The sequence below is a fragment of the Phascolarctos cinereus genome, unplaced genomic scaffold, assembly GCF_003287225.1.
Source record: "Phascolarctos cinereus isolate Bilbo 61053 unplaced genomic scaffold, phaCin_HiC Scaffold_5;HRSCAF=322, whole genome shotgun sequence".
Lineage (NCBI taxonomy): Eukaryota > Metazoa > Chordata > Mammalia > Diprotodontia > Phascolarctidae > Phascolarctos > Phascolarctos cinereus.
In genome coordinates, this window is record NW_027555958.1 from 371430164 (window position 1) to 371502252 (window position 72089).

At 41.4% G+C, this 72089-nt stretch overlaps 1 protein-coding gene across 2 annotated transcripts; it reads right to left on the bottom strand.

Annotated features, from left to right (window-relative positions):
- Positions 1-8262: 8262 nt before the first annotated feature.
- On the bottom strand, positions 8263-50175 carry UTP25 (UTP25 small subunit processome component). 2 transcript variants are annotated; one of them, XM_021007850.2, is made up of 12 exons: positions 49957-50174; positions 48375-48414; positions 46544-46790; positions 45055-45255; positions 43466-43554; positions 42330-42743; positions 36204-36423; positions 32821-33023; positions 30944-31126; positions 30319-30431; positions 22972-23217; positions 8263-10610 (listed from the first exon to the last, which is right to left on the bottom strand). In XM_021007850.2, the coding sequence occupies exons 1-12, from the start codon at positions 50067-50069 to the stop codon at positions 10367-10369; spliced, it is 2313 nt and encodes a 770-aa protein (XP_020863509.1). In that variant the 5' UTR covers positions 50070-50174; the 3' UTR covers positions 8263-10366. The 2 variants fall into 2 exon arrangements, with proteins under 2 accessions (XP_020863509.1, XP_078012459.1); XM_078156333.1 differs by lacking the exon at positions 22972-23217 and having other exon boundaries at positions 49957-50175.
- Between the last annotated feature and the right edge of the window lie 21914 nt (positions 50176-72089).

Sequence of the window (72089 nt, forward strand, 5' to 3'; positions counted from 1 at the left end):
CACAAGGCAGTTCACCCAACCAAGTGCTTGATATGTACAACTAGCTAATTGCACTAAGGGATTTCTGGATCATAAATGGGCAATAAGGCAAAATTAATAATAATGATAATAACTTTATAGTTCATATATTTCATATATTAAAGCAAATTCTTAAATAATAAAATACAATGCAATGTACATAAAAACTTGGATCACTATCTCTCACCAACACATTCAATATCTAGCATGAAGAGTGGGCATAGGATTATGGGAACCACTGTGAACAATCACATAAGGGAGGAAAACCCATATGTTGGAGTAACAGGCATCTCTGGACCAATCAGGACCCAAGCAGCTGAAGCCATCTGTCTTCAGCTTTTTTGCTGCCGTAGCAGCTTTTCAGCTCTCTCTCCCTCCCCTTCAGTTCTTCTCCCCAGGGTCCTATACTGAGATCCTCTGCATTTTAGCGGTTTGCATTAGATCCTCCTGACTCTCAATGACTCACCCTTTTCTTAAATACAACTCCCAAATTTTTTCTATCAAATCAATACTCCTTTTAAAAATCATGCCTCAGTCTCCACATACTAATATTATTTTACATTATTTTTGTTTTACCCTCTTTAGTTATAAAACAGTTATATGCAAAGGAGCTAAGGTGACCATAATGCTTGCAGTTCTGATGACTTCAGAATGGTGTGTTACCTCTTTGGTGTCCTTCAGACTGTTTCTCCAATTTTCAATAAATAAAAATCTTTCTCTGTTTCTTTATAACACCAAAGTTGTTCCACACACAAAGGCATCATTGACAAAGGCATTTCAGTCTTAATATTTTATATACCACAATTAATTTTCTAGACAAAACTGTTCATGTCCCATCTGAAAGCTGTTTCTTCATATACACATGTAACAAATTTGTGTTAACCTCACTTTCCCAGATCAGGGCCTGCTACGTCTGTCCCTAAGGGTTCTAGGATAGCTTGAAAGGAATTGAGGTGATTTCTACTCCATTGCTATCAGCTCAAGCCCTCACTGGCTGTTCTCTCCCCACTGTTAGGTTCCAGTAAGTAAGTCCTGGTACCATTTCACCATTTAATGCACTTAGATTTTACAAAAGGATATTTACTTTGAAAATGCAACAATAACAGAAGTACAAATATTTCCCCCAACACCTTGGGGGCACATTCTCCCCTATCCCACCTCAATCTCTGGGGAGAATGGGCTCGAACCTAACTCATTTCATACATTCCTACATTTCCACCAAGTTTATGACTGCTGAATGAGTCCCAACCTCGGCTACTGCAGGACTGGGTCTGAAACATCACTCCTGATCACTTCTTTCTCCTTGGGACATTGATGCTGAGCTGACTGCAGGACTAGACACTAGGATGCTGCTCTCCTGACGTTTCAGAACTCCCAAAATCAAAGTCTCCAATCCCTTCACCCAACACTGAAACAAACAAATGCAGAGACCAAGGCCCAAAGCCCATTTTTCATTGGAACACATTCTGGCCGTAGTAAAGAGGGTCCAAGGCCTCTGCTTTATAGCATCGTGTCTTACCAAATGCTGTCAGCAAAGCGGTCCAACCGTGAGCCAAGAGAAGGTAGTCAAAGAGAAAACGGTCTTGCGTCTGATCTTTTTTAAGGCACCTGCAGCTCTGATTACATCGCCAATCCAAAAAAGGCTCATCCTAGTAGACTAGAACTAGCTACTAGGTGTGTGTGTCTCTCCAAGGCCTGCCACCACACGTCATCACAACTCACCCACAAGCAGACTCCCTGATCCCTCTAAGGGAGGAGACACCATTGTAAGTGCCAGACCCATCTATTGGAAGTTTTTATCAAAACAAAATTCTTGTTCTCCTCCTTTTGGGTATCACATTGCTGATCTCTAACAGCAATACTATCTTATGTCATATAATGATTAATATAAATATTAATTTGTTTACATAAAATTACATATATTTTCCTTTACATAAAATTACATACATGACCATACTGCTTCATGTGAAAAGGGCCTTAAAATTAAAAGTATATCTTACACTGAGATCATCCCTTCACTGAACAGCTGAGCTCCAGACTAAAATATATGTAATCTGTGGCCAAAGACTTGCATTTTTGAACTCTCAAAGGCTAAGTTCAATCTTGAGGGATTTTCAGTAGTCATACTATTTTGGCCTGGGTTTCCCCTGGGAACATCCTGATTTGGCTCACCTTGGGAATATCAAAATTGAGTCTATGTCTCTCTACATGCCCTTAGTTCCCATGCAAGCATTCTGGCTAACAAAACGTCAAAGATATGGAGGGTTTTATTTAACCCAACAGAAAATACAAATGACTCAAACCCAAGTCTAAGCAGTTAAGGGAACCCCAATGGGTCTCCACCTTTTTTAGGGATCTAAACACATTGTTCTAGACTTAAAATACTACTTTAGGTGGGCTCAACCACAAAGTGAAAGAATTAGGAGCTGATAGGTAATGCCTACCTTTTCCATTTAGATTTCTGTCTTTCCAATCTTATTCTTCCTCCTCTTCCTCCTTCTTTTTAAAACAAACCTAGGTGTGTATTTTTTTGAGTCACTTAAAATAATTCAGTTTTTACTTTGTTGTAGTAAAGCTAGTCTCTCTTAAGATTCTTCCCCCTGTCTCCTCCCCTTCCTACCCTACTCTTTTGGCCCCAGGTTCATATTCTGGGAGACTTGGCATATATTGATTTCATTTATTTTTTAAAATAAGTTTCTCTGATGCCTTTTGTATTTACATCAAAGTAACTTAACCATCCTCCTTCAGATCAACTACATTCCCCCCACCCCACCCCCATAAAGGAAGGAATGAAACAAACATTTATTAAATGCCTACTCTATGCTAGTTACTGTGTTAAGCACTTTACAAATGTTATCTCATTTTATCCTTGAAACATCCCTGGGACGAAGATGCTATTATGATTCTCATTTTACAGATGAGGAAATTGAGATAGAAGTTTAGGTGACTTGCCCAGGGTCCCACAGCTAGTAAGTATCTGAGGCCAGGTTGGAACTCAGGTCTTCTTGACTCCAAGCCCCCATCCAATATGGTGACCACATCTGACAGTGTAGATAACAATCAGTCCAGGTAGCACTTCTTCTCTCTGCTCTAAGGGAAGGGTCAGTTTTCATTATCTGTTCTTCACATCTTTCATTGGTTTTTCCATTTACTCAGAGTTCATCTTTTGGTGATCCTTTTATTTAAATTGTTGTAAATTACAGTCCTCTTAGTTCTGCTCATTTTGCTTTTTCTGTTCCTACAAATCTTCTCATGTTGTTCTGAATTTCTCATATTCATCATTCTTTACTGCACAATAATATTCTTCACCATGGCATTTTTGGCCATGCCCCAATAATAGCTAGCATTTAGATAACATTTTAAGGTTTTCAAAGTATTTTATAAATATCTAATTTTATCCTCACAACAATCCTGAGAGGCAGGTGCTATTATTAGCCCCTTTTTACAGATAAGGAATCTGAGGCAGGCAGATGTTAAGTGACTTACCCAGGGTCAGCTAGTAAGCTTCAGAGGCTAAGCTCAGGTCTTCCTGTCACTAGTTCTGAACTTTATCCACTGGGTCATCTAGCTGCCAATCAACAGGTATTTTATTTCATTTCCAGTTCTACACTACCAGAAAGAGTGCCGCTTTAAATATTTTGATATTTATCATTACATTATGTTATGTTCTATATTATACCTTTGTACCTATCTTTGACTTCGTTGGGGATGTAAGCCCTGTAGTGGGATCACTGGGGCAAAGGGGGACACATTAGTCCTATTTCTTGCATAATTCAAATTGATATCCAGATCACTTGGCCCTTTTCAAACCTCCAACCACTTGTCTTTCCATTGTGCTGATCATTCTTACCCTTTTCATCTCCATGGCTACAAAGGCCTTGCTACAGGAAATCTCTTGGTCTGTGTATAATTCCTTTCTCTCCCCATCAGACTCCTGCATCCCACTTTCTCTCTAGCTTTGTCAGAAGACGAGCAGAGCCCCTTTTTGAAAGGTCAAGCCCAAAGCTCTGGACTATGAACTAATTCTTAACTTGAGTTAGTTCCAGAAAAAAAAAATTCTTATCAAAAAAGGCAAAAAGGACTCAGGTCAAATCAAAAGCAATTCATACTTTGTTAAGGAAGGACAAAAAGTAAGAAACTTATCTGTCTGGGCACGCCAGCTACACGTAGCAGGCCTTAGCTGGGACTGTACACATAGGGGATGAAATATCTTTTTTTCAAATGTGCTGCTTTTCTGCCCTCTAAAGTGAAAAAAAAAAGTATCCAAACAGGATGTACCTTTTTTATATTACAAGTAATTAAGAACTGGCTGTATTGTTTTTTTCTCCCTGGTTTTGTTCAGGCTGTGCTCCAAAGGGAAAAAAACACCTTAGCAACAGAAAACCTCTAATAAAAGTTGGGGTGGGAAGGGAGGCAGACTGAGGTCAAAATGGGAGATTGTGGAGAGGGAGGAGTAGTGTTGGGAATGAGGGTTAGTTGGACTACGGAGATCAACAAATGACTGTGGGTTTTTAGACTTAGTTCCCCTCTAAGTGGAGATATCTCGCCAGCTACCTCTACTTCCTAAGCCCTTCCATTCTCTCCCAGAGGAGAGGTGATCCTGGTGGGGAAAATCTTCCACCTTCTCCCAAATTCTCTGCTGACAAGGAGGAAAGTTCTGGATTGGGGTCAGAGACCTAGGCTCTGTTCCCAGCTGTTTTTCTTAGCTAGCTGGGTTACCCAATGAAGTTCATTTCCCCTTCTCTGAATCTGTTTACTCTTCTTAAAATGTGGAGGCTGGCCTGGATGACAAGATTCCTCCCTAAGCAACATTCTGCAGATCCCAAGAAAACCAGAACAGAGAAGTGAAAAAGCCAGTGGCCCCAGGGAGCCCTGAGCTAGAGCGTAGGAGGGCCTGTCCCTGAAACAGGGCCAAATGACCAATTTTCTGCTTCCTTCTCTGCTGTTGCTGCAAACAGGTCTCAGCCTTCTGCCAGCTGTTCTCAATTACCGATTGGGGCTTTCCAGAGTGTTACAAGGATCTTCCAATTCCTCCTCTCCCCACTCAGTGGCTCCCCTCTGTTCCAGGCGACTAGCGGCCCATAAATCCTGGACTCCAGCAGGCTGGAGATCAGCTCACTTAGCCCGGGCCAGACGGTGGAACCCACCCCAATGCTGCTTCCCCTCTCCTCCATCAGCTCCTTAGCAGGCCTGCTCAATCTGACCCCTTAGGTGGCAATTACAGTGGCGGTGCCTTCCCAGCCTCAACCCCTCGAGTGTAGGAACTCAGCAGTGCCAGGCCCTTCCCCCTCCCCTGGGACATCTGCATTCAATTAGAAGTCCACTGGAAGCCATCAGAGAAGGCTATTTAGCTTCTGGCCTCTCAAGGCTTAGCGCCTTCAATTTTTTCTTTTAAATATTGCATATGGAGCAGCCAGCTGTGGGAAGCATTTACAATTCGAGACCTTTTTGTCCCCTCAAAAAAAAATCCCAAACTAAGCAGTTTTTAAAACTAAGTTATTATTGGGATGGGGAAATGTTTTGTTTTCAGGCTTCTAGCTGGTTGATTTTTTTTTTCTCCCATACAGAAGGAAGAGTCAATTCATTTTGAATCAATTCAATTCATCTCAAATTAATTCAATACAAGAAGTACTAAACACCTACTATGTCCTAATCACTGTGCTAGGCTCTGCCCTCAAAGTGTTTCTATTTTACTGGGAAATACCATACATACAAAATAAAAAATACAAAATATATACAAAGGATTGGGGGAAGGGGATGGAAGGGCACTAATCCAGAAAGCCCTCTTGTAGGAAGTGTCATTTGAGGTGAACTTGGGAGAACTAGGGATTCTAAGAGTGAGGAGGGAGAGCATTCTAGGCATGTGCAAAGGCAACAGAGGTGAGAGACAACATCTCGTATAGGGAGCACAAGTGGGCTACTTTGCATATGTGTTTCAGGATCAACCTAGAAAAGCTGTGACAAGATGCTCATAGCAGGTTTGCCGCCACAGCGGAGTCAGGTAGGTGAGTTCAAATCCTACCTCAGACACTAGCTATGTCACCTAACCTCTCTGCCTCAGTTTCCCCATCTGTAAATGAGAGGGTTGGACTCAGTGGCCTCAATAGTCCCTTCTAGCTCTAAATCTGTGACCTGCTAAGGTACAGAGGGGTGGTCATTAGCATTGGTGGAAGGACTACACCGATGACATCAGTTCCTGATATGGAAAGTTTTGAATATCTCCCTCAGGAAGACTTCTCTTACCATAGCCTCTCCCAATCACTCCCTTTGCACCAGCTTTAACATAATAATAACAATAATAATAATAAAAAAAATAATAATGATAACTGACAATTACACGGAGTTTTAGAGTTTGTAATATCCTTTGCTTATATCATCCCATTTGATTCTCAGAACTCAATGAAAAAAGTAGGGATAAGGATAGAGATTAGACCTGTGAAACTCCCAGGTGAGGTAACTCCCTCCCCCAGTGCAGGTGAGCACCTTCTCAGCAACTCAAGAGAGCTGCCTGAATAGTTAAGTGATCAGCCCAGAGTCACACAGAAGTGGGCTTAGGTATTCCTGGCTCCCCATGCAGCTTTCTCTCCATGCTGCCTCCCTTTGTAAACACTACAGGTACTATTCCAATCAATGAGAAACTAAATGACCCACCCATGGTCACATAACTTGTAAGAGCCAAAGCAGAATTTGAACTCAGGTTTTTCCTGTCTCCAAGTCACACTCTCTCTTCACCACACCATGCTGCCTTTCCAAGAGCACTTAATATATGCCTGAATATACTGGTATGCTTCTACCCTGGTATGTTTCCATGGATGCACAGACTATCCTCTTGGGTAGACTTTCAGCTTTTGAAAGGGAAGAGCTCGTATGTTTTTCATTAGCATCCTTTGGAATACCTAAACAAAGAGCTATGCAAAGGAGGCTTTCTTCATTCAATGTTGTGTTGAATGAGCGAGCTTCATTTAGTGCCTTTTTTTCCCAAAAGAGCTTTCCGTTCGAGAGGAGGGGTTAGCAACAACCCAGCACTGAATAGCAAACTGCTCACTAAAAAGGCTCAAGGGACTAGGTTTGAAAATGAATTCTGCTCAGATCTCTGAGACACTCTTTGCTTAGATTTAAGTGTCTGGAATATCCAGAGACTCAACTGTCCATTCATTGGCCAAAGCTGTTCTAAAGCCATTTGGATGTGAAATGATCAGATTTTGTTGAGGGGGGGAAGGTTATCTTATCCAAACCTCTGAGCTTACTTATGGGAAAAAGATGCCTAGAGGAAAGGTGACTTGCCCTAGGTCATATGACCAGTAAATACAAGCAAGAGTCAAAAGGCAAACCTCAGACAAGTCTATGCTCTAATTTCTTCCCTACCTACCTTTTAGCCCTTTACAATTCGACTTCCAATTGTCCTTTCTCTACTGGATATGTTTTCTCCAAGGTTAAAAAAAAAAATCAGTTGCTAAATCCAGACTTTCTCAGTTGCACCCTCCATGACCATTCTGCAGCTTTTGACGTTGCTGACCACCCCTTCCTAGGAATTATTTCCTGTCAGGCCGCTTCTCCCTCCATGGTCTCCTATTTATTTGACTACCCATTTTAAGTGCCCTTAGCTGCTTTTTCACTCATTCAGCTGGCAAGCCTTTAAAATGCCTGCTCTGCCAGGTATCATGCCAGACCTCAAGGGTACCATGAAAATCCCCGAGGGGCTTACGCTCCATGGAGAACATCTTTTGGCTTATCATCTGCCCTCTCCGCTCTAAGTGTGAGTATCTCCATATGCACAGACATGTTTAGAAGGATGTCAGTGCCTCTGACAAAATAGGTAAGTTAAAAGGAGACATGTTTGGGAAAAAGGTGATAAATTCTGTTTTGGAAATTTTTAAGATTTTTGTTGTTATTCAGTAGTTTGTTGTGTCCAACTCTTCATGATCCCATTTGGGGTTTTTCTGTCAAAGATACTGGAGAGGTTTGCCATTTTCTTCTCCAGCTCATTTTATAGATGAGGAAACCGAGGCAAACAAGGTTAAGTGACTTGCCCAGGGTGACATAGCTGGTTGAATGTCTGAGGTCAGATTTGAACTCAGGAAGAGGGATCTTCCTGACTTCAGGCCTGGTACTCTATGCACTATGGCACCATCTAGCTACCCCCTTATTTTGAGATGCCAATGGGATATCAAGTTGGAAAGAGATGCACAGGTAGTTGGGGACATGGAACCGTAACTTAGGGGAAAGATGAGGGCTGGATAGCAATTAATCAATGAACATTTATTAAACACCTGCTCTGTGCTAGTCACTGGAGACAGAAAGAGGCAAAACAGTCCTTGCTCTCAAGGAGCTTACAATCTAACAGGAGAGACAACATGCAAACAAATGTATACAAAGCAAGCTATATACAGGATAAATAGTAGATATTTAATAGAGGGAAGGCACTGGAATTAAGAGGGCCTGTGGAAGGCTACCTGTAGGTGAGCTTTTAGAGTAGTGCTGGGGAATAAGGTGTAAGAAGACTGGAAAGGTGGGGAAGGGGCTAGGTTATGAAAGGCTTTGAATGCCAAATGAGGAGGGGTGTGTATGTGTATGTTATACATATATTAAAAAATAAAATAAAAAAATTAAAAATCTCTTTTGACCCAGTGATACCAATAATGACCACATAAAAGAGTTCAAAGGCAAAAGGGGGAAAGGTCCCAAATATATGAAACATTTATAACTTTTTTTTTTTTTGGTAACAATCAATCAATAAACTTTTATTAAATGCCTACTATGGGCCAGGCATCATGTTAAGCACTGGAAATACAAAAAGAGGCAAAAGACAATTCTTGCCCTCTAGAAGCTTATAATCTAAAGGGGAAAACATCAAACAAATATATACAAAACAGCTATATACAGGATAAATAGGAAATAACTAACAGGGAGAAGGCACTGGAATTAAGAGGGGCTGGAGGAGGCTTCCTGTAGAAGGTGGGATTTTAGCTGAGATTTAGAAGCCAAAGAATTAGATATGGGTGCTTATCAATTGGGAAATGGCTGAACAAATTGTGGTACAGAAATGCAGTATCACTGTGAAAAAAATCTAATATTAATTCAGAGAAATTTGGCAAGACAAACAGAAGAGAAAAGTAGAACCAGAGTAATTTATACAATTACTTCAATTATGTAAAATAAGTTACTGAAAAATATCAAGGCCCTGACCAATGTAGTGACTACTCATGATTTCAGAGTATATTTCTGGCAAATATAACTAGAGACACTTGGCAGAGAGGGGGTGGGCTACATGCGCAGATTAAGGTACACACTGTTATACCTGGCCAATAACTGAACTGTCTTGCTTAATCATTACTTGTTACAGGAATAGTTCTATTGAGGGTCAGACTAGGGATGTGTCCCTGGGAAATAAAAGGGATGTAAATAACAATTTTTAAAAGTGATACAAACAAAAAAGTAGAAAGGAAATAAGCTTTTATTAAGCACCTACTATATGTGTGAGACACAGTGCAAAGCAGTTAACAAATATTACTTTCTATCTGCATCTTCGCTTGATTTCAACTCCATGGAACAAGATTCCCCTCCAGCCAATCTCAACCCCCACCCCGCTCCTTTACTAGCTTCCTCTTCTGTGTCTTCCCCTATTAGATTGTAAGCTCCTTGAGGGCAGGGACTATCTCTTTTTCTTATTTGTATCCCCAGCACCCAGCATAGCACCTGACAGACAGCAGATGCTTAATATACTTTTCATGAATCGAATATTCTCATTTGATTTTCACAACCACCTTAGGAGGCAGATGCTATTATTATCCTCATTTTACAGATAAGGAAACTGAGGCAAGCAGAGGTTAAATGACTTGCATAGGATCTGAACGTAGGTATTCCCGACTCTACGCCCAGTGCTCTATAAGCATCACCTATCTGCCTCACACATAGCAACAAGGGGTTACCTACCACCAGCCACTTGGTGCCTCATCTCTGGCACAACCAATTACAGTATGCTCTATTTTGTAACAACTAGCTAGACAAAATGTATGAACTTAGCAGCTTAAAGTGGGAGTGATTAAAAAATGGTCTATTATTTATAGAAGGACCCCCCTGTATATTTCTTTTAAATGTGAGCCTCCCAACTTGTCTTCCTCTGTCCCTACCCGCAAAGTATTTAAAATAATCTCTAATTTACAAAAATTCAGTTCACATACACTTTTCAAGCACGCCCTCAAAAGGCGAAGTGTTTTAGATGTAACCCGGCACAAATGAGGTTGCCAGATCTTGCTCAGCATCAGCCTCCCAGAACCACATGCATTCAGCACCAGGTCATCAGGTGAATTACAGAATCCCAGATATCCTCTAGTCACCAAAGCCCTGCTCATTTTTCTCCAGTAATAAAAAGGTGAACGTTCTTTTTGGACTGAAGCATCTGGGCTGCCCTCTCCACGCCAACCACGGCTGCCAGCCTCTGGGCATCATACTTTGAGTACAAGACAGTGCAGGTCCAAGTGGCTTCCTCCCCACCACCAGTGGCTTTCAGCATATTGCAGACTTCACTGTAGAAATGGGGGTAGGTTGGCAACTCATAGAAAATCAGATTCCTGATGCCCTTTATTGTGTACCTGTTGGAAAGACAAAGAAATACCCAAAGATAGGTATGTGTTGAGCACATCAGTGGGAAAGACTTCATGAAAAACTACTAAGTTTTTCTGATCAAAATAGTCAACTCTTGATTGCCCATATGAATGTATAAATAAGTGTGTAAGGAGAGAAACAGAGAACTTGGTTTCCTCAACTGTAAAATGAGGGGGTGCAATAGTTGAGCATGCTTGTTAAGGAGCCAGCACAGAGAGAACTGAAGAAACATGACTGATGGAATAAGGTCCCAGGTGAAGCAGAAGGGAAGAGTCAGGGAGAGGGATTAGTAAAAACACTTACTCTTCTGTGAGAAGGAAAGTTAATAAAGCACCTTTTTATTTTTTAAATGGAGAGAAAAGAATAGGAAAAAAAAAAGCTATTTTAAAAAGGCCAGACAAGGGGCAGCTAGGTGGCACAGTGGACAGATCACTGGCCCTGGAGTCAGGAGGACCTGAGTTCAAATATGCCTTCAGACACTTAACACTTACTGTGTGACCCTGGGCAAGTCATTTAACCCCACTGCCTAGCAAAAAAAAAAAAAAAAGGCCAGATAAGCAGGACAACTTTGAAAGCCACAGAATGATCAAGAAGTACACAAACCCTAGACGGGAGACAGGAAAAGGAATGGCCTCAGAAGGAAGTTTGGAAGGGGACACAGGCAGTGTTAGAACTATCATGTCAGTCACAAAACAACTGAAGACGAATGCTGCAAAATACAAAGTACAAGCATGGCCCCCAAGAAGAAACATGAGAAGGCACCCCTCCCCCCAATCCTTTGCAGAAGTGGGAGGCCCACAGATGTGTAGTATTACATATATTAACAGAAGTTTTAAATGTATTGATTGGTTTTGATATTTCTGTCTCTTCTTCCTCTTTTAAAAAAATATTCTTTATTATATGGGATGGCTATCTGGGAATGGGAAGGCATAATGGGAGAAATTTAGGCCACTTGAAAATAAAAGCTGTAATATAAATTTATTATTTAAAAAATTACCATATAAATTTGAACTATACTTTAAAAAAAACCACGGTAAATGGTAGAGATTCAAGCTTCCTACACAGTCCTCTTTTCTGTTCTTCTTTGAATAGGGAACTCTTCATGTTTTAGATGTTTGGCAAATTCATAATACAAAGGCAACAATAACAAAAAAAACCCTTCTAGAAACAAAAAGAGAAAGCAGCCTTTAGTGGAGAGCGTACTCTTAGGAAGAATAAAGTTTCTGTTAGTCAAGAGGCCAAGGGAATGTTGGTTGAAAAAAATCGAAGATAGAAAAGGAGTGTGTTGGAAGATAAATCAAAAGAACCAAGATGCGTAGTGGAATGGGCTGGAGATGAGGTTGCACTAAACCTTGAGAATTTAGGGTTGATCTGATTAGGAAAAGATAGTATGGGAATGGTTTTTAAAAGAAAAGTAGAAGACAGATCTGACCATATCACTCCTCAACTCAAATATTTCCTGTGGCTCACTAATGCTTGGGATAAAACACAAAATTCCCAGCCAGGAACCCAATACAATATAGGCCTCACCTATCTTTCCAGGCTTATTGCATATTAATTTCCTCCTTCCACCCTGAAGCACCCTCCTTCCCTTCCAGTCAAACTGGCCTGCCAATTATTCCCCACACATGATACGCCACCTCTGCCCTGGTATTTCCATATGTCCAGCATGTACTCCCCCTTCATCTCTATCTTGGACTTCTAGTTTCCTCTAATGAGGATCAGAATTGAAGAACATCTTGAAGGACCAAGCTGTGTTTGCCGACACAGTCATTTTTTTCTTTCAGCTCCATTAAAAAACTGACAGTAGAATAAATTTTTTCATCCAACGTAAAAAACATTGTGTTACTTTAGGCTCTGTGTCACTGACTTTGGAAGGCCTCCTGGGATGCCAAGTTCTGAGTGTTCTTCCTCTCAGATGTATTCTGCAAACACTGTGTGCTTCTTTATCTGTATGCACACGTAAAACCTCCCAGTACGAGACTCCCGGAGGGGAGAGGCTTTTTTATTTTTTGTCACTGTAACAAGGTGATGGTCCATACTGGACACGTAATAAATGCTTTCGGAATTTTTCATCCAAGAAATGAGATGGTTGGACAGCCTCTAAGGTCTTTTCCAACTGTAACTCCACAATCCTACGACCTATGATTCAGTACAATAAAGGTAAATTGGTCCAGCATGTTGTTCCTTTGGCTGAATTTAAGGAATGGAAGGCTAAGGAAAAAACAGAAAGCTCTTTACAAAATAAGTTTCTGTTCACTGAACCACACAAGGCTAGGGCCCAGAAGGGGAGATCAGAGTTCGGAATCTGCCAGAGAGAAGCAACAAAATGCATCTGAAGGAGTTATCAGCCTCATCAGAATAAGAAGAAATGGAAATGAGGGTAAAAGATACTGGCCCCCCACTCCCTTCTCTCTTTAAAAAATAAAAAACTCTTCAAAGTTTCAAAGCCCCTATTAGTCACAACAATGCTGCTCGGCTTTCTTCATGGCAGACATCCCAAGTCCATCTAGTTACAACACCCTGCCGGAGGACCCATTAGAAATGACAGGAAAGCAACTAGTTTTAACAGCCTGAGCAATTCAAGTGCTTTTCTTGGGTCACCATGCCCCCAAGTGCAAAGCCAACATGCAGCAGGGAGACTGACCTGTCCCCTCCCTCCCCCCAGGACTGCCTAGAACGTTAGGGCTGAGGTCAGGTGCCACCTCCCACCAGGGCTCTACCAAAGACAAGTCCATATTCCGGGCATACCCTGACTTTTCCACCAAAGTGCTTCTGCCCTTCTCTTCATACCCCCTCCACATTCCACCCACCACTCCTGAGCAAGTCAGAGAGGGAAATTTCCTGCCTTTCTGCCCCACAGCGGATGTGTATTTGGTCACAAATTCCCTAGGAGGCCTTTACTTCCCTACTCCTCCCAAATTTACTCCAGCCCCAAGATTCCTTTCATCTCTCCAGCCCACAGGGACAGTCATTCATCTTTGGGTACCTCCTAGGAGAGTACCATTCCAGATGGATCTGTACCTCACCTTTACCAATACCTTACAAATTCATAAGGCAGACAACTTAAACAAGCTGAAGAACTTATGCAGCACCTACACCCTTACAAATATCTCTCTCTCTCTCTCTCCCTCTCTGGATGCTTTTCATCCCTCCCCCATCCTGGCTTTTTCTCCTGCCTTAGGGTTTCTAGGAACACTTAAGACTTAACCTTCAAATAAATTAATTTTAAAAATTTAATAAAAAAAAAGACTTAATCCTTAAGCAAGATCCTAAATCTAAAATGAAGGAACCCTGCACAACAGAGCTTCACTTTCATTTGCTAATTATCCTCATCTGAGATTTCCCTTCTTATTAGCCCTTGAGGCAGTGTGGTCAGGTAGGAAGAATGTTCAACTTGCAATCATCAGAGATCTGGGTTCAAAGCAGCCTTTGAACCCAGGTCTCTCAGGACTCATTACCCCTCACAAATCAGTTAATGTCTCTGAAGTGTACAGGGGAGAGAAGAATACTCACACTGCCTGCCTCCCACAGTGGGTGACAGTGAGCAAAGAACTTCACAACACTTAAAAGGGCTCCCTAGATGTGGCTTATTAGGATTATTTTGAGGAAACCACAATTACCCTCAAGTTCTGGCCTCAGTAGGCCAGTTAGCCTATGCAATTTCCTCTCCCCCCATCCCTCCCAAGGGAAAAGCTTCAGGACAAACACTAGTCCTTTTCATTGACCCCGGGAGCTCTCACCCAGGGCTTCAGGTACAGTGATATTGACAGTAAGTGGCTATACTTCTGAATGTTATCCTGACCTTGGCATAATGGGTTTTAGGCTTCATTTCTACAGGCCACTGCTGGTATATAAATGGATTCATGCCAACTCTTCAAGTTAGGACTGGGTGTGATTGTTCCATTAACAGGGAGGTCTGGTGTCTTCCCAAGTTACTAATTGGGGATGTGACTGAGAACCTCTCTGGAGACTTGTCACATCTGAAGACTACTTCCAAGGGCACAAAGGATATTGCAAGAAGGAATTTAGAGAGTGAGGCAAGGGTTTCATAAGAGAATGGGAGGCACTTAGCTTAAAGGAAAGAATACTGGATCTAGAGACAAAGGATCTGGTTTCAAATTCAGCCTCAGACACTTACTAGCTATGAGATCCTAGACAAGTCACTTAACTGCTCTTTGCCTCAGTGTTTCCTCATCTGTAAAATGGGAATCATAACAGCACCTACCTCCCAGGGTTGTTGTGAGGATGAAATTAAATCATAATTGTAAAGCACTTGGCACTGTGCCTGGCACACTGTAGGTGACACATAAACATTATTGTTGTTGTTATTACTGAATCTGGAGACTTGGGTTCCAATCCACTCTGAAGCTTACTATCAGTGGGAGTTTGACCTCTCAGGGCCTCAGTTTCCTCATCTGTAAAATAAAAGGGCTAGACTAGGTGACCTTTGAGGTCCCCAGATCTGTGACCCTCCTCAGGAAAGGCAGATCTGGGAAGTAAACGGTTGCTTAAGAAGACAGTGTCTGAGAACAGGTGTTTGAACCACAGCTTAAAAGACAAGAGGGATAGGTTCTCGGCCAGGGAAAGAACATACTTAACAAAGGTATCTGGAACCTCATTGAAAAGGCTTTAAATTGAGAAGGGAGAGGGATAAAGCTGCCTAAGTGGGTCTATCAAACAAGAAAACACCAAGAATAGGTAAGAAAGATACATGGCTGAGACACCCAGAAATTCACTAAAGACAAAATCCAAGAGAATATACTGGGCAGCACGAACAACCTGGGTCAGGACTTCAAATAACAGCTGTGTGATCCTGGGCAAGTCACTTACCCTCTGTCTGCCTCAGATATGGTGACCTTTCAAGGTGTCTTTCAACTGTTGTGGGTAAATGCAATAAAGGTAAAATAAGGTACACACTCCCAGCAAAATCAGTTTATTAACAGTGACGCACATAATTGTTAAAAGAGTGGGTCAGACTGGCCCCCTCAGTCAGGCCGGCGACCCCAAGGAGAAGGGGGGACCCTTTTTACTGACATGCAGAAAAGGAGAGGGAACTGAGTAGTTGGGGAACCTTTTGCTGGTGTTCAGTAGTTTCTCAGTTGTGTCCAACTCTTTGTGACCCCATTTGGGGTTTTCTTGACAAAGACACTGGAGTGATTGGCCATCTCCTTCTCGAGCTCATTTTACAGATGGGGAAACTGAGGCAAGCAAAAGTTAAGTGACCCACCCAAGGTCACAAAACTAGGTAGTCTCTCAGGTAGGATTTGAACTCAGGTCTTCCTAACTCCAGGCCCAGCACTCCATACACTGAGCCAGGGACCAGAGCATGGGTAGCAAGGGAAAGAAAGGTGAAGAATATTTGGAATAAAGCTCAAAGGAGGCCAAAGCAGACACAGTAACTTTTATCATGGAGACTATCAGGAAAGAAATAAGAAATATGAATTCAGAAAGCGATCTCAAGCCTGGCTTGGAGGCCTGACCGGGGAATATGAATTATCCAGACACATCAAGTTCTTTCTCTGCCAAAGGCAGAACACCTAATAAATTCTTAACTTGCTTTAATAATTTCATACTTCAGAAGGCAGAGGAAACAAGGGAATTGCTATTCCGGATCTAATTCTTGCCAACAAGAAGGAACTGTTTGCTGATATAAAAATGATGGGAAGCCACAGGGATCAGAGCCATGATTTAACTAGTTCAGGCAATTCTGTGGGTCAAGGCAGGCTGGCACCTCTTCTGCAACTTCAAGGCCAGAGCTGCCCAGGGCATTGATTGGTTAAATGACTTTTCCAAGGTCTCTAAGTCACTGTGTATCGGGGCAGGACTTAAACCAAGCGGCTTCAAGACCAACTCTCTAACCACTTTGACACACTGCCTCTCTCTAGAGTTGCTAGTAACTGAGACAAGCTCAAGTTTTCTAAATGCTCCAGGAGGAAGAGGGTTTGCAGTGGCTAAGAAAATTAACAATATAAAGGAAGAAAGTGTTTAGCCTACTACAGAGAGAGGAAGGCTTTCACCAGCACAGCAAATGCTTTTATTCAAATAATTAATGTGCTAATTACAAACAATTCTTATCTACAGCTAAAGCCCAGGGCCTAACAACAACAGTCTTCCTCTCCCAATTAAGGTAAATCAATGAAGCTGTCACCTTACACTCCTAGGAATAAGGAAAGCTGCAGGCAAGTTTGGGAGTAGCCCCTGGTCTTAAGCATCATTTACGCTTTCTCTAGACAATGACAGTGGGAAATTTTCCAATCTATCCACTTCACTTACGTGATCTGGTTTCACTTGGCAAGCCCTGAGAAAACAAGGGCTCTAAAAGACTCCGGGAAAACATCACATTTTCCAAACTTGCCTGAAAAGATATATTTATGGGAGCGGAGGAAAAGTGGCAAGGATCCTGGGATCCTTCATCAGCTCTCATGCTAAACAGCCTTGTCTTACTACTTGGGAATGAAGCCCAGGGAGCAGTAATGGAATCAACTCTCAATTATCCACGAATAGATTACTGGCTACACAGACTGAATGAGGCAGACTCATAATCTCAGGCCCTTAGCACACTTCTGGGATTCCACTCCCCACTGACCCAATTAACCTGTACCTAGGGGATGCAACTGTAATAGCATATGCAAGACATAATTAGGAGGAGCATGCTGCTGCCAAGAACCATGGCATGGCAGAGTACAGAGCAAGAAAGAATTATGAATTACCCAGTGTTTGAGATTAATCATTCATTCAACAACTATTGAACAAACTAAGCTGAAACATCATACCAGGTATGAAGAGGTCAGAAAGACAAATAAAAGCTCTCTGAAGCACTCCAGGAGAATAAGAAACCTATATAATTAACTGTAATACAAAGCAAAGTGGAAGCGTCACAAGGGAAGTATGAACAAAGTGGTAGGGGAGGTCAAGGGAAGGAGAGCTCATTTCTGCCTAGGGAATCATGGTAGACTTCCCAATGGTGGCTTTGGAGCTGCTTCCCTTCACAGAACACACCCTCACTGGGCATTCTTCATGTTTCCTACTCCTTGGAGGAATTAGAAGGTATAGGGGAAAGTCAAGCAACTAGAAACCAGTAAGTCTTCTCTTGCCCCTGAGAAGTACAGAACCAAGTCACTCACTATCTTATTAAATACAATCAAAACTCCAAAAACCCTTCTGCTACCTAGCCCAGTGCAATTTACTTGGCCCCTGTGAAGGACCCCCAGAGAGTAGATTAGAAATCACTCCTTTGTTTTCCTAAAATAGTATATCTATGCATGTCTCTCAGACGGAAAAGAAAGATGGAGGAAAGGAATTAGGGGAATTAGGTGCAATGTAAACATATACCATCAGGAACTTGAGATCATCTCTGACGAAAGTGGTATCAAACAGAGCAAAGTAGAGGGGCAGGTAAAAGTTTCCTGACACGCTTCCTCCTTCCCTAACATGATCAACTCTATCACATGGATGAAAAAAGCAGACAGGGGTGATAGGGTGAGGGAGGAGGGGATGGGCTGCTTAGGCTTCCCCTCCAACAAGTCAGACCAATACTTCGCTTAGTCTGATACTCCATTTCTGGCAGTGGGGCTTTTCCCATAAAATTAACATCAGTGACACCCTGCCCCCCCCCATGCCCATAGCCCTAGGTCCCCTGGCTCTCAGCAGTGCTGTGGCAAATGTGATTATTATACCACAGCGTAGGAGAGAATGAGAGTGGGTCTCTATTATATGTTCTCTTAACAGGTTAGAGATATATCTCTAATGTCCATCTAACAAATCCATTACAAGTTTGAGTGCAAAAATTCTATAATCTGATTTTTAGGACTCTTATCTCAAAGCCTTTCACACTGGCTTTCAGTCCAGACAAGCTCCTGGGAAAACGGGCTGTTCCTGGAGCCCACTGATGTGGATTCAAATCCCAGCTGTGACATTTACCAGGGTCACTGAAGGTGAAACAGGTGACAGAACCACTCTAGGATCTGCATTTTTTTCTTCTCCTAGCATGTACAGAATGCCTTCAGGTTTATAAAGCAGCAAAGAGATGCTATCTCATTTGAGCCTGGCAGCAACCCTGGGAGGTAGGTGCTATATTACCCCCATTTCACAGAGGGAAACCGAGGCAGACAGAAGTAAAATGACTTGAATGTGGTCAGAGGCAAGATGTGAACTTGGGCCCATCCTCACCCTACATCCAGCACTCTAGCCATGAAGTCACCTGGCTGCCTTCATCTGTACAATGTGGTTAATTGTACAAATGTCAGTACTGCCTATTTCACAGGGCAGGGTGGGGAAAGAATTTTATAAACCTTAAGGTGCTATATAATATGAATTGCTCAGTGTATAAAGAAGCAATTATTTGGCCTAAAAACAATCTCCTTCAAATTTCAAAAGGGTCCCCCTGGAGTTCTAGGTTTTCCAGATTTCATTAATGTCTGAATTTAACTTGTCCACACCCTTTTCAATCAAACAATAAAAATTTATTAAGTACTGACTATGTGCAAAATACCATAGCTATACATACATACACACACACATGCATACTTTTTTTTTTTAACAGAAATAAAGAAGTACAAGAGGGGTGGGTTTGGTCAAAGATACTGTTTTTTCTGTTTTGGACATGCTGAGCCTACGATGCCAAGTAGACATCCAGTTCAAAAAGTTCAATAAGGAGTTAATAAGGCAAGACTGGCGCTTCGGAGAGACCCTAGCTCTGGATATATAGATGTGGGAATCATCTGTAATGAAGATGACAAACCCATGGGAGCTAATGAGGTGACCAAGTGAATAACTTTTGAGAAAAAAATTTAAAAGGGCTCAGTTGAGTCTTACAGGGCATCATATTGATAATGAACCAGCAAAGGAAACTGAGGAGCAGTTAGACAGGATTATGAGGCAAAAGTAGTGTCATGAAATCCCAGAAGAGAGAGAAGCCAGGAGGAAAGGGAGATTAGCAGGGCCAAATGCCACAGAGAAGTCAAGCGGGATTAATCAAAGTAGACTGGATTCTTCATCTCATCTAATCCACATTCCTGATGATCAATTCTGCCTTGGCTTGGAAGGTTTCAACCCCACTTCCCAGAACATCTTTAACACCAGCATTCTTGGTACCTGGCTAGCAGCTTCCTATCTCCCAATACACCTGTCAAGGTCAGGCAGCAAGGTGATCCATCAGATAGGGCCCTGAACCTGGAGTCAGGAAGACCTTAGTTCAAATGTGACTTCAGACACTCACTAGCTGTGGGACCTGGGGCAAGTCACTTCACTATGGTCTGCCTCAGTTTCCTTATGAGTTGTTGTAAGGATCCAATGAGACAATAATTGTAAAGTGCTCAGCAGAGTGGCTGGCACACAGCAGGTGCCATATAAATGTTAGCTTTTGTTATTATGATTAACTTTAACAGTCACACTGACCTTACCCGAGGCTTAGGCTTCAACAACCACTAATAAGTCAACAAGCATTTATTAAGTACCTATCACAGGCCAGGCCCCATGGAGGTACTGGGGATACAAACACAAAAGTGAGAGTTCCGCCCTCAAGCAATTCACATTATTTACCCTTGAACCTTCACCACAGAGTTTTTCATGTAATACTACTTCCTTCCCTACATTTCCGTGAGAATGCAGTCATGCCCCCACTTAAGGCCTACATCTTATCAGACCAGAGAATCTGTAAAGACTCACTGATTTTCAAAAATTAGAAGTGACCTCAGAGGCCCCCTGGTTCCACTTATATCTTACTAGGAATTCCTTTTGTGACACCTGTGAGGTGTGGACATCTAGCTTCTCCTAGAGAAGCCCCCAGTGAGGCAGAACCCCAGACAACAGCTCTAACGATGTGAACACCTGAAGACTATCATGTCCCTCCTAGATCTTCTCTGCAGGGTGAATTAATCCTCTAGTCTTTTCACCTGTCCTAGCTACCTTCGGGAAATTTTATAAAGTTCATAAATATCCTTTCTAAAATGTGGCACCTGGAACTAGACACAGTACTCCAAGCATGGTCAACCACAGGAAAACAAAGCAGGGCTATTATCCCCCCAATTCTGGCAAACATGCCTCTCTTAACACAGCTTATTTAGCAACCCTGGCATATGCTGCTTGCATTTTACTAAAATCCCCAGATCTTTTTCAGAAGAACTGCTATCTAGCCATTCCTTGTGAAGTTCATTATTGGATATCTGTCCTTGTGAAATTTATTACATGAACTATGTAGAAGTTGACATTTGTTCCTATTAAATTTGGTCTTAGAGTTGGCCCATCACTTCATCCTGTGTTGAGACCCCTCTGGATCCTGTCCAATGTGTTCTCTAACCCTCCTAGTCTCATATGTCATTTAGAAATGTAATAAGCATGTCCTTCGTGCATTCTTCCAAGTCATAAGTTAAAATGTTAACCAGCACAGTGCCACTGGTGAAAAATCCCCCAGGTGTTCCAACTAGACGCCTCACTTCAGGTCAACAGAAACCCATTAAGGGCTTCTAACTTCATCATTCCAGTGAAGCTGCTCTCTCCAAAATTACTAATGATTTCTTAACCGTCAAATCCAATGGCCTTTTCTCGATCCGAATCCTCCTCCACTCCTTATGGCCTTTGATGCGTTAATCACCCTCTTTTCTAAGTTTCTATTCTACTGCTCTCTCCTGGTTCTCTTCCTATCTGCCTGCCGGCTCCTTCTCAGTGTCTTTTGCTGGCTCTTCATCCAGGTAGGACCATGGGCACCTCCAAAGGCTCTGTCCTGGGCTGCCTTCTCTTCTCCCTCTAGGCTAGTATGCTTGATCTCAGCAGTTCTCAATGATTCAATGACCACCTCGATGCAGATGACTCTGAGATCCCTTTGTATAGCCCTAACCTCTCTACTGACCTTCACTCTTACACCCACAAATGCCTATTGGGCATTTTGAACTTTATGCCGCAAATTAGTCAATAAGTTCAAAATGGAACTCATTACCTTTGCCCCCAGACCCTCCTCCCTTTTCCAGCTTTCCCATTACTATCAAGGGTCCCACCATCCTCCCAGCTCCCCAGGCTAACAACCTAACTGCCAACCTCAACTGCTCGCTCTCAGCCTCTACATCTAATCAGCTGCCAAACCCTACTGTTTCTTACCTTCATAACCTATCTTGTATATACTCCCCTCTCTCCCAACACTGCCACTCCGTGGAACAGGCTCTCATCTCCTCAGACCCATACCACTGTAATAGCCGGCTGGTTGGTCTCAGTGCCTCAAATCTCTCCACACTCCAGTCCATCCTACACTCAGCTGACAAACTGAGGCTCCATAAGCACAGGTCTGACCATGTCATTCCCCCCTATTCAGTCATACTCCAGTGAGACCCCATAACCTCCAGGATCAAATATAAAATTCTCTGTTTGGCTTTTAAAGCCCTTCATATCCACACTCTTTTGGTCCAGATCACAAGGGCTTCTGGGCCTCCTTCATGTTCTTCCACCTTTAACTCTGTGAGTTGTCATCAGCCATTCCTCATGCCTGGACCTCTCCTTCTCCTCCCCTCGTCCTGGTTTCCCTGCCCTCCTTCAAGTCTCAGCCAAAGTCCCACCTTCCACAAGATTTTCCCCAGTTACCCTTAATCTTAATGCTTTCCCTCTGAGACCACCCCCCATTTACCCTGCATGTAGCTTGTTTTTACATAGCTTTTTGCATGGTGTCTTCCCAACTAGACTGAGCTCCTTGAGGGCAAGGACCATGTTTTTGCCTCTTTGTGTCCCCAGTGCTTAGCACAGGGCCTGGTATGTAGTAGGGGCTCAATAAATGCTGGCTGACTAACTCTTCTGGTCCACTGGCATGGTCATTCAACCAGTTCTGAATCCATCTAATTACACTTCACTCTAACCTCCTTCCCTCAGCCTTGTCATCCACTAGTGGCAATCACCTCTACCAGATGATGCTCATACAAACCAATCAATCTAGCTCTTTCATTGATTCCTTTTCCAGGGTCATTAAGTATGTCTTGTCATGCACTGACCAAAACTCCACATTATTCCAGGCAACTACACCTCCAAAACACTGTTCTATGATGCCCTGACAACTTGTGCGACCTTGAGAAAGTCAGGTAGCATCTCTTGGCCAATTTTCCTCACCTAAGAAAGGAGGGAGTTGGATTACTTCTCTGAACTTTTGAATCTTTTAGTTCCTGTCGATATTAGAAAAAGGAATAAGAGTGAGATGGAGAGTGATGGAGACCCCCATCTATCCTCAGAGAAGTTCTTGGGCTATTCTGGTAAGAGAGAAGGCAGCAGGAAGGGGTGGGAGCTTTCTAATGACACAAAACATTCCTCAGAAGTTTGCTAGCATGCCTCCACCTGGGGAAGGGGGGATAACCAAATTTGGCTTTGTCTTACCTTTTATAGAAGTGGAAACGTTCTGTAAAAAGCAGAAATTGACGTTCTCCTTGGAGGAAGAAGTGTCTGGCCCTAGAGACACCAGACCTCTCAGTATATTCACAGATGTGAGTAAAGTTTAACTCCTCCTTTTTGAAATAATTTCGGAGCCGCACAAAGTCAAAGTAGGATGGGACATAGATGAGAGTGTGAGACATGACTGCATCTTGATACTGAGGTAAGATCTTATCCACAAAGAAATGAAACCTGGTGAAAAAGAATCAAATTACCATATAAATTAAGATTCTAGTATGGGCTCCACCACTAACTACCTGTGTGACCTTCAAAAAGCTACTTTATTTCTCTGTATTACATGTTCTTCAAGGTGTATAACATGCAAAATAATAACCTGTCTTGTTTACCTCAAAGGGCTAATAGAAAGTCAAAAATAAGAATAAAGATTTGAAAACATTCTGAATTTGATTTATGTACTGTTTTTTTCCCCCATAGAGATCTATCTTTATCTTCCTAGTATAAGTCCCTCTTGACTATAAGGAGTACATTTTTTGCTCTATTGTTGCAGTTCGTTGTTATTTTATTTATTTTAAAATTTGTAATCATTAATGATACTGGTCTATAGTTCCTTCTGTCTATGATGTCTTTCCCAGGTCTGGAGATCAAAGACATAAATTTTTTTTTGAAAAATTAAGATATTGTCATACCTTCCATAACTATGGAGAGAGGATAAATTCTAAACAATGACTTAGAGTAAATTATTAAGAGACAAAAGAGATAAATTATACTTTATATTTGGTTTGATATTTAATTATATAAAAAGGCTTTTCCACAACAAAGCAATACATTAGGATAATGAAAGAAACAAATTTTAAGAAACAGAGGTTGTACCAAATTCATATGAGAAGTACCTGCTACATCACTATGGAGGCTAACTCCATGTACAGGAACTCCAACCTCCATTCAAGCCTATGACTTAATAAGTGAGTCCTATGGAGTTGTCTGAGGCTACTAAGTGTCAAAGTCAGCACTGGATCCCAGATTCCACTAAATTCAAGTCCAGCACCCTACTCACAATGCCATGTGAATCAAACATTGAAGATCTAAGAGGACCTGACACAAAAGACTAGAAGCCATTCTCCAGGAGACATTGGTGTCTTCTATTCAAATTCCAAGGTCTTCCTGGAACTCTAGGATTAAATATAAATTCATCTATTTGGTATTTAAAGCCCTATAGATTCTGACTCCAACCTCCCTTTCTACCCTTATTCCACAATAATCCTCTTCATGAACACAATAGTTCATCACAACTGGCTGCCTTATTATTCTTCATAAATCGCATCCCATCAGCCTTAATTGTACCCCATGCTTGGAATGTATGCCCCTCTCTCCTTTCCCTCATATGATCCCTAGTCTCCTTCAAAACTCTGCTCAAGGGCTTCTACTGGAGCCTTTCCTGACCAGTCCCCTTCCCTCTACCAGGTCCTTCTCCCTAACTACACCTCAATGTGTACGTGTTCCTTTCCCTGACTAGACTAAGCTCCTAGAGAGCAAGGATTGCTTCACTCTTATCTTTGCATTCAAAAAATCCTACATGACTGACTGTTATGTGACCAAACACTAAGAACAGGCTGTTCTAAAAAGAGGAAATGCAAATATTAACCACTGCATGAAAAAATTAATAACCAGAGAAATACAAATTTAAACAACTGAGAAATCACTGAACATTCACCAAATTGGCAAAGATAATAAAAGCCAATGCAGCTGTGGCAAAATAGGTAGGCTATTACATACCTGGTACGACTGTAAATTGGTCCAACCTTTATGGAAAACAGCATGGAATTATAAAAAACGGTGAAAAAAATGAGCACACTGCCTGACCCAGCAGTCTAATCAATGGGATTACATCCCAAAGGGTCACGACAGGAGGAAAAAAACCAGCCCTATCGGTACAAGAATATTCCTAACAGGATTATTTGTAATAGCAAATAATTAGAAATAAACTAAATGTTTATTGATTGAGGATGGCTGAACAAATTATGGTATATGAATGTGATGGAATATTATTGTGCCATAAGAAATAACAAATACAAAGTCAAAGTTATGTTGGAGGAAATATCTGAAATGATGCAGGATAAAAAAAAAATCAAACCAAAACCCCAATGGACAGAGTAGCAATTATGCAGTAAAAATAACAATAACATCTATAAATCTGTGACAGACAAAAAAGGTTAAAAAGAATCACAAAAACAAGGACAATCTGGGTACTCATTAAATCTATACACACCTTGGGGCAGGAGACTAATAATAAGCAAGTAGCAGATCAACACAAGGTTATTTAATTATGAATAATCTCTTGGTTTGGGGTTTTTTTTCTAGAGAGAGAGGGGATAAAGGGTAGAGGAGTTATCAAGTAAACTTATATTTCTTATGCTTTTGTTTTTATTTTGAATACCTGGACTTGTCAATGGAACTTAAAATAAAATTTATATATTTTTTAAAAGTGATAACACGATTCATTGGAGAAAATTATATAGGACCCAATACATCCCAGAACTCACATGTGTCATCCTGCTTTGCAAATGCTGTCAAGTCAGGATTTCAGAAATGAATAGGACCTTACAGACCACACCATCAGGTCTGATGGCCACATCCAGCCACTGCGTCATTTTGTATGGCCTGCCAGCTAAGAATGGTTTTTGTAATTCAAAATACCTATTTATTTAAATACAAGTATATTACTAAATAGATTTACATTATTAAATTACATTCTGTCATTTTAAAATTAAATATATACATGTTGAAAAAAATTTTATTTAAAAATGTAAAGACCATTTTAAGCTCTTAGGCCATACAAAAATTGGTGGTCAGAGACCCTCAGGCCATATTTACCAATCCAAGGTCTAGTCCAAACCCCTCATTTTATAGATGAAGAAAATAAGGCCCAGAAGGCAGTTAGGTGGCACAGTAGATTAGAATGCTGGGCCTGGTGTCAGGAAAACCTTAGTTCAAATTTGGCCTCTGACACGTACTAGCTGTCTGACCCTGGACAAGTCATTTAACCTCAGTTTCCTCATCTGCAAAATGGGGATATTAAGAGCACCTACCTCTCAGGATTGTGGTGAATCTCAAATGAGATATCTGCAAAGCATTTAGCACAGTGCCTGACACATAGCAGATGCTTAATAAATGCTTGTTTCCTTCCTTCCTTCCTTCCTTCCTTCCTACAGAAGTAATTTTCCCAAGACCACACAGGTAATAAGTGGCATGGCCAAAATTTAAACTCAAGTATTTTATGCTCATTCAATTACACTACTATTCAGTCAATACCATGGAGTCAGTATCTAAATAAGGCACAAAACCAGACCATTACACAGGTGGTCGGGTGACGAGGGTTTAGTCCTGGCTCTGTTACTTACTATCTGTGTGACCCTGAGCAAGTCATTTTATCAATTTGTGTCTCAGCTCCTTTTTTTTAATCATTAATGAGGTCAGCTGGACCAGATGATCTCTCTCCATGTCTAATATTTAAGTATTCTGCAAGTGCAGGAAACTTATAAAGTTACACATGTAAAAAAGTAGCATTTCACACAACATGAGTGATCAGGACGGTATGGAGTGAACTAGAAATCTTCTTAGAGGTAGGTTGGAGCTGAGGATGAAGAAGAGACAACTGTCCATTTTCACAGAGGGCAATTCTGGGACTTCATTAAGTTCATTTTAGGGTACACAGAGAAAAGCAAGGTCTGACAAAGGACTTTAATGCTCATCATGACAATATCTACAGTCAGTACCAAAGCAGGTTACCAGCCCCATGGTGATAGTCTCCTAAAATCACATGAGGCAATGTCAGAGAACAACACCTTCCGAAATTAAAACTAATAAAAACCAACATAAATAGGCTTTGATTATCCCTCTGCAGAAATAACCCATTAGATGGTTTAAGAGAAACCTGAGAATTGTACAAACTACTGCACACTGCAGTGAGCCCAACCAGGAGAACAAGTTATACAATAACATTGTAAAGACAAACAACTCTGAAAGGTTTAACATCTGAACAAAGCAACAGTCCACCACAATTCCAGAGCACTAAAGCCTCCTGGCAGAAAGGCGATGGACTCAAGATGCAGAATGCAGAACAGGTCAAGGTGGGAATTCTGTTTGTATTCGACTCTGCATATTTGTTACAAGGGTTTTGTCTTTTAATCCCCTCAATTAGGGGGTTGATGTGGAAAAGAAAATAAATGCTTGTTGAGTGAAAAAAATTTAAAAATAATTTAAAAGTAGCCCATTAAAAGAGAATGTTTCAAAATCTGTTACTTCTAAGAGCAGTGGGTATCCTGAATTTCAGCACTGAGCTTGAAGTACACAATTAAAAACATAAATTTAGAATATTACTCATGTAAGACGAACTTGAGGTAGCTGGGAGGGTGCAATAGATAGTGCTGGACTTGGAGTCAGGAAGACCCAAGTTTGAATCCTACCTCAGATATCAGCTAGCTGTATGTATCAGTTTCCTCACCTGTAAAATGAGAGAATTGGAATTCACAGTATCTAAGGTGACTTCCAGCTCTGCATCTATAGTCCCATTATCCTGGAAACCCTGGCTTCTCTGGTAAGGAAGTGCTATAATGACCCAAGGCTTTGGTGACTAACAAGGGATATGAAAAATGGCGAGTTCAACAGTGCAGAATTTGTCAGTGTTCCTACAGCACTGCACAGGGGAAGCGCGCCTTGAGTGGCCAACTTGAACATCCAACTTTCATGACAGCTCTATCCCTGTGGCACAGATTAGTTATCACAGCCTGCAAACAATAATCCCTGAAGACCATTTAACTCTTTTTCTTTGAGATTTATACTCACTAAGCAACTTTCTATTATTAATTTGACTTTCCAATTAGACTTTCCAACTGGGAAGAGAATGCACTGACCAGCCAATGAGTATCTGAGCCAGTCAGCAGTTCTATTTCTCACTGCAAATTAATGAATTAGCCTGCTGGTTGCTGTCTCATCAGTCTGTTTAGGGAGTGAACTGCTTCCTCAGACTCTCACTGGAGATTAAAGACCTTAGGCCTGGGAAATGGAGGACTTGCCTTTGAACCCAGGGGCCCTCTGCCAGCTGCTCACTCTCTCCATCGCCATCTCTTTAGTGCAAAAGCTATGATTTAGAAGGTACAGGACAGCTATCTTTTACCCTTTAACTGAAGTTTATTTTAAAACTATATGCAAAGTGTCAAGAATTTAAGGATGAAACACGATAGGTTCTGCCCTCAAGGGACAATATAAGGAAAGGGAAAGTATGAAATACAGAACACAAAAAAAGGCATAAAAGGTAGAATTCAATAAGGGAAAACCAATATATTCAAAGGACTCTAAAAAACTGATGAAGGAGAGGTCACTTTCAGCAAAAGGTGGCTCAGGGAAGACATTGTGAAGATGGCAATACCTGAGCTGGACCTTGAAAGAAGAGAATCTCAAAAAGCAAAGATAAGGAAGGAGTGTTTCTGTCAAAAGGCATCCTCATTTCTCCAGTTCCTCACACTCAAAACCTCAGCATTGTCCTTGGCTTCCCCTCACACACCTCATCGGCTGCCAAATTTTGCTGGCTCTGCCTCCATATCATTCACATGTGACACCTTTTCTCTATTCATACACTTATGACCTTAGCTCAAGTCCTCATTCCCAACTTGCCTGGACTGCTGCCTCCTCATCAGTCTCCCTGCCTCGAATCTTTCGTCACTCCAACTCATCTTCCACACTGCTGCCAAAGTAATTTATCTTCGGGGGCAGCTAGGTGGCCCAGCGGATAGGGGACCAGCCCCGGAGTCAGGAGGACCTGAGTTCAAATCCGGCCTCAGACACATAACACTCACTAGCTATGTTACTCTGGGTAAGTCACTTAACCCCAACTGCCTCACCAAAAAACAAAAAAACAGAAACAAAGTAATTTATCTTCTGCAGAGATCAGACCATGTCACCCTGCTACTTAATAAAGTCCAGTGATTCCCTAATTCCTCTAGCTGTTACACAAAACCACCTGTCTTTCCAGGTTCATTAGATACTACTTCCCTTCTCTCACTGGACAGTCCATTCAAACGGGTGTCTCCATTCCTCACACATGGCAGTCCTTCGGGTCTGAAATGCACTCCCTCCTCAGCCCTTTCTTCTTTCCAGATTCAGGTACCATCCACAAGAAGTCTTTCCTGGTTCCTCCCCAAATACCTGGCATTTATCTTTTATTTGTTCTACATATACTTATAGACATCCATTTGTCTCTGTAAAGGGTTGTAAGGTCCTTGAGAGCAACGCTTGTTTTATTTCTGTCTTTGTACCATGGACACCCAGCACGGTAATAAATACCTGCTGACTGATTGAAGATCAGTGTCCTGAGATCCGGCAGGCGACAGTGACAAGACTGTATGCTGAATATTCATTTAATGACAAATATTTCTTAGTGTATTATCTGCACAGAATTTTGGCATTATGGATGTGACTAAAATGTCGATAGCCTTTGACCCCAATGTTCCACTGCTAGGCATAAGACCCAAGGAAGTCAATGGCAGAAAGGCACCTTATACCCTCAAATATTTATAGCAGCACTTGTTATAAAAGCAAAAAAACAGGAAACAAAGTAGGTGGCCATCAAGCTGGAAATGGCTAATTAAGTTGTAGAACATGAATGGAATGGAACACAGCTGTGCTGTAAGAAACAATGTGTGTGAAGACTTCTATGAAGGGGAAGAAACCTTTCACTTCTGTGAAGTCAGCAGAACCAGGAAAACGATATATATGACCCCAGCACTGTAAATGGAAAGAGCCACAAAAACCAACCAAAGTGAACGCTACATGCTGCAAAATTACAATGATTTGACTCAGCCCCAAAGAAGAGAAGACACCTTCCTCCACTTCTTTAAGAGGGGAGGGACTATAGGTGTGGAAATTCACATACAGCCCCAAACTTCTCCCTTCTGCTGGTTAGTTTTGTTATGCTAGGGTTTTTTTCCCTTTTTTAAGCCTTTGTTATAAGATACAAGGGCCTATTCTCAGGGAAAGGGAGGCAGAGGAACACATTGGGAAATGCAGGTGAAGGAAAAAGAAAAGTTATCAATAACAATATGTTTATAAAAAAATGTTATATGCATAGCACTGTGCTAGTATAAGAAATAAGCCAACCAACATATGATTGTTCTCTGTAACAGTGCCAGTGGAGTAAAAGTCTATCAGTCCTTGGGGGCTGATGAGGGAATAATTTATTTAGGTCAACAAAAACCAGTAAAATCAGCTGGAAGCCACCCTGTAAGTGCCTCCTGAAGCCCAAATACCTAGGTAGACCATAGAGGGCTAATTACCTACCTGGCATCTATCACAGAAAGGAAGTTTTCAGCTTCTAGTCTCTGGAAGACATGCGGGAGCTGCACCAGGACCTGACTGATGGAGCCAGTCATTGGGATGCTCCTCACAGCTATCTATAAAAAATCATTAAGACCTTCAGGAAAGGAAGGAGGATGCAGCACAGCAGAATACCACATGTGGACTTCTCTCTGTGGGTGTTTCTCTACATTTCCCCACAACCATTTTCTGCCTAGGTGGGCACTAACCAATGTCCTCCCCTTTCCTTTGACCCTTTACCTCCCACAATAAAATAATATCAATAATAATAATAATACTATTAATGATGAAGATGAGGATGATAATAGCTAACATTTATATAGCATCTACAATGTGCCAGGTACTGTACTAAGCACTTCACAATTATTATCTCATTTGATTCTCACCTGGGAGGTAGGTGCTATTATTATTCCTATTTTACAGATGAGAAAACTGAGGCAAACAGAGGTGAACTGACTTGCTTAGGGTCACACAACTCGTGAGTATCAGGAGGCCAGAATTAAACTCAGATCTTCCTTATTCCACCCCATGCTCTACCCACTGCCCCCCCATGGACAGACTCTGCCATTACTCTGCTTGAGGAACCCACCTGCCCTTGGTAATTGACACAGTACTTGCTGAAGACTGAGTTGATCTGGGCCTCTTGCAAGGCTCCAAACAGCAGCGTCTGTCGGTAATATTTGGACCGGTTATTCAGGCTCCACATGCGCACTCGGGAGAAGTCCACCCCATGAGAGTCCAAAGGAAGTAAGTTCATATGATTCATCAGATGCTGTGAACAAAAGGTGAAGAAAGAGTCGCATGTCGTCAGATGCAGCCACTACGCTGATTTGTTTGGCTTGACTACGCACAATTGAAGCAAACATTTTAGTTTGGTTCTTTTCCCCTGTCTTTCTTTTTTCAATGCAGGGGGATAGTAATAAAAGGGCTGCTCCTAGAAAGAAAAGCTCACTGTCAATGAAGCATTTTTTAAAAATGAACAGAAAAGAAGGCCAGAAGGAAACAGAGACAAGTGGGGCTAACTTTGAAAGCTAATTAATTATACAGCAAACTGTACATATGAGATTCATGGTTTCATGGACAATGATCTTTTTCTTCCTGACTTTATAAACAGAAATGTACATTTTATTTGGTATTTAAGTTCTTAATTTAAAAGGAAAATACAAATGCCATAAAAAGAAATGTCTACCTTGCCAAATTCATCTTTAGTGCCTATCCAGGCCCAGAGAGACACTTATTAATCTGTGACCAGCATGTTCTCTGCCAAAAGCCTGCTATTGATGAGGCCTTGACCAGGGTCAAAGGTTTGATCCCAACAGAGAAAAAAACTGTTCCCCAGACACACAAGGGGCACCTTAAATCCCACAGGTACCATACCCACAACAAGACTAGGTGAGGAAATTTGATCAGTTCACCCTAACACAATTGCTCAATGACTTCCAATGACTCTTTGTCAGCTCCAGGATCAAACATGGCAAAGTGGATAGTGCGGGGGGGTTGGAGTCAGGAAGATTCATCTCCCTAACTTCTAATCAGACCTCAGAAACTGACTGGTTGTATGACCCTGGGCAAGGCACTTAACCTTGTTTGCCTCAGTTGCCTCATCTGTAAAATGAGCCGGAGAAGAAAAGAAAATGGCAAACCATTCCAGTATCTTTTCCAAGGAAATCCCAAATGGGGTCACAGGGAGATAGACATGATTGAAATGACTGAACAACAACAAATCTGGAATGAAATTTGGAATTATGCAGATAAAGTGGCTAAAACGTCCATACACTTTGACCCAAAGAACCACCACTGTTGGGCATCTAACCCAAGAGAGTCACTGATAAAAAGAAGGATTCTACATATGCCAAAATATTAGCATGTTTTTTTAGTAGCAAAGAACCGAAAACAAAGTAGATGCCCATCTACTGGGGGATAGCTAAACAAATTGTGGCATGTGAATGTAATAAACAATTACTATACTATAGGAAACAACCAATATAATGAATTCAAAGAATCAAGACCTACATGAGCTAATGCAGAGAAAAGGAGAGCCAAGAAAACAATATGTATGATAGTCACAACAATATAAATGGAAAGAACCAAACAAATAATGAAAAATGAAATGTGGCAAAATGACCAAACAATAAGCGTGGCCCCCCAAATTTAAGACAACACCTCCTCCAATTCCTTTGCAGATGTGAGGAGTCCAGGGGAGTCAAATATGACATATAATTCAGATTTTTCTCAATGAATTGATTAGTTTGGGGTTTTCTTTCTTCTTCTTTCTTTGAATAAATTTAATTTGACTTCTGGGAAAAAAAGTACTTTGCTGGTAGGCTCTTTTCTCCCCTAGAAATGAATGGCCTTAAGAAGACTCACTTGAATACATAGCAAGATTTCAAGTTGGATCTCTTTACCATCAAGTGTTTTTACCAGAAAGCAAGCTATGTGGTACACCTTTGGAGAAGACATTATTACCAGGACATGCTCCCAATTCTGCATCAGGTAAATGTCGACTTGGTCAATAATGAGAATCTCAATGGAAGATAAGAAGTCAAAGTCCCTCTTCTTTTCTCCTTCTGCACCAATAATGGTCCTCAAGCCAAGAGGGGAGGCAATGAGAATATCGGAGGAGTAAAATGGAGCATAAAGTCGGATGCTTCGCTGAAGAACAGCAACTCCTGCACAAAAAAAGGAGACAAATGTTTTAATAGGCTCATTATTTAACAGAGTCGTTTGTATGCTGGAGAGAAGATCTCGAATGTGCCTTTCATAAAGCCCTTGTGCTTGGGTATATATTAAATATATATAATATACATATATACACACACACACATATATATATATATGTATATAAAAATACGTATATTGGGTATATATATAAAGCCTCCTACCTTCCATTCAGCCTTGCAGTCTGATAGCAGCTACTGAGCTCAACTCTGTTCCTGATTGCCCATGGCAGAGTTATACACTGCCAACAGGGACAAGCCTTCCATCATTAGAGAAACACCAGTTAGTTTCTTTGAAAAAATACCATCCCTGGAAGCATACCCTCTCCTCGTGGCCTAGCACAAAGAGTATTGGTTCCTGATTAGGAGCACCTAGTTTAAATACCACCTTTGATGCCTGCTACCCAGGTGACTTTAATTTGGAACAGGCCTCAGTTTTCATCTGTAAAATGACAGTTGGAAGAGCTGGTGTCTGAGGGCTCTTCTAATTCTATCTGATAGATAAATCCCCCAATGGAATGTAAGTTCCATGGGACTACTAACTGTGTCATTTTTTTTGTCTCTATCTCTAAAACCTAGCACAAGGACTTGGATATTGCATACTACTGAATGACCCTACGATTCTTGCCAGGCAGACCTAGGCTAGATCCATTTTAATATCTTGTTTACAATCTCATTCTTAAGTGAGACCAGAAAAGACTAGGTAAGGACCACACAGGAGTATTCAGTATAGGTAGGAGACAGTGCATATGGCTTTCCCAGCAGGTGATATAATGATTAGGCCCCAGGCAGGGCCAAAAGTCTAAGATGTCAGATGTCCTATCTATTAAGCCATATCCTAAATTTATTATCTTCTGTACTGGCCAGTAATAAAAGTAATACTTAACAACTTCATTACCAATTAAGGAGGGCTGTGTTTCTTTCTTAACTTTCTTGTCAATAGTTGGTCCTTTACATTAAGTGTGGTCAGAAGTGGGAAAAAAAGATACTAAGCCATCAATATTCCTAGCAGTACAGCTTTAGAGTGGGAAGGAAAGCTTAGTTCAACGCCTTTTTTTTTTCAATGCTCACAAGATATCCTTTGTTTTTAATTTCTCAATATATACCTCCCTTCTCTGTCCTCCAAAGAGCCACCCCTTATAATAATTTTTTTAAAAAAAGAGAAAAAGCAATTCAGTAAAACTAACCAAGATATCAACTAAGCCTGACATCAAAAGCAGTATTCCCCACCCAAAGCTCCTCTTACCACCTCAGCTCTACAAAGGAAGAGAGAAGCACTCAAACCACCTCATTTTAAAGATGAGGAAACTAAGAACCAGAAAAGTGGGCCAATCACAAGTAGTCAGTGGCAGAGGTGGGATCTGAGCCCATATGCTGTGACTCCAAATCTAACACTCTTTGGGCAGCCAAGCAAACAGAGCCCTGGTCACTTAGGGGCAAGAACACACACAGCCACATCTGTAAAGGAGAGAGGGCTGGCTTCACAGTTCTCCCGTGAGCTGGAATCATAAACGCAAGCACTGCTCAGTGGAAGTCCCATAATAATGACAAATGAAAACAGGATTTGTGGACAAAAAAGGCATCTTGGTTCAAAACACAGCCCCAGGATGCCACTAAACCATTATTTCAAACTCTGCATGGATCAGACGGACACATGTAGTATCTTGTAACAACAAATAACCTTTTCCTCCCTGGGTTAAAATGACTGTACACATGCTCCCTTCCCCCACCCAGGCTCTTCACAGCATCAGGATAATAACCTTCCTCCCAAGGTTGTTACCATGCAGTAAAGAGCAAGTTTGCCTCTGCCCTGCTGAGCCTGCCCATCTCCCTCACCACAGGAACTCCTGACAAGCAGCCCACGAGTGAGCTCTCGACATACTGACTGCTGAGCCAGGGAGGAAAGAGGACTGAAGCAAATGAGTGCTGCGCCATCCACCTGGCCAGCACGGTCCACTGTGGGACGTCTCAGCCTGTGGCTCTACTCATTTGCAGTGAGGGCTCCCACTACAAAAATACAATTGATGGTTGCCTCCTCCATCAAGTTTTGTTTGTTCAGCACAATGGAGAGCCCTATGAGTTTTCTTCTGGCCTGAAAATCAAGCTGCAGGCCTCCTGAATCTGCTCACATGGCTGCTCCTGACACAGGGAAATCAATGCAATGAGGCTGTACTGCTCAACGTCAGGTCCCTGACTACCTAGCAGGTCCTCCTGTGCAGGTCCCACCTATCACTACATGGACATGGACACCAGTCCATGAAGACAGTCCATATTTACTCCCTGCATGCAGAGCACTGTATCAGGACAGAAAAGAACAGGTAGACAGATTTGTATCGGTCAGAACATACATACGAGAAATTACATTTACAGAGCAAGTCTACACTACAAACTGAGAAAGCTGAGTCCTGAAGAACTTCCAAGTGTGGAAAAAAAGTAATAATCATCCCAGGGAGAATAATAAAAATAGCTACCAGTTCCACCCAGGAAGGCTTCCTAGAATAAGTGGTCTTTGAGGTGGTTTTTCAGGGCAGGAAGGCCATGGACTGACAAAGAGAGGCACAGGGCATCGAGAAGTACGAGTACTGTAGCCACCCGGGGAGGGCAAGAGGAGCCTCCCGTTTTGTCCTGGAGGCCCTTCATGAATGACCTCTGCAGGCTAAGCCAACTAGATCTAGTCACTCCAATTTCTCTAAGAACCTCTTCCCCCAATCACAGAAAGGGCTTTACCCAGCAGTGTCTCAAGCACGCCTGTTATAACTCTAAGTCTTTCCTGTGTGCTCTGTGAGTGTCCCCGGTGAGACTTCTCTGGAAAACATCTTCCCCATAACACCATGCACTTTCCAGGAGGAAACACACTCCCTTCCTCTTGGTAGAAAGGCTGGATGCTGTGGGTGCAGACTGCTACGTTGCTGATGGATGTAGCTGCTTTTTGGGTCTTTTATTTAGCTTTTCTCTTGTGACAAGGGAGGGTTCCACTTGAGAGAACTGCGTGTCAGACATCAATGACAGGTCTTTTAAAAGATGATGAAGAGATGCCTGTTTACCAGGGACAAAGGAATGATCAGGTTTATCTGGTCTGACCTGGGATGTTGGGGGCACAAAATTCCATTTTGTTTCAATTTTCCCACCTACCCATCCGGAAGTGGTCATCAATGTTGCCAGCAAACACAGCGTCGTAATCCTCAGGCCTCTTCAGATTGGGAGGTCTCTCATCTGGGTCACACCCATACTCTCCCTTGAACCGTTTTTTGTTACTCACATCTATTTTCTTTTTGCTTCCTGCCTCTAGGAGACTGATGAAGAGCTGTACCACCCTGAGAGCAGCCTCCCGGAAAGGAACAACAATCAACACCTACAGAGGGAGAAAGGCCATGATGCAGAGAGGGAGAAATAAGTACTGGATCTGGACCAGCTCCTCTACTTACTGTCTGTATGACCTCAGGCAAATCATCTGGCCTTGCTTAGCCCTAGTTTCCACATTGGAAATGATGAGGAGGTTGGTACAATTCCTGAGTGATGGACCCCAAGTCTGATTATGGACACAGCCAATGGGGGAATTTGTTTTATTTGACCATGCATATTTACTATAAGGATTTTGTTTTTCATTCTTTTCCCCAAGGGCTAGGGATAGTAGGGAGAGAAAACACTTATTCATTGCAAAAAAAGAAAAGATTGATAAAGATAGATAAGCTTGATAAGATAGATAAGAAAATGTACCGTATTCCATTCTTTACACAAGGGGACTTTGGGTAGGAAACACCATATGTACTGTCAGATACAGCTGATTGGTTTTGCTACACTGCCTTTTAATTCCTCTCTTGGTTTTTTAAAAAAATTTTTGCTATAAGGGTTAGCTAGCCAGGAAGAGAGAAACATATCTGGAAATTAAAAGTGATATAAAATTCAATAGATAATCAATATAAATAAATGTTTTAAGAAATTAAAGCTAAATCAAGTAACTATTCCACAAGCAAGCACTTAACTCGGTAATTCTTTCCCTCTGCATATGTCATAAGAGGCCAATGTCTTCTTAGGGAAAGGTCCTCATGGAGAAATGGTGATTTTTCTCTCCCAAAGCAGTCCCTTTTAATGACATCCCCAGAGAATCTGCTGAAGCACATCCTGGAAAAGTACCTTAATGGAGATGGCAATGCCCCTTTAGGGGCACACTCCAAGACACCTCAAGGACGTGATCAGCAGGACTCATACAACAGACGAACTGTGTGGTAATGGGTGATTAATTTATATTATTACAAAAGAATGAATGCATGGTGCCTTAAAATAATACAGTTTGCTAGGTGCAATTTTCCCCAGAAATCAAGACAAAACATTGAAATCAGAACACGGATAAAGGAGAAAATGGAAAGTAATGCAAATTCAATTTATGTGTAACTTATTAGGAGACATCTATTGCTTAGAGCAAATAATTTTTCTAGAATTTTGCCAGAAGGAACTACAGTGCTGCACACACAGAACAAATTTAATCAATATCTGCTAACTAATACAGTACCTTTTTGAAGCACCCATGCAATCACCTGAATAAACTGGCTTTTCCTTTCAAGCAACTTCCCTTAGCATAAATGTGCTTCAGAGGCTCCCCACCTCCTACTTCTGAGCTATCAATCAAACAACAAACATTTGTTAGGCCTCCACTACACGGCAGGCTTCGTGTCGGGCACTGAAGAAATAAATAAAAGTGAGGTTTTCTGTGCCCTCAAGGATCTTATACTCTACATGGAAAGAACATACATACATACATACATAAGAAAATCTATACAAGGTAATGGGGGTGGGGAGGAGAGAGGGGAAGGGCAGATGGTTAGCAGTCTCTGACGATCACAAAGGGCCTCATCTAGTAAAAGCAGCTTTTGAACTGACCTTTGAAGAAACCTAAGGATTCTAAGAGGTGGAGGTAAGAAGGGGAACAGCCTGTGCAAAGCATGGAGATGGGTGGCGGAAAGTCCTTTGTGGAGGACAATAAGTAGGTCACTCTGTAACGTATTAAGAAGCTAAAAAGAGGCTTTCTGGGGTGGTGGCAAAGTGGGAGAGGAGGGAGAACAGATGAGCATGGGAAAGACAAATATTTTAAGGATCATTCAAGCCCACAATGAAAAACATGATCAACTGCAATGAAGATCAAAGAAAAATGTGACTGAAAATAAAGCAAAAACTTGACGAACTATTACTGCAAAATAGCATAAGTAACCCTCAGAAAACAAGTAAAGACCTTCAGAGCAGTGTGGCAACTGAAGGGTTGTGATCAGGTCCCAAACAGAGGCATAGTGTAGGTTTCTTAGAATTGCAAGAAGAAAGAGAACACCAGTATTTTTTGTTTGTTTGTTTTTAAGGCAATTGGGGTTAAGTGACTTGCCCAGAGTCACACAGCTAGTAAGTGTCAACTGTATGGTCTGAGGCGGAATTTGAACTCAGGTCCTCCTGACTTCAGGGCTGATGCTCTATTCAGCCACCTAACTGCCCCCACAAACACCAGTACTTTAAAAAATAAAATAAAACAAAACCGCTTATAATGGCTACTATGAAAAAAAACCTCTTTACTCAGGTAAGAAAATATAGAGACTAAAGTACTGAAGACTGGGGAAAAAAGTACTGACGAAACATGCTTTTTCATTCATGACTGCACCAAAACTATTGTCAGAAGTACAGGAGCCTGTACAATCTAGGAAAATCTGTATCAGACTTTCAAAAGTTCACCTCAAAACCCAGTTTGGGGATTTTTCTGCTTCCAGTGAACCTGGAAGTCAAGTCCCTTTTGCAGGAATGAACTCTTAAAAAGACTGACATGATGAGAAGCAGAACTGTTCTGGGAGTACTGGAAATAAATATTCCTCAATGGCCTGGTAACTGGTTTGAACTATGATGATGATGACTGCAAACATTTATACAGTACTTACTGTGTGCTAGGCACCATGCTAAATGTTTTACAGCTATTATCTGATACTCACAACAGCCCTAGGAGGTAAATGCTATTATTATCCCCATTTTATAGATGAGGAAACTGAGGCAAACAGAAGTGAAGTGACTTAGCCATGGTCATACAGTCATCTGGATTTGAATTCAGCTCTTTCAGACTCCAGGCCCAGAATTCAAATCACTGCACCACCTCACTGCCTATTTCTCATTGAAAATCCATGGGTTATAATTGAAGTTGAGCTTAGAAAAATGTATTGTTTGTCAAATGTATGCTTAGTATCCAACATGACATAAGTGAGGTTCCATGAAAGAATATTAAAAATCTTGTGAACTCAATGCCAAACTGTGTAAAATGAGTGACTGCAGCAAAATGAAGATATACCAGATAATTTTTAAAAAATTTTTTAACACAATAAACTAAGTTTTATTTTTATTTTATGGCTATAAATTTAATTATTTTATTTTGTCCCAACAAATTCACATACCACGGCAAGCCTAGAAAGCCTGAGAGATGACACTACCTAATTAAAAAAAAAAATCCTTAAAACAATAGGAAAAGTAAATACAGACCTGTTAATCAAATTCCCCAATACTACCACCAGGTGGCTCAATGCTTTGAGCTTGAAGGAGGAGGTATCTTCAGCAGAAATAAAAACAAGAACTATTTTGGGACTTCAATAAATTGTCTTTGGTTGACCCAGCAATAGCACTTCTAGGTCTATATCCCAAAGAGATCATACAAATGGGAAAAGGACCCACATGTACAAAAATATTTATAGCAGCTCTTGCTGTGGTGGCAAAGAACTGGAAATTGAGGGGATGCCCATCAATTGGGGAATGGCGGAGCAAGTTATAGTACATGAACGTAATGGAATACTATGGTGCTATAAGAAATGATGAGCTGGAGGACTTCAGAAAAACCTGCAAAAACTTGTCTGATGCTGAGTGAACGCTGTACACAGTAACAGCCACACTGTTCGATTACTAATGTTGACAGACTTAGCCCTTCTCAGCAGTGCAAGGATCTAAGACATCTCCAAAGGTCTCATGGTAGAAAATGCTATCCCCATGCAAAGAAAGAACTATGGAATTAGAACGAAGATCAAAGCATACTGTTTGCTCTTTTTTTTCCTGCTTTGTTTCCTCTTTCTTGTGGTTCTTCCTATTGGTTTTAGTTCTTCCTTATAACACGACTAATGTGAAAATACGTTTAATAAGAATGTATATGTAGAGGCAATAACAGATTGCACACAGTCTTAGGGAGGAAGGAAGAGGGGGGAGAAAAATTTAAAACTCAAAAGTGTATGGAAGTGATTGTTGAAAACTAAAAATAAATTAATTTTTAAAATAAATAAATAAAAAATAAATTGTATTTGGTTGAGTTTGGTATAAGGGAAAGACTGGGTTGGAGAAGGCAGGAGATTCTGGGTATGGGTCTATCGCGGCTACAAACTGGAGGGTGACAGCAGGCCAGGCATTTAACTTCTCTCCAGCCTTGGGCCCTCAGGAGATGGTACCACAAAGGCCCCAAAGTCACACTGTGCATCTGCTGATGTGCTGGTATGTTTTAAATTACTCACGGAGCAATAATCACTAGTGAAATAAGGAGGCTGGGCTAGATGACTTCTTACATTCTAAGAAAGCTCTCATGGTCTCCAATTCAGAGATAAATGATTTATACAGGATTACTGAAGGAAAGGAGGAAGCAAAATTCAAAGTACATCTTGTCCATTTCTATGTGGCATCATGGAGGCCATGAATTTGCTCTCCCAGAACATGCCATGGTGCCAGTGTCAGACACAAAACACTGAGCTGGACACTGTAAGAACTTCTGGTCTAATACAATAATGTCACATCTCTGGTGCATGACTCAGCTAGGCACCCAAAAAGAGCTATAAGAAGATAACTCCCTCATTCCTTTGCAGAAGTGAGCATCCACAAGGCTAGGAATGCTGCAGAAAAATGTTAGCCTTTTTTGATGTGTTAATTGGTTTTGCTAAATTTTTTTCTCTTTTATGTTATGGGACGCAACACCAGTGGTGGGCCTTAGAGACAGCAGCAGCTTTGGGAGCTCTTAGCCCAGAGACAGTAAGAGGGTTGGAAAACTGGTCAGAAAGAGATTAAAGTGGACCCCTTGTGGGCACTGGGTGCAGCTGGTGCTGACTGGCAACTCTATTGCCCCTAAGCAGTTCTGGGTCAAAGTTCCAGAGTGGAGAGGGGTGCCTCTAATCAGTCACAAGAGGACAGGGGTCCTGGTCACAGCTCCTGAGCCAAAAAGAGCACTAGGGCTTGCAGCTATAGAGGCAAGGGCCCTTCCTGGCTAAAGACTGAAGCACAGACCAAGAGAACAGTAACCATACCCCACCTTGAAAGCACCAAAAACTTTCACACCCCCAGAACTAGTTCTGAAAACAGCAGCACAAAAAAGCCTGAAGCTTGGCACAGTGCCTCCCCATCCCCTTGATGAGTATAACTTTAACATTTAAAGTTCAACGTGAAGAAATAGGCTGGAAAAATTAGTAAACAGCACCAAAAAAAAAAAAAGAACTTCACTTTAAAAAGCTAATATGATTGCAGGGAAGAGTAAGACACAAACTCAGAATAAGAAAACAGTCTGAAAACAGCTACAAGCAAAGCCTCAAAGGAAAAACTGCTAATTGGACACAAGGCCAACAAGAATTCCTGGAAGACTTAAAAGAAAGATAAGAGTGGTAGAGGAAAAATTGGGGAAAGAAATGAGAGTGATGCAGGAGAATTTACAGCTTAGAAAAAGAGCCACAAAAGTTCATTAAAGAAAGATTATCGTACAGTGACAGTAATATTTCAAGGATGATCAACTATGAAAGACTTAGTAATCTGATTCACACAATGATCCAAGACAATTCCAAAGGATTCATGATGGAAAAAAATGCAATCTACCTGCAGAGAGAGAACTGATGAACTCTGAATGCAAACTAACATATAATTTTCTCATTTTCTTTATTTTTCTTGCTTTTTTTTTTTGCAATGTGGTTAATATGGAAACATGTTTTGCATGATTTCACATGTATAACTGATATCATATTGCTTGACTTCTAAGGGAGTTAGTTGGGGAGAAGTGGTAGAGAATTTGGAACTCGAAATTTTTTAAAAGAATATTAAAAAACAAATAATGAATTTTTGAAGTGATTATGTTGGATAAGTGATGACTATCTGGGAGGGGGTATGGAGAGGGATAGAGGGGGAAATGTAGGTAATGTAAAAACAGAAGACAGCAATAAAAATCTATTTAAAGAAAAAGCCCTAAAGCATTCCTCTGGGAGGCTGGGTCAATCTGCTTCCTCTTACCTTGGGTCGAGTGAGCCCCTGGTCCCTGAAGGCATCGTCATCATCACCTGCCCTTGGCTTTTTATCTCGGCGTTTGCTATTATTGCTGAGTACCTGGGAATTGGCTTTGAGAACATGGTTCATGGCATGAAGGCAGTACACATGACGGATCTCTTCCCCATTCCCCAGTGCTGTCCTTTCTGGGTACAACAAGTCCCGATATGAGTTCATAATTGAGAAGAGCTCTTTCTGTAGAGGGGAAAAGGGCCCATTTGGCTTTGGGGGGCCAGAGAGGAACTGGCTGTTTATTTTGGGCCACGTGGAATCCAAGGGCTTCTGAAGATGGAGCATCATCAAGTCAACGTCCCTTGGAGGCTTAAAAGTCTCCAGCGTTTGAAACTGCGTTGAAAAGACGAGCTGACCTAGAGTTGACCACTAAGGAAAAAAGAAGACAACAGCTGTGTTAGGACCAAACTCTGCCTGGATAAGTCATCCTGGTTTCAGGGCTGGCTCTCCATTCTATACTACATCATGGTTCCTCTATTCTAAAGTTAGCTCTTCATTGTAGCATCAATGAAAGGAATAAGAAAGAGAAGAAACTCTCCTATATTCAAACCGTCTGGAGCTAAACTTATTTCAAATAACTGACTGCTACAAATATTCAATGTAAAGATGGAAATGCACAGATGTAAAAGAATACACAGTTCAGAACTAGGAGTAGAGGAGAATAGTAGGAATGATCTCATGTTTACTGACAGGGGATACATAGCAGAAGACAAAGGGAGTCCATCAAGCTTGTTCTCACCCCTGAGGGACAAAGGGGGGTAAGGAGAGAGGCGCTGGTCAGGAGCAGAAGACTTTCCCAGGTCCGCCTCTGACACAAATAAGGGACAGTACATCCACGCAGGGAGCCTTCACTCCCAGATTCCCTAAAGCAAGGAGATGGCCAGAACTTTCTAATGACACCTTCTCAAATCGTGCCCTCTTCTAAACCTATTAGTGATGTTTCAATTATGACAACTAGCTCTTTGATACTGTGAGCTGTTAACATGATGTTAAAATTCGTAGGCCACTAGATGTAAACTCTGACAGTAGAAGCCTGCACAGGTTCATGCCAAGTTTGTCTTAGTTCAGTTTCAATAGCCAGTGGTACTTACGTTTAGTTGCTGGGTAATTTTGGGGTTTGTGCTGACAGCCTGGATGTCTTTTTCTTTCAGTTCTTTATTCATATGTTGTAGAAATGGATCTGTTGCAGAAACATTCATTGTTAACACTTGAGAAATTAATAAATACCAATAGGTCACAGTGACAGTGGAGACACAACAGAAGAACACCGGACTTGGGAGCCAAGACCTGTGTTCAAATTGTGATTCTGACACTTAGTGGCTGAGAGACCACAGATAAGTCACTAAGCCTCTCTTGAGCCTTAGTTTCCTCATCTGTAAAATGGACATAATGGTAACTCTAATACCTACCTCACAGGACTGCTGAGAGGCTCAAAGGAGATCATGTATGTAAAACACCTGACAAACTTTTAAATCAGTTACTGTGACTATGACAGGTTCATAGTTTCCCAAAACAAATATGCTGCCTTCAGGTGACAAATACAACTACCAGCGGTCCACTTGCAGGAAGGGTGCTATATATGGCTTGGTCACCCACCAAACTCTTACAACTACTAGTAGTCAACCTCTCCTCTTGGCAGACAGCTGGCCAGAATGGATGGGGGTGCTATAGAAGGAGGATGTGCAAAATGGCCCACAAGGGACAGAATCTGGGACTTTACTCTAATTCACACCATGTTCTAAACCAGGGATTTCAAAGCTGCAAGGCTAAATTCTGTGGCCTGCATATCATGCAGACCTCTGTTCTGACTAATCAGGTTAAGGAATCTTTGTGAAGAGAAGTAAAGATTCAGGAGGCTGCGCTCGAAGCAGCAGCAGAAGTAGTAATACAAACACAGGGGTGATATGAACTTTAAAAGAATATGAAACATAAGCATGGGTCTGCTGCTCTAAGTCACTGAGCCCAGAACCTCTTCAGTAAAAACAGAGTGAATTAGTTAAGACACTGAGGTGACATAACATATGGAAAGGATACTAGATCTGGGGTTTGAGACCCTGGCTTTGAATCCTAGTCCTGGCTTTCACTGTGTGGGGGACTAGGACACAGTTTCCCAATGTGCTAAATAAGGGAGGCAGTGATCCTAGGTTATCTCTAAGGCCGCTTCCTGCTCCAAATCCTATGATTCCCCAGACCGTGGCCCTGCTATGTTTCCACAGCCCAGGTGTTTCCTATGTTCTATTTAGCCATCCACAGGCCATGCCAAATACCTTAGGGCAGCTGACTCCTCTGAGTTTCAGGCTGTGCTTGTAAGCACTAAGAGTTATCACTGTGGAGCAGAGCAGGTAGAGAGCCTGCCTTGGAGAGGAAAAGTGACATAGGTTCAAGTCCCAAGTCTCACACACCTTGGCTCTGTGACTCTGAGGAAGCCTCACCCCTCGCCCCCACCTGTAACTCAAGGGGTCACAAACTACAGAAGAGTTGAGTTGCTGATGTGAAGGAGCTTCCTCACTAAGAGCGCCCCATTTCAGTGAATACAAGTCAGGAAGAAAAGAGGTGGGCCTCGTGAAGCTCGCAGCCACCTGGCCCAGCAGCAGGTGAGTCTCCTGCCTGTGCCATGCTCACCCTCCCTGATGGTACCCACTAATCTCTGCTGCCAAAGACCAGGGCGTTCAGTTCTCACCTTCAGAGGCTTTCACAGCTGAGTCGCCATCCTTCTGAAGGGCCTTGTGGTCTCCACCCTCTTCCTCTAGGAAATTGGTTTCCAGGCTGAATTCCGATTCGTGTTTTATATCCGTGAATTCATCCTCAGCAGCTCTCTGTTGGGAAAGTACTTCCCCATCTTTATCCTCAGCGTCAGATGGGGCCACATCAGCCTCTTTTCCTATTGTGAGATATTAAAACAAAAACTCAAAATCCCTGATGATTGAGACCACTTGACCTCCCTGACAACATCAACACCATCCCTCTCCCCACTTACTACACTCCTGTGGCTCCCTATGATCTTCAGGACCAAACGTATGCCCCTTTGTTTGGCTCTGAAAGCCATTCACAGCCTGGCCCCTTCCTACTCCTCCAGGCCTCTTACACTCTGGTCCCCTCCAGCCACTCTGTGATCCTTTGCACTGGCTATCCCCCACACTCTGCAGGCTCTCCCTCCACCTCTTCAAAGCTCAGTTCAAATTCTGCCTTTTGAAGGAGGCCTTTCTCAGTCCTGTACTCGCACCCCTTCCTCTCTCCCTCTCCATTGTGAGCGCCTTCCTTCTTTGATTACCACCCAGGTACTCTGTATATATCTTGTATATACCAATTAATCTGCATATTGCTTCCCCCACTACAATGTGAATTCCTTGAGTACAGGAATGATGTTTTTGCTTTTATTTGTACTTTCAGTGCCTGGCACACAGTAAGCATTTAATAAATGCTTATTGACTGACAGTATGAATTCAGAAGATGGCTAAGAACTCATCCTCTTAATGGATTTTTTTTGAGGACAGCATGTAAGCTCCTCAAGAGCAAAGATTATTCATTTCTGTCTTTGTCTCCTGAGGGCCTATAAATCCTTAATAAATGTTTGCTGAGTGAGGAGACCTAGGTGCAGAAAGCAAGATGCACAAATCCCTAGCACAGGAAGGGTAATGGATATGTATCCAAAAACTCAAGAGACAGCCTTTGCAAACACTTACTTTCCTCAAATGAATGATATGACACCTAAGATGATGGAAAATGGGAAACGTAAAACCTTGGACAGGTAAGAAAATAAGCACTAAGACACAAAGTACAAAGTCACACAGACACCGGAGTGAAACCCAAATTCTTCCAGGCATGAATACTCACCTAACCTATGAAGCTGTCCACAACCAATTCTAGCTATCTCCAAGCACTCAGGAACCCTTTGATAAATGTCACACACTTTTACACTAGGTGAGTTTGTTTTTTAAATGTTTCTTAACACGAGTTTTAATTTCTTTTTCTGGCCATGTGTTCTTTGCTAACCTAGGGGTTTCCCCCCTTCCCCACTAAAATGGGAGCTCCCCAGGACAATATTTCCTTCCTCTACATCCTCCATGCACTGTATTCATCCTCTGGCCCAACCTATCAGTACACAGCCTCGGTCTTTGCACACCTGAGTCCCCAGGGTTGACAAATGTGACGCACTCAGAGATAACTACCTCCCCTCTTTCCTTCCTGTTCTTCTTCCCCCTCCTCCTCTTCTTCTTCCTCCTTCTCCAAACTGCTGTCACTATGGTCTTCTTCACTATCCACTTCTACTTCTTCTTCAACAGCACTCTCTTCCTCCTCTTCATCTTCCTCCTCTGAAACATTCTTCAGGGTGGCAAGTAACTTGTGGTATTCAGAGATCTTTTCTGATTCACTGTCTGAATCACTTTCTGAACTTGAATGATCTGAATTCTCTGACTAAAAGGAAAAATAAAACAATTTTTAAAACATCAAAAACAGTAATAATAAATCACAACCATCACACTGAGGATTATGAAATCTTCTGCACGATGCCCCCATGAGCAAGGTAACGTAAATATTACCCTTATTTTACAACTGAGGAAACTGAAGTTTAGAGACTTGTCCCAAGTTACAGAATTGGACCTATGAGAGCTGAGGCTTGGCAAGAGGTCTATTGTTTTTTCAAAGAGTCTCCGATAAGAAACAAAATGACACTGTTTTCACTGTTATCTCATACCATCCCACACTAGGTCAAAAACTTATCTGAGAGACCAGTGTAACAGGTTCGGGCCTAGCTAGCTGGCACTCTCCTATGGGTGTGGCCATTCTGAATTCACCTAACCCAGAACCAAACCCTCTGCAAAATTACTAATCTGAAGAGCTGGGAGCCTTCCAGCTTCACATTTTTCCCAAGCTAAGTAGGGGAAACTGGCTCAAAGTATAGGTCAAATAAATCTCATCAAGACTAAAATTCCCATGCCCCAGATAATGGCCTGCTTATTTAAAGCAGTATTCAAGGGGAAGAAATTATATTACAACAAAAGACTTCTAGTTCAAAATCCAACACACACCCCTGTCCTCTCTATTTTCTTCTTCTTCCATTATTTTATAAATGAGGCCAGCGGTCAGGAAGCAGATCCACTGCCTTTTAGAGGACCTGCCAGGCCATATGGAGTGGTTTCAAAACCAACCTCAAAAAACCAAAGGAGTCTTTGTACTTTAGTTATTTTCAGTATCACATAAGCATTCCCATATTCACATGAACCTATGATCTCACTGCTTGAAAATTCCCTCCAACAATGTAGATCTCCACCCACCATGGTTTTCCATCCTATAAAACTCACGTCCATGTTCTTCCAAGAGTTCACCACAGAAAGTGCACCCAAGACGGTAGATGCATTCTTCACTTTCTCATGGGCACTAGCAGAACACTCTGGCTGTCACCTGTCATCCCTAGCTCTTGCACACGGCCCACCTACCTTCTCCATCTCTTAAGAACAGATGACCTGAAGGATATCATCTGCTCTGCTCTAGAGTTCTGCATTAGTCAGATGCGGTTGTCTGCTCACACCTCCCATGCACCTCTCCCCTGCCACCTGTGTGACACTAATTCTTAATTCCTTGGAGGCATGTAATGTATTTTGGAGTAATGTTCCATGTCTGGTTGCAATTCAGAGATACTGGTAAAATGTTAGGATTTTTTAAAAAGAGTCTTTGGTTTCATGGAAAACATGGGGGTCAGTAAAAGAACTCTGTAATTTCCTGAAAGCAATGCAGGCCAATGCTCTCCTCTTGGTCATTTGTACTGTCTGCCCCAGACAGATATAATTTTGGACAAGCTCTATAGGGTGGTCAACCAAATATATGTAGAAATCTGGACAACAGACATTATTCATCCAGTTGGTCTTTCTCATGTGGATGAACAGGGCCAAACTATATCAATCCCTGCTCTGTAATCATTAAAATAACAAGCAAGCAAAAAACAAAAATGCCCATAACCAAGCTTATACTTATATTAAAAAAAAAGTTAAAGAGCATTACCAGCTTGCAGATTTGAGGCTTTGCTTCTTTTCCAGAAACCCTGTAAAAAGAGAGCTGATATAAGATTCCAACAATTATCAACAAATAAGGCGGATGAAAAAGGAGGGAACTGGCCCTGTGACTGAATAAACAGTATGCTAATACACTGACCCAAATTCGTTTTGAAGGCAAAGTGTGATAAGTTCCACAGAAGAGGTAAACAAAATGCCTTATGAGAAATTTAGAACAGAAAGAGACCTGACAGTTCCAGATCAAAGTAGTTGGGCCCCTGCCCCACAAAAATGCAAGTTCCTTGAGGAGAGGGGCACCTATATTTTTGTTGTTGTATCACCAGCACCTAGTAAAACGTTTTGCTTGGGGGCAGCTAGACGGCTCAGTAGATAGAGCATCCGCCCTGAAGTCAGGAGGACCCAAGCTCAAATCCTGACTCAGACCAAACAGTGGACACTTACTAGCTGCGTAACCCTGGGCAAGTCACTTAACCCCGACTGCCTAAAACAAATAAACAAATAAAATGTTTTGCTCACGTTCCTCCCCCTCCTCCCCACTGGGAGCTGGAAGGCGCCTCCGCACCAGGTCTCCCGACTGCCAGTGGGGCACTTTTCCCATACGTGACTTTCTCAGAAGGAAGTATAAATTGCTTTGAGTAAAAGCTCATACCTTCCCTAACCTATGCCCATTAAATAAATATTTACCGGTGTTTACACAGTGCCAGGCATAGTGCTAAAGGAGACAAAGTCCTTAAGAAACTTACATTACAAAGAAGAAAAAAGTGTATGACTACAGGGATCACTATGAGGAGGAAACTCCCACTACCAAAGCGGGTTTGCACTTTCTCTGCCATCTGCATAGTCTTAGAAAGTTGCCTCCAGCAATTCGAAGGCTAAGTGATCCGACAGGGCTACTCTGGCTCCCTTCTAATGTCAGCTAAAACCCCATCTTCCACAGGAAACCTTTCCCACCTCTTAGTTCTGTCTTCTTTCCGTTGATTGTTTCCTATCTATCTCATATATAACTCGTTCATACATAGTTGTTTGTTTTTATGTTGTCTCTCTCATTAGACTGTGAGCTCCGTGAGAGCGGCTGCTATTTTCACCCTTCCTTGTCATCCTAGTAGACATTTCATAGCAGACATTTCATAAAGGTTTACAGACTGACACTGTATAAGAACGTGCCAGAAGACGGATCTGAACCCAGATCTTTCTCGATTCAAGCAATCTACCATGCCACACCGGCCCCACCAAACCTACATACTTAACAAATGCAACATAATTCCAGAGACTGGAGAAAAAGCATTAACAAATTGGGAGATCTGTGTGGGATGGCAAATAAACTGTATAATCTGCAGCAAGCTCAGGATCGCATTAATCTGACCGAAGGAGGAAAAACATTTCAAGCATGGGAACCAGCTCGGAGGAGGGAACGGACGTTAAATTCTGTACTGGTAACACCAAAGTAGGCTGGAGGCCACACTGCGTGAGGGGAAACATCGTAAGAGTCAGTCAGCAAACAGTCTGTCCTCTCTCCCGGAAGGGGGGGGGGTGCCTGGAAGAAAAACCCGCCCCCGGGGCCCTGGCCGGACCTGTCGTAGAATGGGTGCTCCTCCCCGAAGTCCCGTAGGTGCTTCTTCTGCTTCTTACTGAGGCTATTCAGCACCCGGCTCTGGCTGCGGCTCCGGTTCCTCCGTTTCCCCATCGCTACAAGTTTCCCTCCACTGCCTCCAAGCAGGAAATGGATCTTGTCCGCATACCCACATGGAATCTTTTCTGTCGCTTTACGGCGGCGGAAGCGAGACTGCCGTAAAGCACACTCGGCACCACCTTGCGACAGGGCGAAGGGCACGCGGTGTTCTCCGATTGTCGCTGCCTCCCCCTGGCGGACAACTAGGGCATGGAAAGCGAGATGGGCGGCACTTCGGCGGTGGCACCTCCCTCTCCCCCTCCTCGGCTCCGCCTCAATCCTATTGGTGTGCGCCTGCGTAGGACCCGTAGCGCTGGGTCTGAGTCTGGGTGCTTAGGGGTGTGCGCAGCCAAGCCGGTGGTTACGTTTTCCGTGGGAGCGTTTGCGCTTCAGGAATCCGCAAAAGCTAAATAAAAATCAGGGCTTGATTTTTTTGTGGTTTGTCTAAAGGTTGCTAGATGGCTCAGTGGATAGAGCACTGGACCTGTAGTCAAAAGGACCTGAGTTCAAATGTAGCCTCAGGCACTAGCTGTGTGACCCTGGGAAAGTTACTTCACCCTGTTTGCCTCAGTTTCCTCACCTGTAAAATGAACCGGAGGAGGAAAGGGCAAACCACTCCAGTATGTTTGCCAAGAAAATTCTATAGATAGCATTGGCCTGCTATGGTCTGAGGGTTTACAGGGTCAGGAAGAGTCATATATAACTGAACAAGAAGACTTAAGAAACTGATGAAGAAAATGTTAACAATGCAGATTAAACTTTAAAATGTCCCCACTTTTTTTTTTGAGAGCCGGTTGTTAAACATTTACCGCCATACCCCTGGGGTGTGTGTGTGTGTGTGTGTGTGTGTGTGTGTGTGTGTGTGTCTGTGTGTACCAAGTGGTCATGGCAGTCTTCCATGACACTACCTAGTCTTGTGATTAAAGGAAAATCACTTGCCCCCTTGGGCCTCAGTTTCCTCACCTGCATAATGGGAATGATAAAAGCTGTAGTATACAAATGAAATAATGTTTTTAAACTCGTCTATGCCCCGTACAGGTTAATTATTAGCAGAGTATTAGCAGGCATTCAGGATTCCTTTCCCTTACCCTCACCCCTACCCTGTTTCAATGTGGTTTGAGAGTGATGTGCAGCAGAAATATGTGCTTTATATTACAAAGTAGGTGTTTATACAGCAGGCATATGTGTGTTATGCTGGGGTATGCATATGAAATCTAGTTACCATCTTGGACAGTGTGTGTGTGTGTGTGTGTGTGTGTGTGTGTGTGTGTGTATCTGTGTTATGTACATATTCCAAAAGTCTTAGTGCTTTATAGTCGCCTTAATATAGTCTCTGCCAACCAGAGACTCTAGATCAACTCTTAACTTCCGGATCTATGGGAAAAATGTTCACCTGGAAACATAATCACCTCGGTTAGACAGGCACGGTCTCCTCTCTCCTAAGGGAGTCGTCTTGTATACATCTCGTAAAAGGAAGTTGTCCAGATAAACCCATCAAGCCAAGAACACAGAATGAACATTGTCGTTTGGTCACGTTTGACACAGTCCGTGGGGTTTTCTTGGCAAAGTTGATGGAGCGGTGCCATTTCCTCCAGCAGCTCATTTTACAGATGAGGAACAAAGACAAAGAGGGGTTGAGCCACTTGTCCGGGGTCACTCAGCCAGCACGTATCTGAGGCCAGATTTGAACTCAGGTGCTCTATCCACTGCGCCAGCTAGCCGGGAATTCTGTGGTGCTTTAAGTTTTGCAAAGTGCTTTGGGTGTGTTGATCCTCACGACAGCCCTGCAAGGTAAGACCTATTATTAGCCCCATTTTACAGATGAGGAAACTGAGGCTGAGTGACTTTCCCAGGGTCACACAGCTGCAAAGTGTCTAGGTCTTCCTGAGTATGAAGTAGATGGCATAAGTATTATTTTCTCTTTTTTACGTAGGAGGAAACCAGGTCCAGAGAAGTAAAGCAATTTGCTAAGGATACACAGTTAGTGAATATCCTGGAAACCAGGTATTTGATTCCAAAGAGAGGGCTCTTTTCACCTTACCTCACTGCAAATCTAATTAAAATCAAGGAAGACTGTGAAAACAGATGTCAGAGCTATCCGTTAGCATTCAGTCTCTGAAAATCTCCCATGAAAGGTACCTTAAGTCCAATCTGATAAATTAGGAAGTCGCTATTTTCTCTCATGCATTTCAGGCTATAACCCTCAGACTAAATGAACCATAACAAAATTTTTAAAAACTGAGCTCCTGGAAGTGGTCTTATTCTTAATTTTCTCATCTTCAGACTTTGTCTGAGGTCAGAGAACAGCCTCAGGGAGAGGCATAAATACCACTTAAGCAGGTTTTAGAAGCTCCCCCCCACCCCCAACAAGATCGGGGTTGTTGGGGTTTTTTGTCTCCCCCTCCCAAAGACAGTTAACAAAGCGTAAAGGGGCCCTTCTTGACATTTTAGCTTGAAGGCCCAGAATTTAAACCTCTATCATAGGTGAAAGTCCCTCCCCACATAAAACCTGCACACACAGCTTAACATACCTGTGCACTTGTCTAAATACATGTGCATACATGTCCATTCACAGAGCCCAGAGTGAACAGTGAAATCATTTGTATCTTTGGAGTTCTCCGCCACCCTTTTCTGCCTTCTTTCCCAGCCACCCTCCTTTCAGGATTCCTTTCCCTTACCCTCACCCCTACCCTGAAGAACTCAGCACTCTCCTCCAGAAATTGAATTGATGAAATAACTTATCCACAGCCGTTACTAACAATGCATTTCTACTTCGAGGAGATATTTATACTTCAGATCATAGACCTCAAGTTGGAAGTGACTCCCCTCCCCCATACACACACACACACACACACACACACACACACACCACACACACACACACACACACACTCCCACACATCTTTTGGGAAGATTTTTCCCTGTTCCCAAAATTTAATAACATTCATTTTATAGCACTTTCATTTCTATAGATAATTGATCCCAATACCCAAGTGGAGGCAAGACAGATAAAGCCTCCCAAACCTACATTTTCAATCCCATCTAGCTGACCTAGAAGCCCTGGGAACTAGGAAGAGGTTATCTTTCCAGGCCTATGATTCTTAAAACTGAGGCCCAGGAAGTTTAAGTGACTTGACTGAAGCCATACTGACAGGTGACTAAGTGATGGGTGCATTATTTGAATGCAGAACCTCTAATTCCAAACAAAGTGCTCTTTCCACAGTACCACTAGGAGGGAAACGAAAGAATGATTTTTTTAGCTGTGGAATTTGAAGCAATTTAATGTCTGGATTGGGGAGCTGGCTGAAGATTATGTGGCTTTTCTAGAAACTTTTTAAACATACCATGTAGGAGACCATCTACTTTATCTACACATAAGACCCCAACTTGATCATTCTGACCTTCACGTTTAGGAAATATGTTACAGTAAGAATCCCACCAATTACCGTAGCCTTCCAAAGAAGGAGGAAGGGAGATGCAGTATATAATTGTCATGCCATTCACTAAGGGTTTGTAAATTATACAGCTTTCTCATGTTTGATTTGTGTCCCACTATTGGTCCAATGATCCTCATGCAGATTAGGTTTGAAGCAGGGGTCTTTCTGAGAACAGAAATCACTGGGAGTGACAGGGGAGGGTGATATGCAAGTAGTTAGGAGAAGCAGTTGCTCGATTTTTTCACATCCTCATAGGCAGAGGAGGGCAGAGGGCATGGTAGTGGCTGCGGGCATGGATGGTTCGTTCCTAGTTAAGACGTCACGAGCATGCAATAGACGAGTATTGGCTTCGATGCCATAATGCCTTCTGCCATGTTTGGTTTGTAATTCTTTCGCTCCTTTTTCTTAAAGTACAAAAGGATGTGCTTGCTGTTTAAGATTTTGTTAGGACTATCCTTCTGTGAATTTAAACAAATCGATAGTGCTTGCTAGAGAACATATGTACTTGCAGGCACATCTGTATTTCGTTTGATGTTGGTATTTGATGCCTTTCCCCCCTAAGGTTAAGATCCCTCTGTCTCACAACCCCAGCCTAGGTCAGCATTCATTTGTAGATTCCCAAGGGAAAGTTGAAAACTTATTTAAGCAAAGACTCTATTGTCCTCAGCTAAGGAGTATGCCTCAAGGTCATTTTCTTTGGCGCTAGAAAAAGCACTTTAGATGATAAAAAAAAAAACACCAAACTACTTATAGGTCTGTGTTCCCCTACCACCACCACCACTTTGGGAATTTAAATTTATAATAATTTCACTATCTTACCATACATCCCTCCCCCCAACACACAAATACCTTTTGGGAAGATTTCTTCCTGTTCTCAAAATTTAATAATGTTCATTTTATAGCATCTTCATTTTTATAAATATTTGATCCCAACATCCCAAATGGAGGCAAGACAGATAAAGCCTTCCAGACCTATACTTGCAATCCTATCTAGCTGTCCTAGAAACCCTGGGAACTAGAAAATTCAAAAATTGCTGACATGCTGCAAAGGTCTTTGAGATGAGACCTTCTCCATATATAAAGGAAAAACTGATGAGCCCTCTTGAATGATGACAGCAATCTCCTCTACACCCCCACCCCCACCAGAGCACACACTTACTAGTCCCACCTTCTTCTGCCCCCAATCTTTGGTGCTGCAATGATTCTGAAACCTGCACTAGGTGACCTTGGACTTAGCCAGGGGTGTGCAGGTAAATGTTTAAAAACAAGCTCTCTGAAAAATGCAGCCCACACTTTCAAGGTTCATCTGCATTATTACCATTATTACCATTAATTATTAATTCTATATTAGAATATCATTTCCCCATCACTTTCTTAAGTCTACACAATCAATAAATCAAGCCATGATTTATCAATTTATCAATCATCACTCATGAGCCAGTAGGCACTAGCTCCCATATACCTCTGGACCTACTTGCGTGTTGCTCGTATAGCTAGTGGAAGTCCAGTTCAGAGAAACAAACCTGAGGACCTTCCCACATCTCCAGCCCCTGCAGACACCACCGCTGGCTACTTAACTTTCAGTAAATTACAGTAGGATATGCAAATTCTGTGCCAAGTGGACTGTTTCTTCCTGGATGTGGCAGTTAGTTTATTTAAAAAAAAAATCACTCAATTAGAGAGCAGTTGTTGCTAAATGTAGGAAGAAATAGGAATGAGAGAATCTAATAAATTATTTTCTGAAACTCCTAAATTTTCTGGAACCTATCTCATTTGGAAAAATCTCTTCATGGATAGAGCACTGGGCCTGTATTCAGGAGAACCTGAGTTCAAATCCAGTCTTAGACATTTAACACTTACTAGCTGTGTGACCCTGGGCAAGTCACTTAACCCCATTGCCTAGCCCCTCCCCCCCAAAAAAATCTCTTCATCTGTAAAATGGGGATAAATAATAGCACCTCCCTCAAAGTGTTATTCTAGGCCACTAGGTGCACAGTGATTGGAACATTAGAAGATAAGAAGGAAGATTTAAGATCCAGTCCCACCCCAAGCACTTACTAGCTGTATGATTCTGTTTGAGTGGCCAGAAGGGGATGGATGTATCTATCACAGAAACTGGAAAGTTAGAGTCATGGGGTTTGAGCCTCATGAAGGTGGTGTCATACTTTGGTCCATGACACAGGTTGGTTGGCCCTGGCCAGATTGCACCCTTGGCCCAGCCAGGCCTCTTGATAAGCTTGCCATCTCATCTGTGGTTGTTGACCTATGACCATAAAATGTGAGAGCCTTGGGGAAGCAGGTTGAGTCAAATAATTAGTTCACTGATGCTCCTGTGCATCTTCTGATCACCTGGGACTGACCAACTCCAGCTTGAATCTCCACTCCAGACACAGCTGCCCTGTACAATGATCCAAGACAATTCTGAAGGCCTTATGATGACAAATGCTATCCCTCTCTGGATGAAGAATGACAATCCCCAGCTATGAAGCAGAGACAGCTAGGCAGTGCCATAGTGCATAGAGCACTGTGCTTGGTGTCAGGAAGGCTCGGCTGATGGAGTCTGACTACAGATTGAAGTATTTTTAAAAACTTTATGTTTCTTGTCTTGTTTTGTTTTGGTCTGTGTTTTCTTTCACAATGTGACTAACATGGAAATATATTCTGCATGACTACATATGTATAACCTATATCAAATTGGTTTCCTTTTCAGTGAGAGGGGAAGGAAGAAGAGGGAGACGATTTGGAACTCAAAATTAAAAAAAAAAGCAAAAATTGTTTTTACGTATAATTAAGGAAAAAATAAAATATTAAATTAGACATGGCTGCCTGTTCTGCCACAGCCCCTTGGATCTTGACATTCCAAAGAAATCCAGGTTTTTGAACTCAGTTTGACATTTGATTTATGTTTTCTTGGATCCAGATTCTGACTCTTCCCCTCATTCTTCAGGAGGGAATTTTTCCCATTCATATCTCCAATATTCAATCACTAGCATGTGTTGTTTCCATGCATAGGATGAAACAGTGGGTCAATAATGTCATTTTCATATATGAAGAATTGCATCTTATTAAACTAGTGAAGCATAGCATGACCTTGACCTCCACTCTTCTCCCTTGGCTGGCTAACTCAACTTTCACCTCCATGGAACAAGATGCTACTCCCATGATAAAGCTCATCATTTCTAATCTCATAACCATGCTGCTGACTCAAGCTTGGAGACCACCTCCCTCAGCCTCCTCTCCCCTCTGGTTGGTGGACTGGAGGGTGGAGCATCAAAGTTCTCCCAAAGCCAGCCTTTATAGAGGTCGCTCCATTTTGCATCTGCTGCTCTATCTGGTTTCAGCTCCTCAAACAAGATGTTGCCTGGTCCCTTTCCCCTCACCCCCACCCCTTTCCTGCCTCCTTTAGTGTTTATCTTCCTCTATTAAATTGCAAGCTCCTGTTGTGTCTAACTCTCTGTTACCCTATTTGAGGTTTTCTTGGCATAGATACTGGAGTGGTTTGCATTTCCTTCTCCAGATCATTTGATAGATGAGGAAACTGAGGCAAACAGGGTGAGGTGACTTGCTCAGGGTCACACAGCTAGTAAGTGTCTGAGGCTAGATTTGAACTCAGGAAGCCGAGCCTTCCTGACACCGAGCCCAGTGCTCTATGCACTATGGCGCCGCCTAGCTGTCTCTGCCTCATAGCTGAGGACTGTCATTCTTTTTCTTATTCATAATTTTCTTATTCACTTATGCACCTGACACATAATAGGAACTTAATAAATGTTTATTGAATTGAATTGAATTACTCAACCAACCTGTACTTGTGCTGGGCGGATCTGTGGTTCCCAGAGAGACCTTAACCATGCTCCTGATAATTCAAAGTTTCTCTCAGAAGCCCCACAATAACCTTGATATGCAGCAGAAATACTCCTACTACTCAACAATGTGACTCCTGAAGACCCATTGATATGCTTCCAATTTATACAAAATTAGTCATCTCAATAAGACCATTAACTCAAGTTAAAACATTTACATAATGATAAGGCAAAAGCAAAAATAATCACAGTATCATAGTGACTCAATATAAAGCAAATGCAGCAATAATTAAAAAATATCACAGTCCACACATTCACCTAAGACACAAATAAATGCACGTAGTATTTGTGGGGGGAGAGTAGGCACACATCAGAAACCTAGCGAGGAGAGAATATGGAAACTGAGATGTCTTTGGCACCTGACCTTCAGGCCCTTCAGGAAGCTGTTTCTCTATTATCGGCTCCTCTTCTGGTTCCTACCACTCTCTTTCTTGGGCAAAGCAAAGGCTGTTCCTCTTCTATTCCTGAGCTGAAGAAGCAGCAACAAGCTCTTTACATCCATAAATATCGTTAACAGGGCATTGAGAAAAGTATTATGCTAATTCAATGACAAGTGGTTCCCACAATCCAGAGAATGGCACACCTTCTCAGTGTGAATATTTGGACAATTCAGACAAACCTAGCCAGTTCTTCCCTCAGCAGGATTTGTCTTCATCCAAGGAGCTATCAGCCAGTTAAGCTTCTCCTTACAACAAAACAGATGCAAAACCTATCTTTCTCCTATTTCTCCTTCCCAAGCCAGAGAGGATAGTAGAGAGTAAACATACATCTCTCCCAGGTTTCTTCTATCAGTTTGCTAGAGGGTAAAAAGCAGCTACGAACTTTCTTCCAATTAACCAATTATCTTCCTAGCAACTGCTCCACCCTTTATGAACATTTTTTATTCCAAATCTAAACAACAAAAAAACATTTCCAACACATAGCAAAACACAAAAAGAGAGTTCTACATGAAATCATGAAATCTATTTCATAGAATCTGCTTTTTTTTCCCAAACTATATAGTAAGTTCGACATGATACTTTTGAAACTTTCCTGCTTGTTGGTACTTCTGTTCTTTCTTGTATATTTGAAAAAAAAATGCTACAATGGCCCTCTTTTTTGGCTTCATTAATGCTAACCTCCCTCCCACTGACCAGCCTCTCCCACAATTAACTAAGAAAGGGAAAGAAGAATCCTTGTGACAGGTATAGTCAAGCAAAATGAATCTGTGCAGTTGTTACTGTTGTTTAGTCATTTTTCAGTCATGTCCAACTTTTCGTGACTTCTTTTTGAGGTTTTCTTGGCAAACACACTGGTATGGTTTGCCATTTCCTTCTCCAGTTCATTTTACAGACAAACTGGGCTGAGGCAAATGGGGTTAAGTGATTTGCCCAGGGTCGTACAGCTAGTATGTATCTCAGGCTGGATTTGAACTTAGAAAGAGTTCCACTGACCCATCTAGCTGCCCTGAATCTATACAGCGGTCGTATCAAAAAAAAAAGTATATTTCTGCACTTTGTGTCTATATTGTCTCTGGTAGGAGATGGGTTACATGCTTCATCATAGGTCTTCTGGAGACATGGTTAACTTTGCTTTGGTCAGAGTTCTTATGCCTTTCAAAGTTGCTTTTCTTTACAATATTAATATCCTTGTATAAGTGATGCAATTGATTTGCTAGGAAAAAATCTGAACATTAATCAAATTTCAAGTTTTCATATGCATGGCTTTGTCCATGAGAATGCGGAAAACTGTACCCAGTGAAGCATAGTAAGAATACATAAAATGCACTTGAGCGTACATCTCAAACATCAACTAGCTACCTCATTTCACCAAGTGGGTTATCTTACAAGGTTGTGTTTTTCTGTTCTTTTGCATTTGTAAAAATTTTCTCTATACAAAAAACAAAACACTTACTCAACATCCCAAACATGTCTAAGTGCTATTTTTTATTATATTCTATATCTTTGGGGGCAGTAGGAGCTGGGGGAAGAAAGTTGTAAGAAGAGAATTGTTCTGCATCCACAAACTCTGCCCTCCCACCTTCAGCCACAGTAGCCCCCATACCTCAAAGTTTCAGTCCATGGAGGCTGCTCTCATGCCAGGAGCTGCCATTAACTTGGCAGCCTAGGCAGCTCAGAATTAGTATGTATCTCTCCACATTTTATCTGACAGACTATATTTCTTCATAAGTTGATTTCATCATTTTTCTTTATACAAAAGTTCTTTATCTGCCCCCTTTCACTAATCAAATTTTTTTTAATATGAAAGGGGAAGCACTTTATACTAACTTATATTTGTTTGGTGATTTATAACCTAAAAGGAGCATGCACGTATATACATTAATTTTCTCATTTGAGGTAGTATATGAATTATTATCCCCATTTTGCAAATGGAGAGGCTTAGGATGGAAGAGGCCAAGTGACAGGTGTGGAAAGGACCTGAACATAGGTCTTTCAGATTCCAAATCCATTGTCTTTCTTCACCCTGCTTTTTCTTTATTAAAAGTTCAAATTCCAGCTAATGTCAATGTTATCAGGCTATTTTCAGTATTAGCCACAGAAATCTTGATAACATTGGATATTCAAAACAAACAGCAAGTTTGCTTATTAACTGGGTTTAGCAATGTGTCATTCCAAGCACTAAAATGTTTGCCTTTGGTGGTGCTAATTTGAAGATGTTTTAGCTATGAGCAACACAGCTTCTCACCTCCCTTTCCTTCAGAACTGCCCTTTCCCAGCTGTACTGGAGTACACCATTATCCTATGCCTTAGAGGTACTATCTATTATAGAACTTATCAAATGTTGGAGCCAGAAGGGACCTTAAAAAATCATCGAGTCCAACTTACCCGACCAAAGTCTTTCTAACTTAGATTACTTAAAAGCTCATTCTGGAAATTGGAAACATTAGTCATTTTCAGTGGGAGCTTTTTGTCACCACTGATGAGTGTGTGAGATGATGTGTGGTCCTGAATTTATAGCTTCCACATCTGATTTGTGGCAATAGCTTTGCCCTTCAATTACTCTGACTGATCACAACTGACACTCGCAGTGGGTGATGGCTTCAACACACTGATGATGTCTTCTGGCAAACTTAGGAGGAGCAGCTGGGCCAGTTTATCAGAATGGAACCAGGGCTTTATTTTATAATGTGTAAAAAAAGATGGAGGGGAGATATGGGGAAGTAAGCAAAGAAGGAAAGACAGAGGCAACAGTAAGCGTGAGAACTCAAAGGTGATTTGGTGAATAGTACTCAGAAAGAGGCTTCAGAAACAGGAAATTTGTGTTTTCAATCAGGCTTCTGCCCTATATCATTCAATTTCAAAGGCTGATCTCACAATAGGCATCTATGTGTTGTCTATCAATCAATCACTTGAGCATGCACTGGGGATATAACTTAATAGATACAATGAGGATATACAGAAGATATGGAAGTCATCGTTACTGCTCCTGAGATATACGTGCTGGCAGAGGGGGCTATAGTACAGACTCCTGAAACACGTAAGAACACTTGTAATGGTGCATTAAAACAATCGCAAATTAAGCTAGTGCAATAGCAATAGTGCTCAACAAAATTATGCAGTAGAGAAACTTTTTGTTGGTGGCCTGTATATCTCCTTTTCAGAGACTCTTCACACTCTGTCAATGCCCCTCCCAAGGGTCCGGAATGTTTATGCTCCCTCTTGGCTGCCCAGGTGACGTGTGAACTAACTAATTCTTGCTGTGTCTGTGTGGTGTAATGTAAAACTGGGAGCTAAGTCAACATGCATTTATCAGGTGCCTACTATGTGGCAGGCACTGTGCTAAGCACTAGGCAAAAGATGGTCCCTGCTCTTAAGGAGCCAATAGTTTAATAAGGGAGACTGGGAAACAGAAACCTTAGAATTAATACTGGCTTTGTCATTAACTTCAAGCAAGTCACTTGGTCTCTGTGAGCTTTGTTTTCCCCCATGTATAAAATGTTCATTTTGGACATTCATTTGGATAAAATGTCAGGCCTGGCTGGAGTCAGGAAGACCTGACTCCAAATCTGACATCAGATATTTTACTAGCTTTGTGACCCTGGGCAAGGCACTTAACCCTGTTTGCCTCAGTTTCTTCACCTATAAAATCAGCTGGAGAAGGAAATGGCAAACCACTCCGGGATCTTTGCCAAGAAAACCCCAAGTGGGGTCACAAAGAGTCAGACAGACTGAAATGACTGAACAACTGTCACTAACTCACTGTGCGACCTCAAGCAAGTCACTTAACCTCTGTAGGCCTTGGTTTCCCCATGTATAAATCGTCCACTTTGGACTGGGTGCAGTATGGTCCCTTCCAACACTAACATTCTATGACTTCATGGGTGTTCATGCCTGATGATTCAATTCAATTCAACAAGCATTTTTAAAGCACTCACCAAGCGGTTTATTGTGTCATTCCTCTTTGGAGTAATATCTCTGACTGAAAGGCCCAGTTAATAGGAGAATGTGGGGACAAGGGGATGACTTTTAGCATCCCTCAAACTCCAGGCTGAAGAGTTTAATTCCTCCCCCACAGTCCATATGGAAACAATGAAGCGTACTGGGCAGTGGGGTGACGTGGTCAGCCCTGAGGCCTGGGAAAATGATCTTGCCGGATGTGTGGATTATAGACTGAAGAGGAAAAACAAGGAGACTATCTCAATATACTGTCCAAGAGAGAAGTAAAGAGGTCTCAGATTAGGGTGATTTCTATGTGAGCAGATAGAAGAGGATCGATTTGAGAGACATTGAGAGGTAGAATCAGCTCTCTCAGAGTTGGGATTATTTTGTCTTTTGGCTTTAACCTAGCCCAGTGCCTGACACAGAGTGGGAGCTTAAAGATATGATTGTTGATTGACAGGAAGAGAATGGTGAACCAAAGTTTATGAAGCATGGTGACTGGAAGGATGGTGGCCTTAGAAATAGGGAAGTTTGGAGGAGGAATAGGAGGTTCAGGACAGAAGTAAATTCCATTTTGGAACTATTGAATTTGAGGCTTGGCAGGATATCTAGGTAGGGTTGTGCACCAGGTAGTTAGAGATGCAGGACTGGAGGTCAGGAGAAACTTTGGGATTGGATAAATAGTCTTGGGAATCATTTGAATAGAGATGATGCTTGAATTTGAATACTGATTTCAGGAGGTCCATGAACTTGGATGGGGAAAAAAGTTATATCTTTGTTTTCACCAACCTCTAACTAAAATCCAACATTTCTCTCAATAATCTAAAAACATAATTCCTAGAAAGGGTCCACAGCCTTCACCAGACAGCCAGCGGGGATCACATACAGTACAAAAGAGGCTGAGAACCCCTTTTTCATACAACTTTTCTTGATTCCCCTCAAGGGCAAGTGGCCTCCCTCTCAAACTACCTTGTATTTAATGTATTTGGGCATTATAATTACATATATGCCTTGAACTTTTGTGATTCCTTAGCTCAGGGCTGTACAAAAATAATCATAGTAACAACTGACATTTATATTGTACTTTAAGGTTCAGACAATGTTTTCCCCACAATAACCTTGGTAGTTAAGGTGGTGTAAGTATTATCATCCTCATTTTACAGATGAGAAAACTGAGGCTCAGAGGAGGTAAATGATTTGCCTATAACGATAGCTCAACAACAACTCGCATTTATATAATAATAATGATGATGATAGCTAGCATTTAGATAGGACTTACTATGTACCAGGCACTGTTTTAAGCACTTTACAAATTTTATGGTATTTAATGCTTCCAAGGACCCCTTCAAGGTTAATGAAGCAGTGTCCTTACAACTTTGTGAGACAGGGAGTACAAATATTATAATCCTCATTTTAAAGATGAGGAAACAGAAACTCAGGGACATTGTGACGTGCCCAAGGTCACATTGTCAGTGTCAGAGCTCGGACTACAAACCAGGTCTTTGGACTCTCGGACCAAGAGCAGACAACATGCCAAAATTTCTGAGATTTGCTAAGGTTGTGCACAAGAAGAAAAATTATTTCTCTATAACCTTATATTAATAAAATATAAAAAGAGGATTAAGGAATGGAATGTTAAATTTTTTAAAAATACTGAAAACCAACAAAAAATACAATGGAGAAAATATTGAAAGTTAGAGAAATTGATAAATTGGAAATCAGAAGATAGAAGTAACAAAATTAAAATCATTTATTGGGAAAAGACTACTCCATCATTCCTTTTACCATTATATCTTGCCATCTCTCCTCACTTTAGGTACATCATCTCCTTTAGAGGGAACTAGTTTGGAGAAAAAGGCTTAGATTCATTGAGTTTTTAATGAGAACAGGAAAACCAGATAGAGCTCATGGAAACACATGTTGTCAGTGCTGGGAGAATTATGGGATCATAGAAATGGCTAGAAGTAACCTTAGTCCAAACCCCTCATTTTACAAATAGGGAAACTGAGTCCCAGAGTGATATAGTGGTATAGTGAATCACTGGCAGAGTAGAGACTATTCTCCCAACTTCCATGTTAGCACTCTTTCAAATATACCAGGCTACCAATATACCCACTGGAAGGATAAATGTAAGTTTATTATAAACGAATTATAATTTTTGGTGTTAGCAATGATGACATCATTAGAAGAAGCTGCATAGTTGCATATATATATTTAGAGGGCAGATAGAGATGAAGGACAGAGGCTTAGGAGAGGTTGGACTGGAAATGCAGATTTTATATCAACTCAATCAGAGGTGTGTTGATAAATATTTTAACAACCAACTCTCTGGAAAAAAAATTCATGACACACTTTTAAGTTTAACTTGCATTATCAAGATTTCTTTTATCACTTTCTTCTTAAAAAAATTATTTTTTATTACATTTTGAGTTCCAAGTTATCTTCCCCCCAACACTGCATTACAGAAGGCCAACATTTGCTGTAGATATATACATGGAACCATACAATACATACTTCCATGTAGCAATTTTTTCTCTGGAGGTGGATAGCATTTTCCTTCATATGTCCTTCGTAGCTGATTGGAATGACCATATTACTCAGAATAGCTTAGTCATTCATTTACTCTTTGAACAATATTATTGTTACTGTATACAACACCTTCTTGATTCTTGTTTCATTCTATTATTTCATTCAAGTCTTTCCATGTATTTGTAAAACCGACCTGCTCATTATTTCTTATAGCACAGCAATATTCCCTAATACTCATATACTACAACTTGTTTAGCCATTCCCCAACTCACGGGCATCCCCTCAATTTCCAATTCTTTGCCACTACAAAGAAAGCTGCTATAAATATTTTAGAACATGTAAGTTCTTTTCCTTTTTCCCTGATCACCTTGGGAAACAGATCTGGTAGGGGTATTGCTGGGTCAAAGGGCATACATAGTTTCATAACTCTTTGGACGTAATTGCAAATTGCTCTCCAAAATGGTTGGACCAGTTCACAATTCCACCAACAGTGTATTAGTGTCCCAATTTTTCCACATCCTCTCCAACATTTCTCATTTCCCTTTTCTATTATTCTAGCCAATCTGCCTCTATCCCTTTCTTAAGCCTAGACAATCAATGGAACAATAAATCGAGTCCTGATTTGTAGCATTTGTCAATTTCTGAAGTGTAAAATGTTCATTCCAAAAGTTTAACCATTACAAATGAGAGCAATAGAGGAAAGAACGGGAAAAAAGGCAATAGCTAGGGAAGAAAGATGTGAAAAAAGAATTAAGAATTTGAAAAAAAAATGTGCCAAACCTTCATGAATATTTAGCAGTGGGCTCTCTAGCCAGTACAAGATGACTCAGCACTCCCCTGAGCCCAATAAACCTACATTTATTATATGTCTACTATGTGTAAGCATTATGCTAGATGTGGAGGAGTACAAATGAAGTAGTCCCTACCACCCCTCACAAGAAGTGTACATTCTTCTTGGGGGAGAGGGGGGTGGAAGACAAAGACAGAGACACACAAAGAGGCAGAGACAGAAGGAGAGAGAGAGAGAGAGAGAGAGAGAGAGAGAGAGAGAGAGAGAGAGAGAGAGAGAGAGAGAGAGAGAGAGAGAGAGAGAAATCTACAACCAAACAGTCTAGTTTCACTTTCACACAAAGTATGTATAGGGGAGTAAGTAGTTATGGATGGATAGCATGACCATAAGGAGGGGCCTATATGTCACACCCAGAGTCACTGGCCTGTTTTAGATCCAACCCAAGACCCAGAAGAATATGGAAGAGGAAGTCGGGTATAAAAAAAAAGAGCAGTGGGGTAGGACGAGAGATGTGGGGTTTAGCCCTTATTCTACTATTAATTTAGAGATAAGAAGAACCTGCAGGATTCAAAGTCAGCAGGTATCTGGGTTTGAATCCTGCCTCTGAAACTTGCTAGCTTTGTTACCCTAGACAGGTCATTTTCCAAGCCTGTTTTCTCAGATCTAAAATGGGGATAATAGTTCCTGTATTACCTATCTCACTGAGCTCTTGTGATGATGACATGAGATAATCTGTATAAAGTACTTTGCAAACCTTGAAGCATTATGTAAATATTAGCGATCATTATTATTTAACTGGATTAATTTGGGGGAAATCAGTTTCTCTGGCTTCAGTTTCATCTTTGCAAAAAGAAGAGATTAGACTAGAGGAGTTCTAAGGCCCCCTCCAACTCTAATATTCTATTCTTTATTTGAATCAAATTTATCTCATAGAAACATAGTTTAGTTACTGTGCAGAGGACAGGAAAGGTTCCCAGAGTTCCCTCTTGTGGAACCTTTCTGTAATTGCACCTCCTTATCCCACAATGGCAGTATACAGTCCAATTCTACTTTTTTTAAAGCATAAGGAAACTGAGGCCCAGAGTGAGTAAGTCAAATGAATAACATTTATTAAGCACTTTGTGTAATGGGATAAAAAGACAGGTGTAACTGTCCTCAAAGAGTTTTTACATTAAGATGGGAATGCCTACAGATAAACAGCTAAGTACAAGAAGGGGGATCCATCAAAGAGGGGAGGGCATTAGCAGCAGGGGATGGGGGGGGGAGAGACGGACTAAGTGCCCCTATAGAAGGTGGCATTTGAGCTAAAACTTGAAAGAAACCACAGAAACTAAGATGCAGAGGTAAGAGGGCAGAGCATTCCAACGGTGGTGAATAGTGAGTTGGAGGGCTGTGGTAATTCCCTTTAGCAAGGCAGATAGCAACTTATCTATAATTTATAGTCTTAGTGAGGCTCAAAGAGATCACACAATCTGCCCATAGTCACAAAGATAGTGTCAGAGGTAGGATTTGGATCCTTGGGCTTCCTGATTCTAAGCCCAGCACCCAAGTCAACCCGCCATGTACCCTAAGGATTATGATGGTGGTCTTACTGGTCATTTAAGAAACCTTCAGAGTTTAACTTTTTAAATAAGGGTTCTGAAAGACCTTGTCTGATTAAAAATGATGAGAATTAATTAATGCTTATAAATGACCATTTCCATGACAAATGTTCTCAGCTCTCACATGCCCTCAGCTCTGGGCATTTTCTCTACCTGTTCCCCATGCATGGAATGCTCTCCCTCCTCATCTCTGCCTCCTGGTTTCCTTTCAAGTCCTAATGTAAATCCCACCTTCTACAGGAAGCCTTTCTCTCTATACTTATTTAAGTAAAAAGAGTGTCTTTCCTCTGTTAATTATTTCTTATTTAACCTATATACTGCTTGTTTATATATATATATATATATTTTTTTTTTTTTCTTGTCTCCTTCTTTAGACTGGGAGCTCCTTGAAGGCAGTGTTTTATCTTTTGTTGTATTCCCAGCACTTAATGCAATGCCTGGCACAGAGTAGATACTTAATAAATGACTATTGACTATGTCACTAATTTCATATTTAGTAACCTGAAAGCATCCTTCAGACTGAAAACTGTTGTCTACTTTTAAAAATTCACCATTTCTTCTTTGGGCACGCCATTCTTGCCCAACGATGTCCATAACTATAATAAAGACAAACACATTTCCTTTTCTTTTGGAAAGACAATGAGGCTTTCTTGCCATCAACTGTGGAGAAGATGAGGCTGACATCCCAATTTGAATAAAACTGTCTTAATTTGCTAATTACTTAGAATCAGCTGCAGGCCCTAAAATAGCCCACTGGGGTTTTTTTTGTCTCATACCAAATCACTCACTGCCCAGCGTGGACCATCACATTCCAGGCTTATGCCTGGAGTCAGTAACATCTTGTGTTTTAGAAGCTGGAAACAGGCTTCAAAGCACTTGTCTTTTTGCTCCAGGCAGTAATTTACATTCCACAGTCTGGAGATGTTTTCTTCTCCTGAATATGATGCTGATGATGATGAAGCCTCAACCATTTTAGTCTCTCTCTCAAATTTATTTCAACAACTATAAATTTCTTCCCACCCTCTGAAGTGACTTTTTATCACCCTCTTCTTCAACATGTTTAAAACTGAGACAGCACCTGCTCTCTCTTTTTTTTTTCTTTACTTGCAACCATTCTGGTTAAAACCGAAAATTTTAGAGGAGGCTTTTATAGCTCATAAAGGATATATGATATATGTATCCTTATGTAACTTTTATTTTATCTTTTTTCAAATTAACCTTTATCTTCTCTCTCTCCCCCTCTACCTCCTTCTGAAAAAAAAAAAAGGAAAAATGAGGCCCTTGTAACAAGTATTCATAGTCAAGTGAAACAAATTTCCACATTCACTATGTCCAAAACGTATATGTCTCATGCTGTATCTTGAGTTAGGAGGTGGGAGTAGCATCATTTGTCATTAATTTATTGGAGTCACAATTTGTCATTGTATTAATCAGAGATCTAAAACCTTTCAAAGCTGTTAGTCTTTATAACACTATTTTATCAATTACTCTTCTGGTTCTTTTTAGTTCATTACACATCAGTGCATAGAATTCTTCCTAGGTTTCTCTGAAACCATCTCATCATTTCTTACAGCACACTAGTATTCTATTACATTAACATACAATAACTTCTTTAGCCATTCCCCCATTGATAGACACTTCCTTAGTTTCTAGCTCTCTGCCACCATAAAAAGAACTATTGTAAATATCCTAGTGAGTTCTTTTGCTCTGTCTTTGATCTCTTTGGGGTCCATGCATATCTTTTCATGACTTGTAAAGTGGGGTTAACAATAGTGCTTACTTTAGAGGGTTGTTTTGAGGATCAAATAAGATCATGTATATAAATCATTTTGAAAACTTTAAAGCTTTACATAAATATCAGCTAGAGTCATTATTATTATTACTTCATCATATTGTCTTCTCCTGAAAATTTCAGAAGGGTTTATTGTGAGATGGTTCATAGCAGGGTAGTTAGTTTGTACTGGGTAATGCTCCACATAAGTTCATAGATTCACAGTTGCTATAGTGCCAAGACAGAGAACTAACTAGGGATTTTGGTGCCTAAGGAGAGTTTCTGTGGTTGTACCCTTCCAACCCTACAGTTTACTGAGGAAATGAAGGCAATGGTGTTGGGACTGGTTGACAAAAGAGGGTAGTGGTGTGGGCTTGGATAGCGGGCACAGGTCAAAGCGATTGGAGATAGAGGACAGACCCAGAAGTCATTTCCCCCTATCATACAAGACAGCTTGGATAGCTAGGTGGCTCAGTAGATAGAATATTGGTCCTGGAGTCAGGAGGACCCAAGTTCAAATCCAGCCTCAGACACTCACTTACTAGCTATGTGACCCTTAGCAAGTCACTTAATCTTGCTTGCTTCAATTCCTCATCTGTAAAATGAGCTGGAGAAGGAAATGGCAAACCACTCCGGTATCTTGGTCAAGAAAACCCCAAATGGGGTTACAGAGAGTCAGACACTCCTGAAATGATTCAACAACAACAACAAATCATATGAGAGACACATGATATAATAAAAAGAGCAACATAATCGGTGACAAAAGACCAGGGTTTGAAGCCCAGCTCTAGCCCTTACAGTTGTGTGATTTTGAAAGAATCCCTTCACTTTTTGTGCCTCTGTAAAATGGGAGTGAAAGTACCTGCTTAAACAACATGGTTGTGAAGATCAAATGAGATATATGTAAAATATTTTGTGACTATAATATATTATTTCAGTGGGGTTTTTATTCTCCCCATTAACATTCATATTTGCCCTTGTAGTCTAAACAAAATCAAACCCTAAATAATACAACATAAAACAAAACCAAATTTAAAAAAAAGTAAGCACTTCACCATTATGGTCCTTGGTTTCCCAATCTGTAAAATGGTACAATAGCACTTGCACAATCTATCCGGAAAGGCTTTTGTGAGGAAAGCACCAGAGAAATGGGGGCTCGATGAGGATGAGGATCATGTTCCCTTGGCCAGAAATCATTTTCTTCTTCTTCTTCTTTTTTTTTTGGCTAGGCAATGGTGACTTGCCCAAGGTCACACAGCTAATACTTGTTATGTGCCTGAGGTTGTATTTGAACTCAGGTCCTCCTGGATCCAAGGCTGTTACTCTATCCACTGTGCCACCTAGCTGCCCCCAGAAATCATTTTCTTTAACCGTTTTCCCAAGCTTGGCCCCAAGCAAGAGTTATGAGAAGATAACTCCTCCTGCTTCTTGGCAGAGGTGGGGGATTATAGGTCTGGAACATAGTATACAAACTCAGATTTTTTTAATATGTTGGCTAGTTTGGTTGAACCGCTTTCTTCCCTTCTTTTTTATTCTTTAAGATCAAATGAGATAATGAATATAAAATGCTTTAAAAAAAAAGTAAGGCTAATAAAAACGCTTTTTTGCTATCCAACCCACGGTTTACACTGGGAGCAATGCTAGTTTTTCACATTCCCTTCCTTTGCAATCCATCAGGATAATTTATTCTAATTGCTCTGAATTGTTAAGATCTACCCTCCATATTTTTTTGTGTTGACTTGCTGCATATTTTACATTTGTTTATCTGCATGTTGTTTCCCCCGCCCTACCCCAGCAGAATGCAAGCCTCCTGAAGGAAAAGACTATTTTGGTCTTTGTATCCTTGGTGCCTAGCACAAAATAGACAATCAACCAATCAATCAACAGGCATTTATTCAGTGCCAGGCACTAGACAAAATGCTGGTTGAATTGAAATGTATTATATTAAAGCTTATCTAAATTCTGGCTTGAAAGGCCGCCTTTCAGGATTAACTAAAGTCAATAACGGATAAGAACAATTAGCAAGTAAATACATTAGAGTTCTATTTATAGTTTTGTTTCTACTATACTTTCTTCCTCCCTCTCCAGCAAGATAATATGCCTTGAATATAGGTTTCAAAATATGAACATATTGGTTTGTCTGGCTCCTGCTTTGAAATGCAAGATGTTTACATTTCAAAGATATTGTAGGGAATTCAAACACATTTTCATTCCTTCGTGGCTATTATTAAGTGCTATTCAAGGCAATTTCTTCCATATCCTTATGGTCAAACTTGATAACAGAAGTGTGAAAAGAATCTTAATTTCTACACTGACTTATTCATTATCCCTTCTGCTTCCATTACTCATTTGGTCCTTAGCTATTATAGACACACAATGAACACATAGAGTGCTGTCCTAAGGTTCTTCTTTTTTCAACCCATGTTCACTGGACATTTCCTCTCATTTGGTCATATGCACTGGGCTGATGAGAACATGAAAAACTGTAGCTGCTACAGAGAATACTTGGAATTAGCTAATGGTAAAAACCTCTTGTAACATTCTAGGCACCTGGAAGCTGATTTGTCATATCCAAACTCCTCCATTATATTTACCCCATTTCCTTCTGCATCCCAACCCCCATGATTACAAACTCTCTAAGATCAGGGTTTGTGTCTCCTTTTTCCTCTCTGTTCCTCTTAGCCAATGTATAATGCCAGCTGAGGATTGCCAAGGCTACTGGCAGAGATTATTGACCTACTTGATGAAGGCCTGCCCCCACAGACTTTGGTACCTGAAGTCCTCTAACAAAGGGTCATTGCACTCTGAACCTATCACTCTTCCTGAACAACGTCCCTAAATTATTACCCTTTTGCCCCTTTCCTTCCTGCCCCTATTCTTTTGTCCTCATTCCTTCCCGAGGTAGCCTGTAATGGGAGAAAGGAATAGCCCCTTGGCTCTTGATGCCTTTTTCACTACTCATGTTTCAGGACACGGAATGAGAAAGGGACAAGAGGAGAGGAGATTGGAAAAGGGGGCAGCGTTTATCTGCTGAACCTGGAAAAGAGGCCAGGATGAAAGAGACTACTTATCAGCTTACTATTATCTGCCCAAGGCCTTCCTCTCCATGCTGCTGACATGTCAGTGCTAACCAGCAGGAAGGAAGGAAGGAAGGAAGGAAGGAAGGAAGGAAGGAAGGAAGGAAGGAAGGAAGGAAGGAAGGAAGGAAGGAAGGAAGGAAGGAAGGAAACATTTACATCATAGTTATTGGAATAAGAACTCACAATTTGATGAAAACTGCTGGGAAAATCGAAAAATGGTCTGGTAGAAGCTAGGTTTAGTGCAACAACTCACACCATATACCAAGATAAGCTCCAATTGGGTATGTGACTTAGACATAAAATATGACAACATAAACAAATCAGAGGAGCAAGAAAGAAATTATCTCAGATCTGTGGATGGGTAGAGTTCATGATCAAATAAGGGATAGGGAAGACCACAGATGTTAAAATGGACAATTTTTATAAAATAAAATTTAAAAGGTTTTTCACAAAGCCAATACAATTTTTCACTTTATGTAAGTGGACCATATCTCTACAAAAAATAATTTTTATATAATGTGAATTTGCCCAGATGTGGGGAAGGGAGGGAGGAAGGGAGGCAAAAAGAGGCCCCCACCTGTGGAGGGG

Bases quoted from the DNA above. Each gene is read 5' to 3' on its own strand.
- UTP25 (XM_021007850.2), bottom strand. From the start codon at position 50,069: ATGGGGAAACGGAGGAACCGGAGCCGCAGCCAGAGCCGGGTGCTGAAT. The intron at 48,415-49,956 runs GTCCGGCCAGGG...CTCTTTTTACAG, and splicing joins GAGCACCCATTCTACGACAG to GGTTTCTGGAAAAGAAGCAA. The intron at 36,424-42,329 runs GTAAGAGGAAGC...CTCCCTCTGTAG, and splicing joins AGGGGCTCACTCGACCCAAG to GTGTTGATTGTTGTTCCTTT.